Source organism: Bidens hawaiensis, unplaced genomic scaffold (assembly GCF_021521415.1).
Source record: "Bidens hawaiensis isolate Kalapana, Puna unplaced genomic scaffold, B.hawaiensis_p1.1 tig00001960_1, whole genome shotgun sequence".
NCBI classification, from domain to species: domain Eukaryota; kingdom Viridiplantae; phylum Streptophyta; class Magnoliopsida; order Asterales; family Asteraceae; genus Bidens; species Bidens hawaiensis.
In genome coordinates, this window is record NW_027491108.1 from 3,475,541 (window position 1) to 3,547,629 (window position 72,089).

General features: G+C 35.5%; 5 protein-coding genes, 1 long non-coding RNA gene and 3 pseudogenes across 7 annotated transcripts in view; 2 read left to right on the top strand and 7 right to left on the bottom strand.

The window, feature by feature from the left end:
- Positions 1–2,011, bottom strand: part of LOC143602501 (uncharacterized) — a 2,198-nt gene extending 187 nt beyond the window's left edge. The window contains exons 1-5 of the mRNA XM_077079585.1: positions 1,671–2,011; positions 740–943; positions 617–662; positions 241–538; positions 64–142 (exon numbers count right to left, since the gene is read on the bottom strand). Of these exons, the coding sequence (XP_076935700.1) occupies positions 64–142; positions 241–538; positions 617–662; positions 740–943; positions 1,671–1,994 (951 nt within the window). The 5' untranslated portion in view covers positions 1,995–2,011. The remainder of the gene's footprint in view (positions 1–63; positions 143–240; positions 539–616; positions 663–739; positions 944–1,670) is intronic.
- An 8,405-nt stretch (positions 2,012–10,416) lies between these two features.
- LOC143601580 (uncharacterized) lies at positions 10,417–11,267 on the bottom strand. The gene is made up of 3 exons (XR_013147681.1): positions 11,220–11,267; positions 10,663–11,141; positions 10,417–10,561 (listed from the first exon to the last, which is right to left on the bottom strand). It is a non-coding gene; the product is annotated as an uncharacterized LOC143601580 (long non-coding RNA).
- A 546-nt stretch (positions 11,268–11,813) lies between these two features.
- Positions 11,814–11,896, bottom strand: LOC143602570 (U6 spliceosomal RNA; annotated as a pseudogene).
- Positions 11,897–13,909: 2,013 nt separating this feature from the next.
- LOC143601571 (uncharacterized) lies at positions 13,910–15,718 on the bottom strand. The gene is made up of 4 exons (XM_077078955.1): positions 15,279–15,718; positions 15,110–15,188; positions 14,811–15,002; positions 13,910–14,008 (listed from the first exon to the last, which is right to left on the bottom strand). Exons 1-3 carry the CDS (start codon positions 15,452–15,454, stop codon positions 14,838–14,840), a joined length of 420 nt encoding a protein of 139 aa, XP_076935070.1. The 5' UTR covers positions 15,455–15,718; the 3' UTR covers positions 13,910–14,008; positions 14,811–14,837.
- Positions 15,719–20,462: 4,744 nt separating this feature from the next.
- Positions 20,463–22,489, bottom strand: LOC143602510 (uncharacterized). Its single transcript, XM_077079591.1, has 4 exons — positions 22,190–22,489; positions 21,018–21,707; positions 20,782–20,860; positions 20,463–20,639 (listed from the first exon to the last, which is right to left on the bottom strand). The coding sequence occupies exons 2-4, from the start codon at positions 21,269–21,271 to the stop codon at positions 20,463–20,465; spliced, it is 510 nt and encodes a 169-aa protein (XP_076935706.1). The 5' UTR covers positions 21,272–21,707; positions 22,190–22,489.
- Positions 22,490–24,350: 1,861 nt separating this feature from the next.
- On the bottom strand, positions 24,351–29,747 carry LOC143601585 (long chain acyl-CoA synthetase 8-like; annotated as a pseudogene). Its single transcript, XR_013147683.1, has 11 exons — positions 29,220–29,747; positions 29,054–29,151; positions 28,735–28,987; positions 28,482–28,613; positions 27,392–27,565; positions 27,095–27,324; positions 26,196–26,313; positions 25,980–26,111; positions 25,759–25,893; positions 25,493–25,695; positions 24,351–24,657 (listed from the first exon to the last, which is right to left on the bottom strand). The product of XR_013147683.1 is annotated as a long chain acyl-CoA synthetase 8-like (transcript).
- Positions 29,748–37,210: 7,463 nt separating this feature from the next.
- Positions 37,211–40,707, bottom strand: LOC143601127 (zinc finger protein CONSTANS-LIKE 10-like). The gene is made up of 5 exons (XM_077078622.1): positions 40,601–40,707; positions 39,720–40,322; positions 39,428–39,631; positions 37,958–38,286; positions 37,211–37,513 (listed from the first exon to the last, which is right to left on the bottom strand). The coding sequence occupies exons 2-5, from the start codon at positions 40,254–40,256 to the stop codon at positions 37,384–37,386; spliced, it is 1,200 nt and encodes a 399-aa protein (XP_076934737.1). The 5' UTR covers positions 40,257–40,322; positions 40,601–40,707; the 3' UTR covers positions 37,211–37,383.
- Positions 40,708–50,130: 9,423 nt separating this feature from the next.
- On the top strand, positions 50,131–53,026 carry LOC143602518 (receptor-like protein 7; annotated as a pseudogene).
- A 10,245-nt stretch (positions 53,027–63,271) lies between these two features.
- On the top strand, positions 63,272–65,363 carry LOC143601138 (CASP-like protein 2A1). The gene is made up of 3 exons (XM_077078628.1): positions 63,272–63,639; positions 63,845–63,962; positions 64,938–65,363. Exons 1-3 carry the CDS (start codon positions 63,434–63,436, stop codon positions 65,208–65,210), a joined length of 597 nt encoding a protein of 198 aa, XP_076934743.1. The 5' UTR covers positions 63,272–63,433; the 3' UTR covers positions 65,211–65,363.
- Positions 65,364–72,089: the final 6,726 nt, after the last annotated feature.

Consider the following 72,089-nt stretch of genomic DNA (forward strand, 5'->3'; position numbering starts at 1 on the left):
ATAACTAACAGATAATATTGGAAACGTTGTGATTGAACTCTAACTAAAGAATAACACGCTTACCTCACACTTAGGCTGCAATTTTCGCAGGTTTGTGGTGAACGTTCCACTTCTAAGATTCTCTTCAGCAATTACCCATGGCCTACAACAAATAAAATAAATTTAATTAACAAAACCTAAAACCCCAAAATAATATCATCTTAACACCAAAAAGAATATACAAAAATTCTTAGCAATTACCTTCCAGAGAAAGATGTAATGAAGTGATTCGGATTGTTTATAAAATTATAAATCCTCTTCAGCTTTGTCTTGCTATCCACCAAGATTGCTCCTCGTGCATATGTTTCTTGTAACAAACCTGGGCAAACACATGTCTGTGCGGTGATTGATGTATGCTCATGTATGAAATGCATCATCAACAACGGGCATAAATCTTTATCCAAGTTTGTTAACACAATATAATGATGAGGGTCAGTCTTGTTCACACCTCCAATATCCATGTCATAAGCACTTGTTTCAGCACAGATGCTTTCCCTCCCTATCGGTAAACACACAGATCAAAAACAAGTTCTGAAATCATTATCATATAAAACAATCTTTAATCAAATTACAAAACCTGCACAGGATCCGACATGAGAACTGTGTTCCACACTACCACACACCTACAAATCCACAACAAATTATAAACAAATAGTTAAATACTAAATTATACCAAAATGACATGAACAGAAAAACTTACCTGTGATTGAACAGAGTCCGCCCCTTTGAGTTGTTGCTTCACAAGATTTGCAAATTCAGCAATGTCGGGATGAATATCACCATGGACAATAAAACACATGTCCTCAATGGTTGTTTCGGTTAAAGTCCCCTCACCAGGACCATGCTGCCAGCATAGTAAATAAGAGCATAAACACTTGTCAGGCGTATGCTCTACATACTGCACCTATAATTAACAACATATACTAATTAGTTACTAGTTACTACCTACAATATTTTCTAAATAAATAAACCAGTGTTAAACATTATACTATAATTATTGATTAAAATAGCGTTCCCATGATCTAAATTAGGGACAGAAATGAGCAATTGATCAAAGTGAATCCAACAGCTTCAGCACGAAGGGGCGGCAACTGTTGACACAACCCGAAATAACGGGTTGGGTTCAGGTTGACTAGCATGACCCGTTTAAAAATGGGTCAGGTTTGGGTTGGCCCGTATAGAAACGAGATGACCCTTTAACCTGTTTGAGTAATAAAAATTAAACTTCGATAATTACATTTTTTGTTTTTGTTTTTTCCACTTTCCATTTTCCGAATATACTGTTGCAATTTCCAATCAAATTTTCCTGATTTTAATTATTAAAAAAAATTCATATTACTCATTTTCTCAGCCAACTCTATATCCAGTTTATTTTAAAAATCTTTTAATTTTATTGGTAAAGGGGTCAAACGGTTAGTTTTCGGATCGACCCGAATTTATGTATGTTTGGGTTAAGGTTGAAATCTTTAACACAAATAATAATATGGGTCGGGTTCGGGTTGCGGCCCGTCAACCTGACGCTATTGACACCAATAATAATATTATCATTATTATTATTATTATTATTATTATTATTAAGAATCTAAAATCAGACGAAAATGATGCCCAAAATTAGAGAAAAAGGTACATACAGCATCAACAGTGGCATCATAATATAGGGCTTCATCCTTGCTTCTGTAAATTGCACATATTTTCATGCCTTCAAGCACTCTGGAACACTCATTATCCTCCACGGGCTCGGAGACTGGACGGAACCTACTGAGAAACTGTTCGATTTCACGGTGAGTGGAGAAATCGGTGACGGAGTAAAGCTCGTCGAAGTAACTCTGTACGGTGTCCTTGAACTTGACACGGAGGCGGCTTCCGTGTTCGAGAATGGCGGCGCAGGTGTACCAGGCGTCGTCTGCCTTCCACCGGAAGTCCAGATTGTAGTCCACGCCGTCGGAAATCGCCATTGTCGGTGCTTCAAGGTGGCGTTGTTTTCACAGTCGTATTGAGAGTGGTACTGAGGGGGGGTTTGGCCTGGCTCTTTTTTTTTTATATAAGTTTATATATGAAAGAAGCTTATTTGTGTAACTTATTTCCCTGGTGGATTAATAATTATCGAAGCAATTTATTACTATAACAAATTAAAGAATGGTGGATTTAACAATTTATTATTAACTTATAGAATGTAAGCTAATCCAAACACTTAAAAAGAGCTTATCAAATATTAAAAAATAAACTATAAGCTACTTTAAAATATAAACATAAGTCAAAAAATAAAAACCAGACCAAACACCCCCTGAGTTAACTCGACTGGATGTGACAACCGAGTAGTGAGGTTTTCACTCACTTTTTGTGTGGAATGGTTTGCTTAACTGTTAAATTAAATTAAATAAAAGAAAAAATAAAATGAAATGTGGGTGCATGTATGTGATTGGTAAAAACTTGGTGGACCCCAATTTTTTTTGGCGTCATGCTCGTTAAGACGGTTCGTTATGGGCGGCTTGAGGGCACTCATGGGGTGGTTTTGGGAATTAACATCGCAAGGGGCGTTATTGGAGGGGCAGTAAAGGTGGGGTCGGGCCTCATGAGGACCGGCACCTAAGGAAAGTAGTGGTGGGTAGAGATGTAGAAATCGGGTTTTTGAAAAACCCAGGTTCGGGTATGAAACCGGGTTCGGATATGACCGGGCATTGGAAAATCGGGTATTTGTAATACCCGGGTCGGGTTCGGGTCCGGGTATTATCTCTAAAAACCATACCCTATGCATCGGGTTTGGGTCGGGTATAGAACCGGGTATTCTAAAACCGGGTATTTGAATACCCTATTTCCGGGTATTGAAAAAACCCTATTTTTGGGATTTTTTGGGGGCTTTTTTCGGGTATAGATTGGATTTTTTTAAGGGGTTACAAATTTTAGGGGTATTTTTGGGTTTGTCAGGTATTTTTCGACTAATTTCAGGTATAGATCGGGTATTTGAAAAACCCAGTTCCGGGTATGTAACCAGTTCCGGGTTTCGGGTATTACCGGGTATAAATCGGGCCCGGTTCCGGGTACAGGTTTTGGTACTAAAATGCATACCCTATCCATACCTTACAGGTAGGGTCGGGTACAGGTTCGGGTATTAAAAACCCGGGTATTAAGAAAACCGGTTCCGGGTATTTTTTTCGAGTAAAACTCCGGGTTCGGGTTTTTTGTGCAACTCTATATTAGAGTATTATATTTATTATATATTTGTATATTTTAGAGTGATTGAGTGTGATTTCCTTTCCATAATATTAGGGATGGTTTGTTATATAATGTAAATATTGATCGATGGAATGCGGAGGAAAGAGATTCACCTTTATGGTATCACAGCCACAAACTAATAAACCCTAATTCTTGTTTTTATTTCCCCTTACAGCCACCAGTTCTTTCTTCTCCAATGTCCGACTCCAATAATACTTCAGCCAACATCAAACCCCTACATCCAGTTTATACTGTAACAAGATTCACCCTCTTGATGGCGAAACAATCACCTACTCGTCTTGGACGAAGCTATTCAAGCTCCACGCTAAAGGCTACAAAGTTTCCCATCACATCGACAGTACACCCCCACCTGCTCAAACGGATCTGACTTACGAGTCATGGTCCGAAATCGATGCCATAGTCCTTCAATGGATCTATGGTACGTTAGAACACAAAATTCTAGTCCGAGTTTTGGAACATGAATCCACTGCTCAACAAGCGTGGGATCGAGTTAAGAACATTTTTTTGAGCAATAAACAATCTCGAGATCAAGTTCACCAACATGACGCTTGCTAAATGCGCATCACTTGAAGATTATTGCCAGAAATTGAAAGAGTTAGCCGACCAACTAGAAGATGTTGATCACAAGGTTGAAGAGTCGCGGCTGGTCATACAACTTGTTCACGGTTTACCACCTGAATATGCCGTGGCAGGTGGTCTCATTAACCAAAAACCCATTACATGGGATGAAGCACGAAATCAACTCGATTCTGAATGACAACGTATAGAGGCTCAGACAGCTGCGTATAATTCATCTCAAACAGCCTTGGTGGCAGCACAACCCACAGCCCATCAGGCCCAACCGGGCCCACCTGCTCAGGCTCAAGGCCCATCTCAAAACATGCGCATGGGATCTAACTCTTCTCAAAATCAGCAACAGTATTATAGGGGACGTGGCAGGTCGGGTCGGGGAAGAGGTCGCGGTTCGTATGGTCGGGGACACAATCCAGCTTCAAATTTGCAGCAGCAACAACAATGGGGATCCTGGACCGGCCAGCACAACTTTTATCCGTCAGCACAACAACAGTGGGTCGGGTTTCCACATTGTCCACATCCGACACAAACTCCTCCTCCCTGGAATAACCAGTCCATTACAACCTACTCTCCACAGGCCCACACCCAACCACATATACCGATGGCCAACATGGCCTATCAAGCCCAATTTACTAATAGCAATTTCCCAGTAAATCCTTTATGCCCGACCGACCTTCGAGCTGCTCTTCAAGCCGTACAACTAAACCCGAATGAACAACCTTGGCACATGGATTCGGGGGCAACATCACATCTCACCTCCAATCCAGGTAAAATTCAAAACCCATCTAACGTTGCTTTTCATGGTAATATATTTGTCAGTAATGGCCAACAACTTCCAATATCCGGCTCGGGTAATTCCACCTACCCTTTACCTAATAAACCTTTCAACTTAACGATATACTCTTAGCCCCGCATGTCCTAAAAGATTTAATATCAGTTTGTAAATTTTCACGTGACAATCTTGTTTCTATTGAATTTGACCCATTTAGTTTTTATTTAAGGAATATCCAACTGGAAGGATCCTTTCACGCCATGATAGCACGGGCGATCTCTACCCTCTCACTGGTCCTACCAACATTCCAACAGCTTGGCTTATCTCCAACAACACCAACACTTGGCATAATCGTCTAGGACATCCTGGACATAATATTTTAAAATTACTTTCTAGTCAATTTCCATTTCCTTGTAATAAAGATGGTTCAAGTGTATGTCACTCATGCCAAATTTCTAATAGTAAACGATTGCCTTTTATTGATTCTTTGTCTATTACTGTTTCACCTTTTGATATCATTCATTGTGATCTATGGACCTCGTCAGTTATTAGTAATTCTGGATGCAAATATTACATGGTTTTAATTGACACTTTTACCAATTATGTGTGAGTATATCCATTAAAGTTCAAATCTGAAACCTTCACTAATTTCTCTAAGTTTCACAAATTAATTGAAACCCAATTTCACAAACGCATAAAATCTTTTCAATGTGATTTGCGGGGGTGAATTTAATAACAACGAGTTTCATAACTTTGCTAACCAACATGGCCTCACTTTTCGTTTCGCGTGCCCTCAAACGTCACCCCAAAATGGCCGTTCGGAACGAATGATCCGACGACTTAATGATATCGTTCGGCCTCTTCTTATGCATGCTCACTTATCTGCACAACATTCTTCCCACAAAACGTTTGAATTTTTTGACTCCCACTTTTGCCCTTTATGGTTGACACCCAACATACAATCATCTTCGGGTTTTCGGGTGCGCATGTTATCCCAACATGACTGCCACCATGACAAATAAACTAGAACCGAGATCCATACTCTGTGTTTTTCTAGGTTATCCCTCGGATTATAGAGGCTACCGATGTCTAGATCCTCTCACTGGAAAAATACACATCTCTCGACACGTCGTCTTTGACGAAACATCCTTTCCTTTCACCGACCCCCTCCCCGATCACACGTATAAGTTTCTAGACGACGAGCCCGTCCTTCACCTATTCTCGTTCCCTACTCAGCCCATCCAAAACAATTCCGTTCCCACAGGCCTCACCGACCCATAACGAGATACCCAATCCACTTTCTACTCAGCCCACCTCGACCAATGCTTCATTTCAGCCCAATACATTCTGATCCATCTTTAAATCCTACCAATTCACATTCAAACAACCCACTACCAACTCCTAATACACATAATATTCCTAATAATCCTCATACCAGGCAAACCCCTGCCAAGTCAGGTATTACCAAATATAATTTCAACACAGTAGCTACTACTACAACACCCATCTCCCCTGTCCCCACCTCTTATAAACAAGCCTTAGCCGATTCAAACTGGAAGTTGGCCATGATAGATGAATTTAAAGCCATGAAAGATAACGATACTTGGATTTAGTGCCTTACTCGGCCCAACAACCCGTTATACGAAGTTTATGGTTATTCCGGCATAAGTTTAAACACGATGGATCGCTTGAACGATACAAGGCTAGATTGGTTGTCAATGGAAAATCTCAAACGATAGGGATTGATTGTGATGAGACGTTTAGTCCGGTGGTCACCGGCTACTATTCGAGCGGTTTTATCTTTAGGTCTATCTCGTTCATGGCCTATTCATCAAATGGATGTCAAAAATGCGTTTCTCCACGGGCGTTTAAACGAAACAGTGTATATGCATCAACCTGCCGGTTTTGTAGATCCTACCAAGCCGAATTATGTTTGCAAACTTAAACGATCTTTGTATGGCCTCAAACAGGCACCACGGGCATGGTTCGAACGTTTTTCCACGTTTATTATTTCAAAAGGGTTCAACCAAAGTATTTGTGACAGTTCACTCTTTATTTATCGAGATGGTCAGTCTATGGCTTACTTACTACTTTACGTGGATGATATAGTCTTAACAGCGTCCTTTACAGATTTGTTACGTCGCATTATTCGGTTACTCTCGTCCGAATTTGCGATGAAAGACTTAGGACCATTACACCATTGTTTGGGTATTACTGTCACACGTGACAACTCGGGCATGTTTTTATCTCAGTCTCAATATGCAGCTGATATACTAGCACGGGCCTCCATGTCGTCTTGTAAACCACGTGCGACCCCAATTGAGACAGGTTCAAAGCTAGCAGCTGATGCCGGACCTTTAATTGAAGATGCCACGTCATACCGAAGTTTGGCAGGTGCGTTACAGTATCTTACGTTTACTAGACCAGATATTTCTTATGCCGTTCAGCAAGTTTGTCTCTTCATGCATGCTCCCCGGGAACCGCACCTGGCCTTCCTACGTCGCATTTTATGATATCTCGTGGTACTCTTGATTATGGCTTACGACTATGCTCATCCTCAACGACCACTCTAACAGCCTACTCCGATGCTGATTGGGGCGGTTGTCTTGATTCTCGGCGTTCAACGTCGGGCTATTGTGTGTATTTGGGTAACAACTTGCTTTCATGGTCGTCTAAACGACAGGCCACGATATCTAGATCTAGTGCCGAGGCCGAGTACAGAGGGGTAGCCAACGCTGTGGCAGAGACATCATGGATATGTAATCTGTTATTAGAACTAAGTGTGCCGTTTCAACGAGCCACTATTGTTTATTGTGACAACGTCTCTGCAGTGTACTTGTCTGGAAATCCGGTTCAACATCAACGAACCAAGCATATTGAGATAGATATACATTTTGTTCGCGAGAAGGTTCGTCTTGGACAAGTTCGTGTTCTACATGTTCCGGCTCCTTTTCAGTACGCCGATATATTCACTAAAGGGCTACCATGGGAACTCTTTCAGTCATTTCGATCCAGTTTGAGTGTTCGGCAGAACCACGTTCAAACTGCGGGGGTGTATTAGAGTATTATATTTATTATATATTTGTATATTTTAGAGTGATTGAGTGTGATTTCCTTTCCATAATATTAGGGATGGTTTGTTACGTAAATCCCTTATATAATGTAAATATTGATCTATGGAATGCGGAGGAAAGAGATTCACCTTTACTCTAGTGGTGGGGCATGTCTCTCTCTCTCTCTCTCTCTCATACACATACATACATCTCTCTCTCTCTCTCACCTTTACATATGTATATATGTAATGGTCGTTAAAGGGCTTTAAGCCACAGTGAGGCGTTATAGAGAGGGGCTTCGATGCCTCGTTTCTTACGTGGAGATGACGTGGAATAGCTTTAAAGCCCCACCATATTCAAGAGCCTAAACGAGTGGCGCTCAAAGGGGCTCATGCTGTTGAAGAAATGGTTGATGTGGCAGAAGGGCACTACACTTAGTCTAGCAATTTGAATTGATTTATTATTAACTTGAATTTAAAAAAAAAATAAAAAACGATAAAGAAAGCTCAAGGATATGATACAAATAAACAATTATGCATCTAGTATTGAAAAAATGCACACGTAATATTAAACAGTTGGCTTTGCATTTCAAACCACACCAAACCGTTAAGTTGTCCAAAAGCATAATCGAAACGTTTAGATCTCATATCTATCAAACCGGTCGGCTTACTTAGGTTTAAATGGTTTGGTAGGTTTTGTCGAAATTTTAACATAATGCATGTGGCATTAATGCACTTTATGGATCTTATTGGTTGAATCAATGGGTTCCCCTTCATACTCGCTTGCATACACACCTGTATGAAAAGTATATATTCACGTCATGGGCACATCTCTAGGTTGGAATGGTCGCACATATCTTGGCACAACCCAAATCATGACACGACATCTTTAGGTTTAAGTGATACACATCTTGGCACAACCCAAACCATGACACGACATTTCTAGGTTGAAGTGGTGCACGTATCTTGGCACAACCCAAATCATGACAATATTTCTAGGTTGAAGTGGTGCACGTATCTTCGCACAACCCAAATCATGACACGAGATCTCTAGGTTGAAGTGGTGTACTGGTGCATGTATCTTGATACAACCCAAATCATGTCACGAAAATCATTAGATTTTAGATTACTAAATCTAACCGTTTAATAAATACTTTCATATAGTTTATTTAGGCTGTGTTTGCTTGCTGACATGTAAATCTGTATCATTGAACATATCATGGCTTTCAACAATAATTAAAATCTTATACAAAAGTGTTTTCTACATAAATGACAAAATGAGATAAACAGGTAAAACACTAAAAAGTTAAAGAACTTAAATGGACTAATGAAAAACTAAGTTCAAGTTTTAAGTCTGAAACAGTGTGTGGAGATAGAGAGGAGAAGGATTAGTTCGGTTAATGTTGGGTTGCATGTGTATGATCGAAATGGTGGCATAGCAACTTGCAACAGTTTATGCCTGAAGTGTGTTAAGACACGACGTTTAGATTCATATAAAGCATTTGAACGATTGTAAATATTGTAAACATTGGATGTGGTTGTACTTGGTTAACGCAAGTTCTGTGATTAATCAAATCTCTATCAAAGCGTGTATTTGACTATTTGTGTTTATTCAAAGGTGTTCAATAAGATTCTGGAATTACCGCTGTGTTCTAACAAATAATTAGGCTTTATCAGATCTAGCTCGTTTAATAAACTGATCATGTTCAGATGACTTGTATCGCTTTGTACATTCTTGACATGTAAATCTGTATAATTAAACTTATCATAGCATAAATGTGCTTATACAATGAGACGAATATGTAAAAGTGTAAAACACTAAAAAGTCAACAAAAATGTATACATAAAACATTCATTCATTCATTCATTCATTCATTCTATCAAGGTGTATGCTTCCACCCATTCTTCAATTAAGAATCGGTGTCTGACCCGTGTTAAAAACACACACTACCCAATTTGACCCAAAACATGTTAGAAGATAGGGTTCTACTTCTGGTGAGAACAGATTGAGAAATAGAATTGATGATTAACTATGATCATATACTACTATCAAACTTTAATTGTAAATTTAAAAGCAAAAATATTGGGCCCATTATCTATATTTTACCTTAAAGTGTATCATAATAAGAAAATAGTTAACAAAATTATCTACAAACGATACTAATCGATGTCAAACGACTTGCACGATTGTGTTACTTAGCAGCTTAACAATAGGCCTTTCTTAAGGCTTAAAACGTGAAACCTAGAGCGATCATACTACCATAAAAGTTGTACCTTTATTTACAGGATTCATAGTTCTCAAAAGGGAACATGCACTGCACCACTTCACAAATATATAACTACACCTGCAACAAATAATATTTTCTTTAATTTACAAATTTGTTTAAACATAAGGAAAGAAAAGACATTCAAAGCTTTTAAAAGAAATTAATTTGACTTAAAAAAGGACAGATTTCTTTCATTTACAGATATTTTTTGTAATCGAATCCTCGACATATAACTCAGAGCCATACTCTTATGCTTTGGTTTTTAATGAAATAGCAAGTTAAACTTGTAAAACAGAAGTGTATATTATTGTGATTGTAATCTGTACATTAAGAGAGTATATAATAGAATACAATATCACACTCTAGACCCTCTAATATAATATAATAATAAACTATGCCTAATATAACAGATAACAAAAAAATTCACTACTGTTTACCTGCCATTAAAGACTACTGTTTTTTACTGGATGGGTCCTGGTTCTTGTTCTCCTCCTTAGCTAACCTTTGCATGAGCTCTTTTAGATGATTGCGATATGCCAAATATATATCTCTTGAGTGTTTAGCCTCCGTGTATTCTTCTGTTCCTAACCGAACCACCTTCAACGCATTCTTTGTACTGTAGTTCTGGAATTAGGAATACAAACATTACTAAATAATTAACAGAAAATACTGGAATTGCTGTCTTTCAATAGAGATGCCCATAGTTAACGAAATGATATATTTACCCCATACTTAGGCTGCCAATTCTGCAAGTTTGTGTTGAATGTTCCACTTCTAAGATTATCTTCACCTATTACCCATGGCCTAAAACAAATAAAACAACTTGATTTAATAAACCTAAAGCACCACAATAATATCATCTTAACATGAAAAATACATACAAAAAACTAATGCTAGATCACTAACCTTCCTGAGAAAGATGTAATGAAATGATTTGGATTGCTTATAAATTCATAAATCGTCTTCAGTTTTGTACTGTTATCCACCAAGATTGCTCCTTGTGCACATGTTTCTAGTAACAAACTTGGAAAAACATATGTTTGTGCGGTGATAGAAGTATGCTCGTGTATGAAATCCATCATTAACAACGGGCATAGATCTTTATCCAAGTTTTCCAATACAATATAATGATGACAGTCAATTTTTTTCTGACCACCTATAGCTTTCTCATGATCACTTTATTCAGTACAGAAAACTTCCCTCCCTATCAATGAAAACACAAATTAAAAACAAGTTCTGAAATCATTATCATATAAAACGATCTTTTGCTAAATTACAACACCTGCACAGGATCCGACAGGCGAGCCATGTCCAAAACTGACAAACACCTACAAATCCATAATCAATTACAGATAGTTAAAGAAATCACAAACTAAGAAATCCGTAACACAGTGACATCAACTGAAAAACTTGCCTGTGATTCAATCGAGGCCTTTTTGAGTTTTTGTTTCACAAGGTTGGTGAATTCAGTAATTGTGGGATGAATATCACCACGCGTAATGAGACATATGTCCTCAATGGTTGTTTCTGTCACACTTCCTTTCCCAGGGTCGTGCTGCCAGGATAGCGAATAAGAGCATAAACACATCTCAGGTGTATGCTCTTTATAATGCACCTGCATTATCAAGTAAACAAACACTAAATTGTGAACAAAACATATTTCATAGTGATCATGGTTGCAGAAGTCACTAGGTATTGCCATGTCGGTCAGTTGCGAGTACTCGGCCTAGCCGAGGTGTACATGTCGAGTACTCGGCCACCTAGACCGATTTTTACAACATTGATGGTGATTGGTTGAAAATTTAGGGGTGTCGATCAGCCGGTTGGCGGGTTGAAATGTGCAACCAGAACCAACCCATATTGTTTTTTTTTAAAGGAAAATTTGGACTGTTTCTCGATTTGTGAGTGTCATCCTTGTGCAGGGGCCATGCTAATTTTATCAGATGTCCCCGAAGGGACCCCAACCCATATTATTATTCGTGTCAAAGATTTCAACCCTAACCTGCACACACACAAATTTGGGTCGGCCCAAAAACGACCCGTCAACCGAACCCGACCTGTTTTTTTAAATGGGTCTTGTTAGTCAACCCGAACCCAACCCGTTTTTTAAGCAAGTCGTGTTAGTCAAGCCAAAACATGTTTTTTTTTTCGTGTAGGGTAAATAGGGTTCCTGTGATCTAAATTTGGGGCAGCGGTAAGCAATTGACGCGTAAAATCTAATCACCTTAGCATAACAATTTATTTAAGTTAAATAATTAATTTAAAAAACTAAAAGTAGAGAAAAAGTAAGTACATACAGCATCAACAATGGCGTCAAAATATCGAAGAGGTTTTTGTTTGGCTCTGTAAATAGCGCAGACGAGCATGCCTTGAGTGAGTCTGGAACACTCATTGTCATCGAGCGGCTCGGAGACTGGACGGAATCTTTGGAGAAACAGTTGGATTTGACGGTGAGTGGAGAAGACCTCGTCGGAGAGACTGTAGAAGCTCTGAAACTTCACACGGAGGAGGAGGTGGTTTCCGTCTTCGAGATGGACTCGGCAAGTGTACCACGCATCATCATCGTCGTCTTTGTTGGGCCGGTACTCCACGCCGATCGCCGCCATTTCAAACAAGCTGGTGGTACTGCTGTCTGTCGTTTGCTTCATAACATCATGCAGTCAGTCTTATTGTGACCAGTACGGGTTCTATTCTAGCCAAACCAATTTATTATTATTTTTTAGTAACTAAGATTGAACGTTATTTGTTTCTAATGCTATGACCATCCAGATTAAGCTAGTTCGTATCGAAATCAAATGTAACAATCACATGAAGAATAGAATGTGTTAGTATAGAGTTTACTATTCAATTTTTTTACGAATAGCGAAGCAATTAAATTGATTGTGTGTTAAACACCTTAATTGAAACACATAGCACTTTCGAGATGAGTTTTACATAGATCAACAACTATCATCTTTTTGATCGAAAACCCTAAAACATCAGTCTGAAATTATGAAAAAACTTAACAGAGAAATTTTTTTTTTAAAGCAGAGGTCCAATGAGAAAAAACAGAGTGAAAGGTGGGACTGTTGGCAAGAACTTTTTAAGTTGAAATTATTATCGGTCAATTACAAAAAATGTGAGATTATTAAAATCCAATTTGTTAAAAAAGAATAGTGCTATAATCACATGAGTAATGTGTTAGTATAGAGTTTTTGCTAACTCCACCCATATTAGTTGGTAAATTAATCTTCTTTGGAACTCAACTGTTCAATTTTTACAAGTATTGAAGATCTTTCTGCTCACGTTCAAATGCTCAATGATAGCGTTTTTACACTGCCTTGTGACTTGTTTTACCGAACCAGAGTCGTTATCCAGCCCACGTTGTTTGGTGTTGCCTCTTGTCCTCGTGACGTAATAGGTAACTCTTCATGTTCCCTTAATTGGATTGTGTTTGGTGCTTGTCATCATATTTCTTCTTCGTTGGTGCTGCATTATCGGTTACCAATTTTCGCAGTCATAGTTTTCTTTACGTCTTTGTCGTATCTTAATTGGGTTGTGATTGTTGTTTGTCACTGAATTTGTTCTATAACGTTGTTGGATTACCGATTACAACCTTTCTCGGGCCTATTTTCATAATGTTTTAACTTAGGTCCGTTGTGTGTGGATGAGTTTCTTCTGCATTATTTTAGCGTTACCGAACACCGATTAACACTTTTCACTGGCCTAATTTTGATAATATATTCGGTCAGGTCTTGAAATAATTATAGCATACCATTTACTACATTTTCAAAAACATATCAAATGTTAATACATATGGTTTAAAAATGTTTCGGATTTTTGTCGAGTTTGGGTTCGTTTGCCATCGAAAAATGTAACTGGTTGAAGAATCTAAAATTAACTATGATCATTTGTAATATCACACTTTAACTGTAAACTTAAAAAGTAAAACAAACTAGTAAAATCTAGCAGCTATTTTTATATATTTTGCCATAAACTATGTCATCCGAAAATTTAATTGGTTGAAGTGAACCTACACTGCAACTTCACAAAACCAAACACCATGCTTGCACCTTTAGTCCTTTACAACACCTGTAACAAATAATGTTTTCTTTAGCTAATATATTTTTATAGGAACATAAAGAAGACATTCAAAGCTTGCAACAAAAGTCAATTTGACTCATACGTATTGAGACTCAAGAACACAGCGTAAAAGTTACAACTAAAACCTAGCTACATGTGGGTCGGGCCCTAAAATTGGTTATTTGTGTACCCGAAAGTGAACAGTGAGGACTGTGAGTGTAATTTCTGAAAACTTGGGGCCAAAACTGCAGTACGGTCTTACTAACACTAGACCATTCGTTTAATTAAGGGAAAACACTATATAGAATAGTAACCAACTTTGTTTTGTCCCAATTAGATCACTCAACTTTCAATTTGTCTAAATTAGGTCACTTAAATTTCAATTTGTGTTGTAAAACGAGAGGGACAACTACTATATTATCGTAAGTGATACATTTACTGATAAAAAATAAAAAAGTGTTGGTTTTAATGTCGTTTAAGTTGTTTATAAACATATAATATGAAGGTAAAAAAGATAGTTGAGTGACCTAATTAAGCTAAATTTGAAAGTTAAGTGACCTAATTGAGACACATTGAAAGTTGAGTGACCTAATTGAGACAAAATAAAATATGAGTGACTTAATTGGAACAAACTTGAAACTTGGTTACTATTCTACAAAGTTGTCCCTTTAATTAACTCTCTTTGTTGCTTTTGACATTCTACTATGGGTCATGCTCCTGGTTGGCCGGGTCAAGGGAATCAATTTAGGGCCAGATTTTACACAGTTTTTCATGACTAACTTATGACTTGAAACAACAGATAGCTGTTTACCTGCCATTTGAAACTGCCTTTTAACAACTAACTGGACGGGTCCCGTTTCTTGTTCTCCTCCATAGCTAACCTCTGCACGAGCCCTTTTTGATGATTGTGAAATGCCATATACAAATCTTTTAACTCTTTAGCTTTTCTGAATTCTTCTGTTCCTAAACGAACAATCTTCAACTCATTCTGTCTGCTGTAGCTCTGGGATTAGGAATGCAAACATTAATAAATAATTAACTAATAATATTTGAAATGTTGTGTTTGAAATAGAGAATGAGATGAACTTAATTAAGGAGTAACACATTTACCTCATACTTAGGCTGCAAGCTCTGCAGGTTTGTGTTAAATACTCCACTTCTAAGATCAACTTCAGCTATTACCCACGGCCTACAAGAAATAAAATAACTTAGAACTAATAAACCTAAAGAACCACAATAATATCATTATAACACAAACAATTAATGGTAGATTGCTTACCTTCCAGAGAAAGAAGTAATGAAGTGATTCGGATTGTTTATAAAATCACAAATCCTTTTCAGCTTTGTCTTGCTATCCACCATGATAGCCCCTCGTGCATATGTTTCCAGTAACAAACTTGGAAGAACACACGTCTGTGCAGTGATTGAAGTATGCTCATGTATGAAATCCATCATCAACAATGGGCATAAATCCTTATCCAAGTTTGTCAAAACAATATAATGATGAGGATCAGTCTTTTTTACACCTCCAATATGATCACTTAACTCAGTGCAGAACCTTTCCCTCCCTATCGATAAATACGCAAATTAACGACAACTTCCGAAAACATTATCATATAATAAAATCTTTAGTTAAATTACAAAACCTGCGCATGTACCAACATGAGAACTGTGTTCCACACTGCCAAACACCTATAAATCCACCACAAATACAAATAAATACAAGATATATAGCAACTAAGAAAACAGCAACACAATGACATCAACCGAAAAACTTGCCTGTGATTCAACGGAGGGTACTTTGAGTTGTTGCTTCACAAGATTTGCAAATTCAGCAATCTTGGGATGAATATCACCATGAACAATGAAACATATGTCCTCAATGGATGCTTCAGTTAAAGTCCCCTCACCAGGACCATGCTGCCAGCACAGTAAATAAGAGCATACACACTTCTCAGGTGTGTGCTCCCTGTAAAGCACCTATTATCAAGTACAAAACAGAAAAAAATATGAACAAAAGTAGAAAAACAATAATACTAATTTATTACCTAAATAGCATTAGAAAATAAGCAGTATTAGGTTTTATCTATGATTATGCATTTTAGTTGTAACACATTAAAACTTCGGATTATATTTGTAATTATTATTAAGGGTGGAAACTTAGGTTTGCTACAGCCGTCATTCTCAAGAGGTTTTCCTAAACCGTCACAACGTACGGTTTGTAGCAACGGCTATCCACGCCTAATCCTTGTATAAATATTATATCAATTCTTCGGTGTTCATCACCAAGATTGATCATAATTTGATTAGTCCACTATCTCAATTCAATTTCTTTTTGTAATTTCAATTGTGATTGCTGTGATTGTGTTCTGATTTCCAAGAAATAGCATATACTAATTATGGTTCGTCAAGGGTTCATGTAAAAAATAAACTTAACATGAGAACGTAAGAAGCAACACCAATCTACCAAAAATGAGAGCATAGGAAGCAAAACCAAGTTATCAACTACAATACCAATCTATGTAAGCAATGCTTTATAATAACAAAAGAAAAAAGCTAATAATAACAACAAAAGAAACAAAATCAGCAACAAAATAATAACCACAAATACTTATGACAACAAAAGGAAAAAAAACCTAATAATAACAACAAAATTAAATCAACAAATACTTATAATGTCTCACAATCAGAAATCAGCAAATACGAACAAAAAATATAACATCAACCACTTACAAAAACAAACCTAATAATATCAGCATGAAATCTATTACACGACTAAATAATCAATAATCAGAATAACACATTAAAAAATTAGCCCTAAAATAGAGAAAAAGCACATACAGCATCAACAACGGCGTCATAATACAGAACCTCGTCGTGACGTCGATTAATAGCGCAGACGAGCGTGCCTTGAACAAGTCTGGAACACTCGTTATCATCGACGGGCTTGGAGACTAGACGGAATTTGTGGATGAGTTGTTTGATGTCATGGTGAGTGGAGAAATCGGCGACGGAGAAGACCTCGTCGTGGAAGCTTTGAGCGAAACCCTCGAACTTCACTCGCAGCTGGGTTTCGTCTTTGAGAACGACGGCGCAGGTGAACCAGGCTTCGTCTTTCTTCGTCAGGTATTCGAGATCGTAGTCGACTTCTTCGTCGTCTACAACCGCCATTTAACAATGGTGATGATGCTTCAAGGTGGCGTACCACACATGCAATTTTGGTACTAGTCTCGGGATTTGTAACTTATTTGTCTGGTGCAAAAATAAGGTTAACATTAATGCGGTGTTTCGGAGAGAGAAAAATTTTAAAAAAACAATGTTTCAGAACTTTTTTAAGAAATGGGGAGAGAAAAAAAAGGAAAATGTTAGAAAAATTTAAGCATATTTGATTAGAGAGATTATGAGAGAAAATATTTGTATATAATAATAACTTCATATCAATTCTTAAATTACCCTCATATTTAACTCTATAATATAGTTTACTTAAAGGGTATAATAGAAAAATCATATCTTTCTTTTTTTTTCTTCTTAACTCGGAAACACCTAAAATGTTTAATTTCCTTTCTCTTCTCATTTTTATTAAACTCGAGAACACGAAATAAAGTCACACATTTCCTTCCCCTATATTTCTTTCTTGTCCTAATTCTCATTCCTTCCCCTCCCCTCGTTAAATGAGACTCGGGAACACGGCGTAAGGAAGAGACTTAAGCAAGGTGGGGATCCATTTGACCCGGCATTTAGTTTCAGAGACACTAGGGTGATGATGTAAGACTGGGCGATTAGGTGACTTTCACTAGTTGGATCCTCGTCTGAACGGGTTTTATCTCACCGCACTGTCGTGCCTTCGGGCGAGTGTTCACGAGCGTTGGCCTTAGGTGAAGGTTTTTCCCGGATCGAAAGACGAGCGTATCCCGATGCGGTGAATTTAGGCAGCAGCCCATTTGAAGGATTCGTTGGCCGTTTAAAAAAAATTACCCGTGTTAAAATTTTATGAAAAATCATTATGTCCGTTATTTTTATGATTTTATCTCAATCTCTATTGCATTGATTAACTTGAAACACAGTTCTTCAACAGGACAGCTGATAGTTTAGATGCTGATAATTTCGAGTTCAGTTAACTGTAAATCTATCACTCGATATTTATCAATACCGTTTGGAGTCACAATTTGTAGAAACGAAAGATGACAATGAAACTTGAACTCGATGGGAATAGACAAAACCTAAAAAATACGAGACAAGTTAAAGGGTCGGGTAAGGGTTATGATATGAGATTACTTTTTTGAAAATTTTTATGGCATTGGATTTGGTGAATCGGTGATATGTCTGTTTACTCAACAACAGAAGTATGGAAGGTAAATAAATTTGAATTTCAGATGATGGATACTATTTAATTGAATTTCAGGCATGGACGCCTACATTATTAATAGGGGTGTTCAGATTTCGATTCGCATTCGAAACATTCGAACTTCGATTCGAATTCGATTATTAAGATTCGAATTCGGTTTTAAAAAATTCGAATTCGATTCGTATTTGAGTATATTAATCGAATACGAATCGAATACGAATTTATGATTTATTATTCAATTCGATTCGAAATTCAAATTCAAATTATATATACATATATGTATATATATAATATATTTTTTTATTTGTATCAAATCCATAAATAATATAAATGTCCATTACAAATTATTAAACCCAATATGCCATATTATTGTTTCATAGCCTATACTAATATGGGTGTTATTTACTTCTCGTTTTAAATATTTTGAATTTATACTATTTGTAGTTTAGTTTTGAATTTATTATCATGTGTTATTGTAACTACTTTAAATTTATATGTCTCTTTTGTGATTATGATTATGGTTTTCGAATTTTTGGCATAGGTAAAATTGAGTTAGATTGCATTTATTCGAATTTCAAATACGAATTCAAATCGAATTTCGAATTGGGTATATAATACGAATACGAATCGAATAGTTCAACTTTTAATCGAATACGAATCGAATACAAATACCGGCAAAAAAAAACAATTATTCAGATTATTCAATTCGATTTAACTTGAAAATTCGTGATTCGATTCGATGAACACCCCTAATTATTAACCTTGTATTATTTTCCTTTTTTTTTAATTTATTTTAAGTATATATTTCTAAATACGGATAAGCTTGGTATCGATACCAAAAATGTTTGGTTCGATGCTGATACCATATGCAAAAACTCAGTAAATGCCTAAAAATTTGATACCAGTACCGAAATGCTCCTTTCGATACTAATACCATTTGCTCATCCCTAATTCCGAATCTCATAGTTCCCCAATCCTAATTCTGTTCCATGATTTACCTTTTTTTTATTTAATTTAAGTATATGCATTTGAGCATGTGTGCAAGGAGTTTATAATGCGTATGAAATGAAAGAGAGAGGATGATGAATATGTCTTCATGGGCACAACCACTAGTCTAGTCGTCATGGGCACAGTCAATACGCTATGTATATTTTGGTATGTTTAGAACAACTGATAAACAGTCGATACGCTATGTATATTTTGGTATGTTTAGAACAACTGATAAATATAATTGATTGATGTCATTTGATCGATGCCAAACAAGTTTTGGGTCAGGTATATCCAACGGAAAATTACGCCCGATAACCGATGAATTTTGGGCAGGTTTGAATCTGATGCAACTAAAAGTTTAGATTAAAGAAACTCCAGAAAGCTAAAAAGCCATCATATTTGTTTTTATTTTGACTGCTATTGGCAATGATGAGTCGTGAGGTGGTGGGGAAGGCACATAGGTGATGGCTCTGGCTCTAGTGGCGCCTAACAAGAACCAATAGGTGGCGTAGGAGGCGGTGGTGGCAACAAGGCGGTGCGAATGGTGATGGCGGGGGGACTGGTGATGCCTGTAACCACCAATAGGTGGTAAAGAAAGTGTACGCTTCCACCCATTTCAAAACATTCTTCAATCATACTTTAGTTTTTAAGCAACCAATAATGATACAGCCGAGTTTCGACCACAAAATATAGTCCATTATGTGAGGTATAAATGTATAATACTTGCCTAATAGCATATGATCATTTATAAAACTATATAGGTTGCCTTTTCCATCTTCCATATCCAACACCAAAATATGAAATCAACCCAATTACACAAATTTTACACAACGATGCGACCACCCTTGCCCCTTTACAACACCAAAATAAACAATGATTTCTTCAATTTACATATTCTGTTATTTGTAAGGGGAAAAAAGGCATTCATAGCTTGTATATCATTTATGGTCTCACATATGTTTCCAAGTGTAGAACCAAAAACTAGCTACATATGACAGCTAGGTCGGGCCAAGGGCAACAATTAAGAGCCACATTTTTAAGCATGTCAAACTTACGATATGAAATAACAGCTAACATTGTTAAGATAAAAGTTTTATCATTGTTTACCTGCCATTAGAGATTGCATTTTTACAACTTGCAGAAACTAAACTGATCCTCATTCTTCTTCTCTTCTATAGCTAGCCTTTGCATGAGCCCTTGTATATGATTATGAAATACCAAATATAAATCTTTTAGCTGTTTGGACTTTCTGTATTCTTCTGTTCCTGACCGCACAACCTTCAGCTCATTCTGCGCACTGTAGTTCTGCGATCAGGAGGTCAAAGATAAACAATTAATTAACAGAAATTACTGTAACAGAAATAGAGATACAAATGGTCCATAGGCCCAAACTGCCCCAAAACCATTCCAGCAAAGCCCAATTCAATTTAAGAGAGAACACATTTACCTCATACTTAGGCTGCAAGCTCTGCAGGTTTGTGTTGAATGTCCCACTTCTAAGATTTTCTTTAGCTGTTATCCACGGCCTACAACAAATAAAATAACTTCACTTAATAAACCTAAAGCAGCACAATAATATATACAAAAACACTAACAGTTAATGTCAGCTTGCATGATAATTGATAGCATTAATAAATTCGACTCATAAGCTAAATTATACAACACTACTGTTAAATTGCTTACCTTCCAGAGAAAGAAGTAATTAAGTGACTTGGATCGTTTACAAAGTCATAAATTCTTTTCAACTTTGTGCTACTATCCACCATGATAGCTCCTCGTGCATATATTTCTCCAAACAAACTTGGAAAAACACATGTTTGTGCAGTGATTGAAGTATGCTCGCGTATGAACTCCATCATTAACAATGGGCATAGATCCTTATCCAAGTTTTCCAATAAAACATAATGATGACAGTCAATCATTTTCGTACCTCCCATATCTTTATCCTGATCACTTAATTCATGGCAGAATCTTTCCCTCGCTATCAATAAAAACACAAATTAAAAACAAGTTCTGAAATCATTATCATCTAAAACGATCTTTTGTTAAATTACAAAACCTGCAGAGGATTCGACAAGAGAATTAAGTCCAACACTGCCAAGCACCTATAAATCCACAACCAATTACAGATTAATACCAGAAACCACAAACTAAGAAAACTGAAAAACTTGCCTGCGACTGAGCAGAGGCCCCTTTGAGTTTTTGTTTGACAAGGTCTGCGAATTCAGCAACTTTGGGATGAATATCACCATCTATTATGAAGCATATGTCCTCAATGGATGCCGCTGTGATAGTCCCTTCACCAGGTCCATGCTGCCAGCATATTAGATAAGAGCATAAACACTTGTCAGGTGTATGCTCTTTATACCACACCTATTATTATGAACAAAAGTGGAAGGATAATCCATTACTTAAATCAATGTTGTAAAAATCACAATCAGTCACCAATATATCAATGATTAATCACTTATCGGTATGCTACCGATTCGATTTCACCTAATCGGACCAGCAAATCAGTTGCCAGTCGAAGTCGGACCAAATCGGTCCAAATCATTTAAATTGGTCAAATTTCGGTCAAAATCTTTGAAGTAATGAAAAACCACACTTGTTTGAAAAATTATATATATAATTTTGAAAATTTACATATAAAATTCGATTGTTTGAATGCGATTAATCCCTATTAATGTATAGTTGGTACCTCCTAGGGTGGGTTACTGAAGTCTAAATTTGGGAACAATAGCAGATATTAATCAGTTCCTATTATGTTCTCTAATAAATTAAGTTATGTAAAACACTGTTCTATCTATTTATTTTAAAATGCCCTAAATTGAAGAGAAGATAAGATAGATAGATACAGCATCAACAATGGCGTCAAAATATCGAGCATCTTCCTGGCGTCTGTATAATGCGTTAACGGTAATGCCTTCAATGAGTCTAGAACACTCATTATCATCCACCGGCTTGGATACTGGACGGAACTTGTGGAGGAGTTGTTCGATCTCACTGTGAGTGGAGAAATCGGCGATGGTGAAAACCCCGTCGAAGTGGCTCTGAACGAAGTCCTTGAACTTGACACGCAGCTGGTTTCCGTGTTCGAGAACTACGGCGCAGGTGTACCACGCATCGTCTGCCTTGCACCGGAATTCGAGATTGTAGTCGACGCCGGAAAACGCCATTGTTGATGGCGTCGTTTTGGTTTGGTTCAGAACATGCAGGCAGTCGTATTGGGTTTGGACCAACTGAGTTTATTTTAAAGTAACTCGAGTTGTACTGACTCATCTGCTTGTGTTAAAAGCTATCTGTTCATTTTCATTTCATTATTTGAAGACAACCCTTATTTTCATTTTATTACTGGTGTGAAAATGAGTCTAGCTACTCAAGATTGGCTCGTTAAAAAGCTCGATCGAGCTAAGCTGAATCGAGCTCGAGCTTGATCCTAAAAATAAGCTCGTTTAATAAACGAGCCCGAGCTTCACTTATTGAGCTCGAGCCGGCTCGCGAGCCTAAACAAGCCTATCATTTATATAATTTTTTTAAAATATATATTTAATAATTATTAATTAATATATATAATGTTATGAAAAAATAAATAAAAATACTAAATAATATATATATATATATATATATATATATTATTTCATACGTAAAGTTATAATAGAAAAAAATATATGAAAATAATTATAAATATATAAAAAATAGTTGATATATAGTAAACGAGCGAGCCCGAGCCGAGCTCGAGCTTGAAAATCTACTCACGAGCCGAGCTTGAGCTTGAAAATATACTCACGATCCGAGCTCGAGCTTTGAAAATAAAGCTCAAAACGAGCCGAGCTTGAGCTTGAAAATATACTCACGAGCTGCGCTCGAGCTTTGAAAATAGAGCTCAAAACGAGCCGAGCTCGAGCTCAAGCTCTGTTTAAGCTAAACGAGCCGAGCTCAGGCTCAGCTCGTTTGTACCCCTAATTTATTATTATTATTATTTATCCATGTGCAATGTTTTCGTAACTGGATCGGATAGCAAACCAGATGGATAGCCGGTTCACCGGTTTAACCGCTTGAACTGGTCCGACTAGCCCAACAACTTTCGTCTAAAAAAGAGTTGGGGCTGAAAATAAAATTAAAGAAAATATATAATATTTTTATAATAAAATCGGTCCAGTTTTCCAGTAGAACCGGTTCGGACTGGCCGGTTCTATGGGAACTGAACGAACTGCATAGAACCGGACCAGTCAATAGACCGAATCCTGGTCAGACCGGTTCAACTGGCCAGTCCGGTCCCGTCTCAATAACATTGCTCATGTGAAACCTGAATCTAAATTGAAATATTTGACGTGACACCTCACAAGAATACAAAATCCAAACCGACAAACGCTCATTGTTAGACTTCTCAATTTTGGAACTAAAATTGAACCGATATATAATTCAGTTTCAGTTTCAGTTTACCAAACTTGAACTCGGTTTGGGTTGGTTTTCACATTTGACTGAAATAGTACATAAACCAAGGAAACCGAAATTCGAGCGGATGAACACCCTTACATGATATCAGGGCCGGCTCAACGTTCGTGGAGGCCTAAAACTAACTAAAATGTTAAGGCCTTTTCCTTTTCTTTTCGTTATGGCGCTAGGGAGTATGCAAGAATTATAGAATATGGACGATATGCAGTGATAATGGATATGAAACAATCCTCCTTAGCTTGTGACACGCCAATGAGTTACCAATTCTAAAATAACTCTACTTTCAAAATCTCATAATACATTGCAACTACTTAAGATGAAGGCCCTATAAAACTGAAGGCCTAAAGCCATTGTCTCATTTAGATTACCCATCGGCCCTGCATGACATCCAAGCTTTCTTTGTACACCATTCTTATCATGATTTTTGACTTGTTACAAATAGCACATGTTCTAAAATACTCAAAAACAACTTATCGTATACAGATTAAACCACCGGCTAAGAAAACAATTTACCCGATATTTAGCATTCAAAACAACTTATAAGAGAAATGGATTAACTGATTAAGAGTAAAAACTAGCAAGCAAACACATTAATCCTGTCGCTACAATATATGCAATAACCAGAAACCAAAACATATTAAAGGGTCAACGAATCTTGATCCTAACTACAACACAATAAAAGTAAAGGAAAAGACACGGGTTTTTAGCCATATAACATCTGCAAATCATCCTTAAATTTGGCCTTGAGTTGTTCTCTCTTTAACTTGAGAGCAGCAGTTACTAATCCTGATTCAGGAGTCCATGGTTCAGGCATCAGCTTTATCTTTGCAGGTAGTTCAAACTTGTCCAACTTTGCATCTTTCCCTGCCTGCATTATAAATTTGTTTACACACAAAAAAGGACTTGATCAATCCCAAAAAAAGCGAGAGGCTAAACCGATTTCAGTGAAAGTGGATAAGAGTTTTCTAAGGATGTAAATGAACCGAGCAGCTCACAAGCTACTCGAGAACAGCTCGCTAAAAGCTCGGATCGAGCTGAGCTTAAACGAGGTTGAGCCTAAATATAAGCCTGTTAAATAGAGGAGCCCTAGCTTCATATACTGAACTCGGCTAGGCTCGCAAGCCTAAATGAGACAGCTATTTATATATATATATATAGTAACTTTTATTTAGTAAGTAAATAATATATCATATGTATAAAAGTAGAACTATAAGTTTATATAAAAATAACTTTATATGCAAATAAGATTAATAAATGATGCGAGACCAAGCTTGAAAATTTTCTATCGAGCCGAACTCAAGCCTTTGGATATAGAGCTAGAAACGAGTTTAACTCGAGCCTGAGCTCTGTTAAGCTAAACGAGCAAAACTCGAGCTTAGGCAAGCATGTGTCATAGTGAAATCTTTTTCTAAAAGGACTAGTTTGGCAACTTAGCCGGTAAAAAAGATGATATTGCAAGCCTTATTAGAAAATGGGTTAGTTTGGTAACTACTATTTTAAAATTGACTAGTATGGCACTTTACACAAAAGCAACAAACTAGTCATCACATGATCGGGTTACCAAATTAACCCATTTTTCAAAATAGAGGAAAGGATAACAGTTGTTGGCTGTATCAACCATTCGTTCAGCAACGGACAAAAAAAAACACCAAACAAGTTGGCATTATGAACGCGCAAGGTTAAAAATGCAACTTCAAACAAACCTTGGTAAGAGATTGCTGAACCTCAGAGACAGTTTCTTTTTTACCACACAAGTCAGCAAAATCTTTGTAAGCAATACCCGCACTTTGGGCCCACTGCTCAAGAACTTGGCGTGCAGGGACTACTAGCGCAACACAGTAATTGTGGAAGGGGTCTGCATGTAACATTACATTTTCAACATGCTTGATGCAAGTGCTGCCTCAACCTGTAATAAGGCACATTAATAATCAATATAATAATAATAATAGAAGAAGAAGTTTAAACATACCTTCCCCAAGGAAATGTACTCTCCATGTTGGAGTTTTACAATATCCTTTTTTCTATCAATTATTTCCAGGCATCCATCTGGGTGAAACCTACCAATGTCCCCAGTGTAGAACCAACGCATACCACTTTCATCAACCTGCAAACAAAATGTCAACATGAAAAATAAAAACTTATAATTCAAAGTCAGCATGAATAATGTAATGAAAATCATGAAATACAAACCTTGAAAACCTCATTAGTTTTTTCCTCATTGTTGAAGTACCCAGCAGTTACACTATACCCACCGACTACAACTTCGCCACGTGGCATTGGCTTGTCAGATGTTAAGTACCCGCCTTCATCCCATGAAACAAGCTGCAATCAGATTAAGAAAAAACTAAAATTTAAAAGAAGCTGTGATCGTATAAAAAGTTTTACTGAATTTTTGAAGTATTATACCTTAATATAGACACAAGGAAGAGGTGGACCAACACGCCCAACAGAATTATCATCTGCCTCGGAGAAAGCAGCTCCAGCACAGGTTTCGGTCAACCCATAACCTTGACCAATTGGAGCCCTAAAAGGTAATTAGATTTTCAAGATAATTATAATTATTATTCCTATTGAGGTATTAATAAGTTTTTCTTGTAAACAAACCACACGTTCAGTTAACAGTTCATGAAGCGTTCGGCGGGAAGCTCATTTATGTCCGTTTATTTAATAAACAAACAATCATTAACAAAAATTTCCGTTCATTTAGTTAAACCGAACAAACATGAACACATGGCTCGTTCATTCATTTTAATTATTTTATGTTAGTTCATTTATGTTCATTAGTTTACGTTTGTTTAGTTTGTGCTTTATGCTTGTTAATATATTCATTTAAATTTTTTTGACCCATTTCAACTTAGTCAAGTTTTAACAACTTTCTAGGTCCAACACATTGTTCTTCATGTTAAGCTTAACTAGTTTTAGCTTATTTATTTTCGTTCATCTGTGTTCAGTTTTGTTGGTTCGTGAACAAAAATAAACGAGCGTGAACATGTTCATTATCTTAATGAACAAACAAAAACAAGAAACCCATTATTTTAATCATTCGTGTTTGACCGTTTGCTCAGTCAAAGTTAAACAAACGAACATGAACATGATCTGTTCATTCACAAGCCTAATTATGTTTTTAATTAATTAATTTGGCATAAAAAAATTTAATAAATTTTATTAAATAATGTGGAAACTATAGATAAGACTGGCCTTTATATATGATATTTAAGAAAATCAATTTAAAACTCATTCCATTCATACAGTTCATTGTCATACGCTATTTCTAAACACGGTCAGTTTAGATAACAAATATTTACCCCACACAGACGTTAATAAATCGTTGTGTATCAGGAGCTAAAGGAGCACCACCACATAGCATAAAACGAATTTGCCCACCAAGAACAGACTTTATTTTCTTAAAAACAACAGCATCCCATAATAACTTTTCTAACCCCCATGCCCCTAACCAACTTCCATCAACTGCTAGCAACCGTCTTTTGTAGGCAGCATTGAAAAGTTAAGTGGTCAAACCTCCTTTTTCCTCAACCTAAAAGCTTGAGAAATTATATAAAACACTAGTAAAGTGAGAATATAATTTACTTTATATTACATACCTTTTTTACTACTCCGTCTCGAACGCGATCTAGAATAGCGGGAACCGCTGCCATTAAAGTTGGTTTTAAAGCCGAAGCATCTCCCATGGTTCCTTTTTTTATTTTATTTGAAGTGTCGGTCAAAGTCAATGCTGACCCGTAACCAATTGAACTACCTGCAGTTATCATCACAGTCTGCACACCAACACATTTCGTTAGAATAATTAGAAAACAATTGCGAGTGGTATACATAATAGGGCAAAAGGCATAAAATAAGAAAAACTTTGAATATTTTTCATGATTTTAGAAACCAGGTTACATTTTATTATCAGTCTTAGGCTCTTAGCCCCAAGTGACCTGATTAAACGTTAACAGATCACTTTTTGCTGATTTTTAAAAACTGCTGACATGGCATCTTATATTGTATATTATAAATTCCAAAATGTATCATTTTTCAAACTTGGGGACAAATTCTTTTTTTAGTTTCTTTTTTCAACATAAGCCCTTATATGTTGCCATATCAGCATTTTACTAGTAAAAACATGTAAAATGAGATTGGTTGACAAAATCAGTGATGAATTGTAAGTTGATTTATATTTTGCGCTAGGCATGTAACGAACCGAACATTCAGCGAACCGTTCAATGGGAAGTTCAGTTATTTAGTAAACAAACGTTCATGAACAGAACTTTGTGTTCATTAGTTAAATGAACGAACATGAATAAATGTATGAGCACATGTACTGTAACTCTTGTTTGTTCATCTATGTTCGTTTACGTTCGTTATATATTCATTTCAATGTTTTAGACCCATCACAATTCAGTCTAGTTTTAATAACTTTTTAGGAACAAGAGATTGTTGTTCACCTTTACTTTTAATTGGTTTTGGCTAAGTTAGGTCCGTTCATCTATGATTATCTATGTTCAGTTACGTTCGTTCGTTTATGTTCGTAAACAATTCGTGTATACTGTTAACGAACAAACATGAACAATAAAACCTCGTCCATTTAATTGTTCGTGTTCGATCTTTTGTTCAGTTAAAGTTAATCAGACGAACACGGTTTCAATTTCTTGCATCTTATCATATATAATAAGAATTTATCCATAATTTTACCTCCGCAGCCAATTCAAATATATGAGCCAATGGTAAATATGCCAAGTAGACATCATTTGGCCCAATTCCTGGGATAACAGTCATAACAGCAGCAGCAGTTGCTGCTACATTCCCATGAGTCATCATCACCCCCTAGAAAATCAACACAGCATATAAGGTAATCAATTATCAAACCCTTTATTTTATCACTACTCACATAATATTAACTTGTTAGTTCTTAACAACCATATAAGACATAAGGGCACAATCAAACCTTTGGTAAACCCGTGCTGCCACTTGTATACATGATGACTGCAACATCTTTCTTAATAGGTAGTCTAGCATTAACTGGATTATTCTGTCCCGTTTTCTCAACTTCAGAAAATGAAGAAATTTTCCAATCACCAATATTACTCAAAGCTTCAGTGTTATCACTTTCAAAGTAAATAACATTTTTCACAGTTTCCAGACTCGAAGCAACAGTAGCCACTTTTTTCAGTAGCTTGGCATCACAGATCAAGGCGTTACTTTCGTCTGCAAAAAAAATAACATCATTATTCCATCAAAAGAATTTAGAATAGATGCAGTGAAACCAAAAATGTGTTCCCACCTCGTTAAGCGAGTGAATTAGTGCATCATCACCCAAAGATGCATATATGGTCACCACAGTAATATTCTGACGAAAACACCCCTGAAACCATGATTCACTTGTAATTAATATTCATATATACAAAATGATAACAATAATTCATCATTTACCTCAAATGCAATTAACCATTCTGCACGTGTATCAGAAAAAATAGCTATTCGAGTTTCGGGGTCATGACCAAGATGAATAAGTCCAGATGCAAAGTTGCAAACACGTTCAAACACTTGACCAAATGTCTGCCATTGATACTCACCAAGCTCTAGTTTCTCAAACTTTCTCCCATCACTACCACTAACAAAGCTTCTATCTATCAGTTTTCTGGTTCCAAGAAACCGAAGCTGTGAATGTTTCTTACAAGATTGTTCAAACAATGCAGCCATGGTTGTAGCCCCTTCCCATGGGACATCAACTAACTTCTTTGATCTGACATTTCGCATGGCCAACCCTGGTTCACCACCAACTTCAACTGGAACACCTCTTTGTTTCACCTTCTTCTTCCCCATAAACAATGAAGAAAGAACCACTGGTACTGCAATGGCTACAAGAACTGCAATTACAGCACCATAAGATTTGTCTTCCATGAAGGTGGATAAAGAACCCTTAACATCCATCTGCTCAACTCCCTCGGAATCAGCCATTATATGCAATCCCTATCGTCAAAACCGTATTACCACTACAAATAAACCAATAGTTGTAGATTTCAGATCATGATTCAATCAACTTATATGTATGAAAGTTGAAAAGTAAATGAAATACAGAATCTATATGCATTCAGTAAAAGATAAAAATTGTAATAAACTAATATTATGAAATAAGAACCATAGATCCATCACGAATTTCAGACAATGATCCAAGGAAACTCTATATGCATTCATTAATGGCAAGAGATGCTACCTCAATAGGTGCAGAATTAACTCATACAAGAAGCAAATAAAAAATAAGCATTTAGAAAACATTAAGGTCTGTGATCTATCAAACATCATCACAATCAAAAGCCTAGGGTTCCAGAAACCACAAACATTCATCTATGATATGAATAATCAATAGACAATAGTTGTAGATTTCAGTTACTGATCAAATCAACTTATATGTATGAAATTGAAAAGCAAATACAATAGAGAATCTATATGCATTCAAGTATCAGATAAAACTGGTAATAAACAAATATTATAAAATAAGAACCATGAATCCATCATGATATGAGACAATAATCCAAGTAAACTCTATGCATTCATTAATGGCAAGGACTGCTACTTCAATAAATGCAGAATCAACTCATAAGAGAAGTAAATACAAAATAAGCATTTAGAAAACATTTAGGCCTGTGATCACATCAAACATCATCACAATCACAAACCTAGAGTTACAGAAACCACGAACATTCATCTATGATCTGAAGAATCAACAGTTACAGATTTCAGATATTGATAAAATCAACTCATGTATAAAAGTGGAAAGGCAAGCACAATAGAGAATCTATATTCACTAGAGTAACAGGACGAACTGCTAATAAACTAATATTATGAAATCAATAAGTGCAGAATCAACTGATATGAGAAGTGAATATAAATAAAATAAGTATTTAGTAAACAATTAGGTCGGTGATCCATCACACATCATCACAATCACAAACATTCATCTAGGAACCTGAATAATGGATTTCGTAATAATATTAATAGAAATATGAGCTGAGCAATGGAAATCATGAGCTGAATGATCAACTGCATGCGTAAACCTTACGCAATACGCTTTACGACGATAAAATCAGTCGGTGATCAATATAAACCCTAGGAAATTAGGTCCGTGAATCATATTACACAAGCTAATCATAACAGATTTACAGAAGAATAAGATCAACATAAGTTGTAATCATTATGAACAGAATAAGTCAAATCGATATAGAAAGAAATAATTAGAGAAAATTTGGAACAGACCTTTCGAGAAGAATGAAATTGTTATTTCCGGTGAGTTGCTATTTCTGGGCAGAGAAAACCATGGAATTGGAATATATAATAATATGGCTTGGAAATGGATTAAGGTATAAATAGAAGTTTAATATCGTCAGTACGACCGTGTGGGTCTGATCCTTTCGAGAAACTTGGCTCTTATTTATTATTACTTTTATGTAATTAATTAACTAGTAATTTATTATTTAGTATAAACGTTCCGTGTACTGGGTTGAACTTAGATGCTTCGTGTACGCACAATGTATGATGTATCATCATCAATTCTATAAAGAAAGTTGTATTCTATATATACTGAATTAAATAGAAATAGAAATAGAAATAAATGTTTGATTTATGAGATGAGATAGGTTTTCTTTTTAATAATAATATAGATAAAAGTTATTAAAAGTTATTTATGTTTAGAAATCTAATAATTCTAAATGAAACTTAAACATGAAATTTGTTTGTGTATATAGCTAATTCCATTTTGTTTAGAAGTTATTATCGTACCATTGATCCTCAGCCTAAGTGATTGAGGTGAATTACTTAAAGACTTTAATTTAAAAAATGAAGGTTTTGGGTTCAAATTTCATCGATGACTCAAAAAAAAATGTTTTAAGTTGGACCACGAGGTTTTTCATCTGTGGTGAGTTTCCTTATGGCGGTGGAATAAAGATGATCTAATGAATCAATTATTCGTCAGTGATCCAAATAACTTTTAAATAAATAAATTTTTACCATCTTGTTTTAGTTATCTTTTCATGTTGAGCTAACTGCTCCAAGGTTTTAATTTGATTTTTTTTAAACATCCAAGGCTTTAATTTGATAAATCTGAAAACTTTTAACCTGTTTTACGTAATTTTTTAAAATAATTAAACACGCACTCCATAGCATATCGTCGAACTCACTCATTTTTTTTTTTTTGAATGTTAATGTTTTCCTCCTACTATTTACATTAAACCGCCATTGCCAGGGATCGAACCCTGGACCTCTCACCCAAAGGCCAAAGCCTTTACCATCCCACCAAAGTGGAGATGGCATCGAACTCACTCATTGCTTCGGGTGGTGGAACTTTCCCTTTTTATACCTTTTTTTAATAAAAAATAGTATATGGTGAAAAGGATATTTAAAGGGTCCTACTAGTGACATCGAAACCCCCCTATATATCCCGTATAGAACTATGTGGGGGGCTCTACGGGGTTTTATACGTCACGTATAGGACTATACCGGGGGAGGGGGTGTGTATGGGATCCTATGTGTCCCGTATAGCTCTATACGGGACGTATTAGTTGGTTGTTTCAGCAAAAAGATATGGATGTCCTTAAAATTTCCCTATTTAAAAATAGAGAAGATTGAAAATCAATTAAATAAGACAATTTTACAAGAGGATAAGAAGATATGCAAGTGAATCCATAAGAGAAAATATGTTGATGAATTTACTACGGTTGTTGAACCGTACATGATTCATATTTTTATTCATATTAAAAGCATCAATCATTACCTGCTCATATGATTATATTATAATCATGTAGCATGAACACAGCATATTTAACTAAATTGTAAACGTGTAATAATTAAATTGTAAAAGTGTTAACTGGATTGGTGGGTTGTAAAAATGTGTTTAATGGGTTAGCCGTTATAGGTTTGTGGTCGATCAATTTAGTTAAACGAGAGAAGGATATCGATCTGAACATAGCTGGTCAATTAAGCAAGTCAACCGAAAAATGATCCCTTTAATAAGCCCATCCATGACATTTATTAAACATGTTAGATATGAAAGCCCAAACCTAATTTTCTTTCGTGTCGTGTGTTGAATCCTGTCGAAATTGGCACCCGTGCGAACATACCAATATCACATATGAACATATTTTTGTACGAATATTTTGACATAACATGTTAACTACTTTAATTGATATACTTTCGAAGATCCATGGCATCACCTATTGTAAAAGCAAAAAAAGGTGGGATCTTGTGACACAAAATTAGGAGGTGCTTAGCTGTCTCGGAGAACTCCGAACACCAAGGACATTCAATTTGTTTACCGACACATATCTTCGTGCTAAGGCCATTCGAGTTGCACTTCTTTTAAAATCTACATCTCGGATGCTAAATAAGCGCTCAGTTTTTTGAGCTGCAAAGCATTTCATTTTTGCATTGTTCTTAACTTATACACCATAAAATATATACTTTTTTTAAAAAGGTATAGGGCCTTAGACGTTTGCCAGCCTTACTCCTCCCAAAGCCGGCCATGAATATATGGTGTGATATATTAAGGACATAGTTATTGGAAATCGATTTCACCACAAACATAACATATGCTTGCAGTATAGTTTGTTAAATCGTGAACATTTTATTACAAACCATATTTTTAAGTATACAGTTTTATAAGATATTTTTGTAGCTTTTTCTATATATAAAATGAAATAAATAATATCATGCTAAAACTAAAATAATTGATAAAAAAATAATTAAAAAGTTGTAAATTTGAATATAGAAAGTGTAGAAATAAACTGGAAGTCCGTAGATATATACTTTAATTACCTAAGAAATAGTTTTTAGCGGCCAACAAAATTTTCAAATGTGCTACTAGTTACATTTGTCAGGGATACACTCGTCTTTCGATGTGAGGAAAACACTCACCTAAGGCCAACGTCCATAAACATTCGTCTGAAGGCACGACAGTGCGATGAAGTGAAGCTTGTTCAGTTTAAGGATCCAACTTGGAAACGACACCTACTCGTCTAGTCTCTATCATCACCCTGTGCTGCCGAAACTAAATGATGTGGACATAAATTAAACATAGGTTATACAAAACACCAAATTTTTTTCTTATCACTGCACCAGTAGATCATTGGTCATTGACAAGAATATTATATATTTGTTGAACAATAGTCTAAAAAAAACACGCATGCAAATATGTAATCATTGTTATAATAATTAATAATATTTAGTCAAATAAACCATGAGATATTTTATATTTTCAAGATGACGTGTCTTAGAGGTCCCAACTTCCAACCGAGTCTGATTGACCCTGTCCGGATACAATTATTTTCTAAAGGATTTGATATTTGATTGTTTACCGAGTAATACGTAATGCTTGGCATATATCTATTACAAGGAGACAGGGTTGATGGAGTGGAGGGCAATATAACCGTCTTATTTTTTATAGTTCAACAAAATGTATGAATACTTATATGGGGGCTATGACCGTTGTGTTTTGCTACAACAATAATGATATGACACGGACATAACCTGAATATATCTAGCCCGTTTAACAGATGGAATGTGTTTGATATAACATAATTCATTAAACATGTCATGTTTAGATTGATATGTCTAACGTTTGATCAAACATATTGATCCACGAACATGTTTAACTTGTTTTTGCAACCCACTTATCCGATTAATACGTTTAAAACTTGATTATAACACATTTGAAATGTTTAGATAATTGGTTAAACGGGTTGTGCTCAGATTACACAATTTAAGTGTATACTGGTTAGGGTTGATGTTTTTGACACTAATAAATTGAGTCATATTGGGGTTGAACAGTTCAACCCATATAATATTAACCAGCCAATCCAAAATAATTTACACCCCTATAGGGCCTACACTATTAAGCATCCTCTACATATAAATAAATAATGTTTTTTCATAGTTACTTTTTTTTTAACTGAAGATTATTTAACAGATGTTTTAGCTGGATAATCACAAAAATTATTAGGTTTTTCTTTCTCGGTTTAAATATAATCTTACTAAATAACATTAGTGCTCTGTGCCGAGTTTACTAGGAGAGAAGAGATTGGTACCAAACCGTGTTTCAACAAATCGAATCATTTTGATAATTCTTCCCTTTGGGTGAAGGGAATGGCTCGGCTCCTTTAGATTCCGAAGTTAGTCTCGTAGGTCCCAACCCAACTGTGTCTCAACAATCCCACTTGATCTTTTATTGGGAAAATCTCATAGAATAGTAACTAATTTTCAAAAGTGTTCCAATTAAGTCACTGATGTATATTTTCTTTACATCGGGTCACTAAATCTTCAAATGAAGTCTCACCGATTTTTTGTGCATCAAGAAAGAAATAAAGGATAAGATGTGGGGGTAGAAATTTGCAATATATGTAGCTAAATTTAAAAAATTAGTAAAACTTTAATTATATTAAAATTTAAAAATAAAAAATAAAATTCACGTCGCCACTCATTGTCAATTTAAAAAAAAGATAAAAAGATTTCCTATGTGAAACAAAAAAGAAAAAGGCTAAAAAAACATGTTAAAACCTTTAATTTAATCAAACATGAAAGTTAAGTAACTTAACTGGAACACTTTTTAAAGTTGAATGACCTAATTGAAACAGTTTTGAAAGTTGGTTACTATTCTATGAAGTTGTCCCTCTTTTTTTAATTTTGTCCACTACTTTTTTTTCAATAATTATGTTATTCAATCATTGCTAATCAAGTCTATTATTAGTTCAACACTGAATATTTGAATTGTATAAAATCAAATTCGTAACATAAGGCATCACATTTAGAAGTGATTATATTGTTTGTAAATGTTGTATTAAGGTAATATTAAGGTTAATAATCTTTAAAAGCTTTGTCAGTTTTACATTTTAACTATTTAGTTTTCGTAATATTTTAAATTTTCAGTGTAACATAGCATGACATGAACTATCTAAAGGTTATACTGATAGTTAGTTAGTTACTATCTAAGGGTCATATTGTGATATTGATAGTCATGGTTACTAATTTGCTATGGCATTTGATATTTTTTCTAGTCATGCATTCTCTACCTTGGCTTAAAGTGCGAGCCAAGATCCGTCATTAAAAACAAAATAAGAACGAGGAAGAAAAATATATGTTTACAGTATCCACAATACATTTTACCCCTTTGAGTTTATGTTCATCTTATTAAGACTCATTAGCGTAAAAAGATAATAATCCTCCAAACGGGTATGATCTTGCTTAATCCATCAACAGGAAGCTCCCTACAGCAAAGCATGATCGCCCTTGGTGTTGTGATCCACTGATTAGTTTGTATTATGCACTTTTATTTACATATTAATTATTATAAATTATAGGTATATTGGTTTTTATTGGTCCCAACTATTTCATTTTGGTCGATTATGCCGGCCCCAACTTTCATTTTGGCTGGCAACGGTCCCAACTTTCACCTTCTTTTCTTCTATCAATCTGCGACTAACTGAGTAGTAACTCCGTTAACTCCTTGCTGGCATGTCCATCCTTATTGTCAAAAAACTATAACAATTTAACAATTTCACAAGCCTACAACTACAAGTATAAAGAATATAAGCATACTTAATCTTCACATAGGCTGCCATATCATAGCTTTTGACAACTAGGATGGACATGCCAGCAAGGAGTTAACGGAATTACTACTCAGTTAGTCGTGGACCGATGGAAGAAAAGAAAGTGAAAGTTGGAGACCATTGCCTGCCAAAATAAAAGCTAGGACCAGCATCAACCAAAATGGAATAACAAAAACCAATATACCTAAATTATAAAATGCATCAATATTGCTATACAATATAGAGAGAGAAAGAGGTTTAGCGCGGAGGAGAGATGAGCTTGCGGGGAATGGTTCACGCAGGAAGACGCCTCACATGACCTTAATGAGAACAAGCATAGCCACGTCTGAATTCGCGTCAACATACTGTTTGAGCGACAAACGAAAACTTAAACATCAGTCAATTATTTCACTTAACATCGAATAAAAAACCAAGAGACAAACAGATTGTCTATTACCATTTACAGAACAAACTCATCCAAAGATGAATCCTAATTCAACTATGATTTACATCTCTCATTTTTCTACATGCCAACCAAAAACACAATAACATATCCCATCAAACATCCAAATTTGCTTATGTAGACATATATACATAATTACATGCAAATTGTACACTGATTTCATCATCTACAACTCACCTACATCATTCTTCTGTCTTTGCAGGAATCCCAATCCACCAAAGGTAACCAAATCTGGTCTAGTTTCCATTTTACGCACACATGTGATGCTGACATGGCAAGGGCTAACAGAAAATGACAGAATTCTTTTGAGAGTTTGAGGTTTTTTTAAGGATTAAAACAAAGTTGTTTATCCCAAATTGATACAGAGGTTACCTGTTTATACAATCAACCCAAAGATTTACCACGTGACGATGAAATAGAGAAACAAAAAACAGAGTGATACTCTGTTTAGCCAGAGGAATGATGACGATGTGATGCCATGATGAACCGGCTGCACATGTAGAAATTGATCCCATTGCTTATTCATATGACAAAGAAATGTATGAAGGTTTTCTAGAACTTAAAAGCTTCGCGTTTGAACCAATGGGTCATAATCATAAGCATCACCTGCCTTCACAAACCGCCCTTTCACACGCTTTCTTACATCAGCACGTTCTTTTCGTGTAGCATATCGTACTCTCTTCTCAAATCTATAAAGCATGCCAAAAAAACAGGTTATGGTTTTTTTACAAACTTTAATATTAAATCTTATCATGCATACAACTAGGATTGTCCAAAATGTTCACAGCTCGGTCGAAAGCGTCTTGTTTGTAAATAAGACGAGCTGAGGCCGAGCCAAGATTGGTAGTGGCCCGCTTGCTGGGTAGTTTAAACTATTTGTAACTTAAAGCTGTATGATATAAACGAGCCAAGTTGGCTCCAGTCGTTTTCAGCCCTACATACAGCTACTAGTAACTTTATAAATAATTATTGTGTCAAGTACGATTAAAAATATGCATTACTTGAGTTATTATCCATATTTGTAAATAAATGATTATCGGATGTAACTTTTTTATAAAATCCCATTTGACCCATAAGATATAAACATAAGCATGTCAAATTTACCACCTCTAATTAGTAAATTAAAGACTCACTTTCTCATTTTCTTCTTTTCCTTGTAACGTTGGACAGCATCACTTCTGCTGCCAGAAGCGGCGGTGGTGGTTTGATCATGGCTCGGGCCTGGGCCTGGGCCCGGGCCCGGGTTGCACCGTGATGGTTCACCCATGGGAAGCATTGAAGATGCGTCACAGTCTTGATACTCACAAGCACTGCTTTCTCCTGTAAGACTTGAAAATGATATATTTGAGTGTTGCCTTGCATAACAAGGATTCGGTTCGGTTTTACAGCTGATTAACGAGTCAGCTGATGCTGCATTGCTGCATGCTGGTTGTGCTGGATTTGCATGGCCCGTTGAAGATTCCTAACCACAAAAACAAATAATAAGTAGGAGAAAATGACACCTTTTTATATCACATGAACAATCAGTTCTGGGCTTCTGGCCCAATCCTAGATTCTAATAAATATCCAGATTAAGCCCACTCAAAGCCCGTTTATAGGCCTGAATGCCCCGTGCAAGAGGTCTGTTGCATATGATATAGATGCAATTTTCTGGCTCCATACAATTCAATTTTTTATTAGCCACATTACATTACATGTAATGTATATATAAACTTGTAAATTTGTATGCTTAACAAAACTAGCTTGAAGTTTTTTAATTTTCTTATTCTTAAAAACTAAATTTTTAGTATTTCTAGTCATGAGATTCTAACAAAAATCCAGATTGGGTTCAGTCAAAGCCCGTTTATAGGCCTGTCCGTTACTACTTACTACTTACTAGAGTCCTGGTCCCTTGGGCCTAGAACATTATTTAGTCCACATGATACAGATGTAATTTCTGGATTTTGCATACCATTTAATTTTTTTGTTGTAAACATAAATGTAAATTTGTATATTTTTATGCTTAACAAAACTGGTTTGAGGTTTTTTCCTTAAAATATTTATTCTTTACAAAACCGAATTTTTAAAATGTTATATAATTTTAATTATTTTTGTTAGTGTCTTTCTAACATATGTAATTACAGTTTAATATATAATATTTTGAATAATAACTAACCAAAAATCCAAACAAAAAATTGGTTTCTTTTTAGAAAATAGGACTTGAATCGGGCCAGGACCTCTGAATCAAATAAAGGGCCATTTTCGAGCCCATGATTGGGATTTATCACTGCATTTTGAACCGGGCTTTATGCACCTCTACATGTGCATACCCCTCAAACCATGCATGTGCATCATGGGTCAAAGATGGACCAACATCAGCCCAACGGGCCGACCCATGACACCATCAGATATTTAGATTAAACACATTCCATTCAATTTCAATGCAATGGATTAAGTAGTGATTAAGTGAAACATGTGACTTCTCAAGAATTTCACAACTAACAAATAAACTTTGTGATAATTGAAGGCAAAGTTGATATTTTTTGTTCTGTTTTTCCCAGTAATTTCAAGCTAATCATATCAAGAACAAAATTAGAGAATGGTAAACGATTTAATAATAATACCTTTCCAGCATGCGAAGATTCGGCACCGCCAAACAAACTATCAATACCATCTTTTGCAAAAAGATGTTTGGGATCGTTATGACCGACACCAAACAGTTCTTCATAATTCTCAATGCTCAAGTCAACTTCATCCATACTAAAGTCAACATAGAATCCATCATCATCAAGTAACGGGTCAAGATCTTTTGTACCCGAATGCAATATCTGCATGCACACAACACAAAGTTAAGAGATAGTTATACAATCACAATCATATATGCGTGCTTTATTGTGCATTTAAAAACCACTTTACCTTAGGCGGACAAGAATTACCGGGTCCAATTTGTTGAACATTCGAATGATCCGTCCAAACATTTGAATTATTCCCACCCTGCAAACCATTTGCAAGCAAATCTTGACTATTATCATTATTATTGCTTCTAGAAGGTCCTTGGTTATTATCAGCAATGCTCACTGAACCCATTTCTTGTTCACACGTCGACCCATTAACAAAGCCCGAATCTGAATCCGACATAAACGACCAAATTGAAGAAAGTTCTACGGCCGAAGGGCAACCCGAGTAACAATTTAATGTCTGTTTACTGTGTTTTGTTGACCCGTTATGACTGACCCAATCACAATTTTGACAAAGTGAGACTTTTTCCTCTATGCATCTAACCAATGCGGGTTGTGAATTGCATCTGTCACATACAAGTGCTCGTGAATGGCGTTTCGATAATGCGTTTGCGGAATGAACAATTCGATCACACGATAAACATAAGTAGGCTGCATCTGATCTACAATACACCATTGATCTTACTTCACCACAATGATCACAATGGTAACCCATTTCTTGTTTCTCAAGAAACAAGATTTTTAACCCCTTCGTTTAATTTAAGATCTTGTCAGAAATTACCTGCATCAGGATATGATAAATGAGAAAAACCAATCATTCAAAATGGAATTTTTATATCTTTTTGACCCAAAAGGATGAACTTTATTGATTCAGAATATGTTCTAGGATAAAAGGGTCAATAAGTTAAATCAAGAACAATATATCAAGAATATCTTTTATCATGATTGGAATCTTCATATCAAGAATGTCAGATTGAAATTGAAAAGGGTGTTTTTAGCATCTAAAAACCCTAATAAAAAGATGAAGAATCATCAAGAAAACCAGATTGAATTACACACCTGAGTTACAGTATGAACATTTCAAAACCCTAATAAAAGTTTACTAAGTCAAACCACAAAGAACCAAAGCAGATAAAACTCAAAAGAATCAAACCCAAATTAAATTTGAACACAGGTCAACACAACAATCAGGTCAACAAGAAAATCCAGAAAAATAGCAGAAATCCACAAGAAGAGCTTAAATTATGAGTAAAAATTCAAACTTTCCGGAAAAACAGGGGTCAAATTCAAATCAAAGATTCAAACCCACAACTTGCAGATCAATAAAAACCAAAAGAAACCCATTTCTATAAAGCAAAAAAGAACAAAACCCAGAAAGGCTTACTAATATTTTGACCCAGAAAGGCTGGTGCAGGTGTTTTTGTTGCAGGATTGGAAACTGATAAAGATCGGAACTTTCTGGACGTATAAGTGTTTTTTGGGGTGTGAGTTGTGAGGCAGGCGTTGGTTCTGGATTTGTTTACAGTTGGTGTGTTTGGATAGCTGACAACACAAAATTTCACATAACTAATTGGCAAAAAGTGCAAAGAGAGAAGAGAGCTGTGTTTGGGTGGGTTGGAATGGTGGGGCCCTGTCATTTGGGTCAATTGCAACTTTAGTCCTTTTCATATGGAAGCACATGATTTTAGTCACATCTTAAATCTTGTTTGTTTCGGTGTGCAAACCGCAGTCTAAATGAAACATCGTTGTTTGTACAAGAGATTAAGTTTAAACTACTCGCTCAAAGTATAAGAAGCTCGGCCATTATTGTTTATTTTAGAACGATAGTCGTTCTAAAACTGATACAAAACCTACATTGACCATTATTGTTTATTTTATAATCATAAAAATTGTTTTTATCGTCTCACAACATGTCCTACCTGTCCTCTCATTCCCTTTTCTGTGCAACACATAACAAATTAAGGGGAACAAAAAACGACAGTGAAAGTATAATAACAAAGGGCTTGTTTTTTAAATCATTAGTTTGCACTAAAATTTTTATAAAAATGGTTCGTGATTATAAAACATATACATACCTACATATTCTAAGAGTAAAAAAAAATTATAGATAATAAGAGTTAAAGCCAGTCTGGTTTACACGATCGGTTTCAAGTTTCGAACCAATTCATTGCCCTGTCAAACTATAAAACCGAACCAACTTGCTCTCAAAGTGGCCGACTTAGTTTATTTTAAGCACCCTCTATGATAATTATAAGAGACTACAAATCGTTATAAACTATGCAAAAGTCCAAACAAACATCCTTGAAATAAATGGACCAAAATGTAACTTTGTTATGTGGAAGGACCACTAAAGTAATTAGTATTTTTGTCTGAGTGCTGCAGCAAATCTATCTGCTAAATATATATATAAATTAAGAATCTTATCCGTCCTTGTATATTATACTTTTTAGCATTTGTTTAAACGAAATAAAAAAACTTTTCTTTTGGTCCTTTTCGGACCCACCATCTTGTAAAGTTCCTCCCTTTGTGACTATTCAATATTGTAGCCAATCGGGGTCCATTTGTTTTAAATTATTTTACATGATTGAAGCATTTATATGTAGGCTGTTGTGGGTTGAAACTATTGTGGAGACATTAAGGTTATAAGGTATGTATGACGTAATATATAATAATAAGTTTTAATGATTTTTATATGTAACATAAACTTTTGTTCATATGGTTTTCTATTGTCATTCAAAGTTTATCCAAAGGTGGGCATTCACCATAAATCCGCATTGAATCCATTTATATTTTTAGTAGTTTTGGATAGGTTGTCAAAGTAGACCTAAGAGACAGTAATGTGGTGGTTGCTCTTCGCGAATGATGTTGTGCTAGCTGCGAAGAATAAAACAAGTATAAATGCGAGGTTCGAGTAGTAAGTACCCTTGAGTACCTCTATTGTAGCTTCAGTGGCGCAAACAATGAGGAAGTACAAAATCGCTATTGAGGAAAATTTTCCCTTAGACAACCAACTTCAAGTATTTAGGTTTGTTTGTCAAGAATGACAAAAACATAATCAATGAGTCGATCACATTCAGACGAGTTGGTGCAAATGGAGGGCAGACATTAGAATATTATGTGGCAATAGCTTCCCAACAAGAGTAAAAGGGAAATCCTGTAGGGTTATGGTTCGACCGAATATATTATGTGGAGCTGATTGATGGGCCATCAAAATGTCACACATGCGAAAGATGGAGGTAAAATAGATGAGGATGCTTAGATGGATGTGTGTGTGAACACACAATGTTGGATCGAATAAGAAAAAGCTTTTTGGGGCAAGCTGGGAGGTAATATGCATCTCATATAATATAAATGAGTAGAAGCTGAGATAATTTCCGCATGTGTCAAAGAGACAAATGATGACTTGGTAAGAACTATGGAAACCTAAAGTGGATAGTAAGTTGGGTGAGGCAGATCTAGATTTATATGTGACGAGCAGATAGACAAGATCTTTTAGACATGTACCTCTTGGAGGACATGATTAGAGATTTGAGTTATTGAAGATGTAAAATAATAAATGCTATGACTATTAGAAGTTTAGATTTTATACGTGGTAGAATTGTCACGTTACCCTAGTTTTTGCCTACATTCTTAACTCTACACCTAGTTTATCTCAGCCATTGGGTTGGTGAGTATTACGGATTTAGGGTTGCCGAAACCTTTTGCATGTTATCAGAATGCCATCTTCTATCAAGAAAACATGTGGTGATCTTATAGTTAATTTGAGAAAACATGTTGTGATCTTATAGTTACTTCTTTGGATTCGTGGGGCACTAGTAAGTGAACATCTCTAACGAATTCGAAATCATGTTTATTGTATTAATTGTTTTACATGTGTAATGTTAATAAAATATACAATCATTAAACTTATTCAAACTCTAACTCTCTAAGAGTCGCTCAAAAAATAAATAAAAATAAAATAATTTAATTAACATATTTGCAACACATAAAACATCATTAACAACACGTATAAAGCATATAATTTAGACCATATAATAAAGTTTACTACTTAGACCACATGTTGTTAAAGCACAACCTTAAATTCATCCTGCAATATTGCTTTACGTAATGTTGACTGGACATTGACTGCAGACTGAATAAAGATTATGTTAAAACTACCTGACCTTGTTGTGATTTAATATTTTTTTCTTTCTAAATTTGTCAACTAACTAATATTACATAAAAATAAAAATATTTTGTTAAAATGTATAAAAAGTATTTAAACAATCTAATAAATAAAGCATTGTTATTTATGCATGTATACACAACTTTATTTAAATAAAAAAATAAAACTACATATTTAATTGTGTTTCTTTTACATCCTCCTATCTTATCTTCTTCTCCACTTCAACCCTAACCCCCCCCCCAAACCATAAAACATTAAACAGTAGCAGACTCTTCTCCTCTTCATGGCCCCCTCTCATCTCCCACACACACATAAAATCCCTTCTCACGATCGCTAGTGGGCTTGCCCGCGATTAGCGCCCCTTAAGGGTGTTATTGAGTACTCGGTGGTCTACGTGGCAACGGGAAGGGGCTCGCGCCCTCGTTCACTTGGCAACGAAACTTACTGAGTACTTTAGGACCAACTGAGGCATTGGTGATGGTCTAAAGATTAGAAACTCATAACGGTCCATTTACGGGCCAGGGCCATGAAGGCCTATATGAGATCCTAACAACGTCATGGCATGCTCAATTATCTCTTAACCTGGCTATATTAGGCTCTTTAACCATTGTTGTAGCTCACCATAGTAGGCCATTCCCCTTATCCATATCTAACTACTGGCTACGACACATAACTGTCCTCTCGAAAGATGAATCCCGTAATTCTTAATTAAACAGAGTACCTTGAAATTCATAAGGAATTTACTTGTCTATGTACTGTTTCATTCGATCTTATAGGTCCTGACTTCACCTCAATGGTTAGGCCACGATGCCCTTAAAGTTTATATGCGATAGATAGACTCTTGTAACCATGACTCCCTTTCTTTCTATTTGTTTACTTAAACAGAATTTCTTTCTAAAAAAATGAACTGTTTAATTCCACAAAAGAAAAGTTCTTTTTTTCTTTTTTTTTACGATGTATAACTATAAATTCTTCTGAAATCGACCATAGATCAATTCCCTTTTTGGGGAGTGTCTTGAATACATGCTACTACTACCAAGAAACATGTCAGGTAAGGGCATCTCGATGGGATTAAATGGGATGACAGTTTCTCTTCTCGAATCTGTAAAATCAGAATTTCGATCAAATCACACACCACAGCATACTAGGTCTTCTAATTTGTTACGAGGTTTATATATCTAAAAGATTCACAATATAACGAGGAGGATGTTTTAAATACCACACATGCATTATCAGGTACACACAGTCTTATATATATTATAATAATAAATTAATTGCCAAAAGAATTAATGAATACATACCTATACTTTGTTAGACATTCTCAAATGAGCACCTTTTTTTTAACCTCCATCAACCAACCGTCTTCTACAACCCTTAAGCACCTTGATTTTGGTTTGCATAGAATTATTGCTAAAAGTGAGTAAAATGTTGAAAATGAGAGTTAAATGTTAAGGGTATAGATGTTGGGCAGTGAAACTATCCGTAAACTAAAGAAATTACCCTGCGGATCACCAATACAGCCGCGGATCACCAGCGAGTATCCGCGGGTCGCATAAGAAACCTCACACGAACAAAGTTTCTACGTGATAAGGAAAAGCAGTTGTAACAAATTGTTTCTAGAATATTACCACAACATTCCTTGGCAGTGACATCAATCAATGAAAGGAAGACAACTGGATACCTGGTAACTGTCCCAAACGGGGCCAGACTGTCACACGTCCTATGAACGCGTGACACGTGTCCAATAGGAGGATATGGAATATCTTAACAATGACAACTCCACCGATCACATTCCCCATCCCCGGCTATAAATATTTTAATCATCTTCATGAGGTATTCATTCACTCCCACCGATCTCAACAATTACTTGTACTTCGTACTTATTCCGTTCACAGTACAGTACTTATTCTTACGCCGAATGTTGGTTAAGGGAAGATCTCTCATCTCGTCCTTCCCGTAGTGAGTCTCACGGTGTCTGTTTTGTAGGAACTTTGCTGGAACTGATCTCGTCTGAAGTTTAGTGTGTTCCGATAACCCACATTTGTGGAATCATAGATCTGAACTATCCAGTTTGGATCCGTGCTTCTTAAAAGTGAGAAGGCTAAAGAAATATATATAAGAAAAAAAGGAAAATTAGAAGATTTAGCCGGTGGTGCAAAATTTTTTTGTTGATGGAATTTATGGATAATTTATATTTTTGCAAAATTTTATTAATTTGTCTAGTTTCATGATTTTCCCATACAAAAAGTTGAATAAAAATAACGTACTATGTTTTATTGGAATTTACTTAATTCAAAGTTAATAACTAAGAAATGGAAGGAACTGTAATTCTTTTTCAAATGTTCGCATACATTTTGCACGTATGAATTCGAGAGTTATAGCCTTATTGAAGGTTAGGGGAAAAAGTTTATACGTTCAAATAATAATAATAATAATAATAATAATAATAATAATAATAATAATAATAATAATAAATCCAGAGTTACTGACCCTACAAAAAGAATGATCCGACTAGAGATGAACCCTCTGTTCTCAACAGTCACCAAATGATACTTTAGTTGTGATAAAAATAAAAATAACTTAATAGTTTCTAACAATATACGTAGTTTAAGAAATTCGATTTAAAATGCATTAAAATACAAATTAATAAACTAATGTTAGAAAAAGAAGCTTGTTCCCAAAAAAAAAAAAATTACTGGAATTCATTTACTTCAAACTTTAAAATTAAAACGTGGTTAAAAAAGAATGTTGAAAGAGAGTGGAGGTGCATATATATTGTCTTCTCCATGAGGAAGCAGATCAGTTGATGACGATAACGGAGCTCAGACGACGGAGATGAAGCAACTTGGTAATTGTTATGAGGTTGCTGGAGCATAGATAACGTTGACAAGGGAAGAAGTGGGTCTCTCAAAACCTAATATATGCATGCGAACAAGTTATGAAAGATGACACAGCTTGTGGGATATTTTGTGGAACTAGGTAAAAAAGAATTTAGGTTAGTTGGTCCAAGTTTCGAACCTATATTTTTAAAGACTTGTTCCTTATGATTTGACATCAAAATAAATTGCTAAAAGAGCTTAAATTACAATATACTTTCTTAATTACGTTTTGTTAGTGTTTGCGTATTAATATTGTTGGTTATAACTATCATTATCTAGTAATTATATTTATCTACTATTTATATGAACTTTAGATACATATGATAGAACTGTTAGAGCATTCTCATCCCACCCCTCTTTTTATGTGAGAGGTGTTTTTATAATTTAGTGAGTGATTTAGGGTGTTGTGAGTGAAGAGTTTTTATATTTTAGAGAAAGTAGTGATTTTTCTGTATATTTGAAAAGTTACTGTTCACCCCATATAATTTTTTAATATATTTTGAAAGTGGTTATGAGTGAAGGAAAGAGAAAATGTAATGATAAAAGGTATAAAAAATATTATTTAATTGAAATGGAGAGAGAAAATATAGTGAGATTTAGTGTAATTTTTGGTTTAGGGATAGGGGGTGGGATGAGAATGCTCGATCAAACAAGAACGAACCAATCACGTCAATTTACTTTACGTGAAAAAAAAACTTATTTAATTAACACCAACACGCAAATCATATTATAATAACACGAGTCGATCTCCGTATTTAACATCCCCAAACATAAATCATATGTGCTGTTAAGTTCGTCTTTCTCACGTGATAAAAAGTATAAACTTTAAAGCTTAAAAATAAATTTGAATGATCAAAAGGTACTCGAAAGTTATGCCAGAGCCAATAATTCCTCAAGTGAATCTGATCCTTATAAAGTAGTCCAAGGTTCATCTTCGTTCCATGACAATGTAACGAATAATAATTAACATAATTATCAAGTTGAATAAATAATTAGTTGAGTGCAAAAAAGCAAAGGAGATTCCCAACTAAACACTAATTCATTGGCCAGAAACTCTCTTTTGTTCCTTTTTCTTTTTAATAATGTTTGAAACTATCCTAAACAAACAAACCCGAGTGAGTTTTTTTGAGACATGATATCAATCGTGATTTTGATGCTCTAGGCCTGAGTCACTCAGTAACGTCATCAAGTAGGAAACCCACAACTATGAAAAAATCCCTGTAAGTCAAGTTTCGAACCGAAGACCATAAGATCTCAAACCTTATCCATCACCATATGCCATTGGACTAGAAAGCCAATTACACTCTCTTTTGTTCCTCGTAGGCAAGTGTTACACTATCATTCTAAGCTCTCCACTAGTAGTCCCACCGAATTGACTACGGAATCCTGTCTGCCCAACATGGCCAACATATTTGAATATGTAACCATGCTGCAAATCTGAGGTGGGTTGTGCCTAACTATCTGGTGAGACTTGTTAATTACGTGAATGTTATTTGGGCTCACTATTAAGGTCACTGTTGTTAGACCATCCGTTGTGGGCGTCCGGGGTGGGTGGGGTTGGGTGAAAAATTGGGGAGGAACACCGATGTGGGGCGATTTGGGGGGGGGGGGGGGGAGGGAAGAAGGGTGATTTGGGAATGGGGGTGGGGCCTGCATCTTCTCTCTCTCTCTCTCTCACACATACATATATATAATATATGTGTGTATATATGATATGGCAACAAAGGGGCGACAAACAACAATAGAGCTGTAAAGAGCGGCTTCGAAGCCCCATTTCCTACGTGATGATGACGTGAAGGGGCTATGTTACCTCTCCATAGAGTGTTTCCTTAGTATAGTCTTTTATAAAATGGTTAGGATAAGATAAGTTATTATTTATTATGTACTATATCAAAAACTAAACCAACATAAATCAAACGATAAAAACAAAATGAAGACGAAAATTAGCTAGATAGCTCCCAATATTATTGATAAGCGGAAGTATAACTCAAATATGTACATTACAATCTTTCTTATGAAAATACAATTCAGTATCATTTATTTATAAGCTATCATAACTTAGCTTATACATAGATAATACCCATTAATAAACCCTAACTTAGTCATTAAGAAACTCATTAAACACTCCTTAAGTCACGGTTTGGGCCACATTTTTAGACCGAACTGAGCCAGCACTACATGTGACAGTTAGTAAATTAGAGCATCCACAACCTATCTAATTTCAAACATTCACAAATAGCCACCTTAGCTTCACATCAAATTCTAATAATCCTTTTTAAAACATCCATATATTTCAAAATACTATGTAATTTCAAACGGCCATTTAAACTTGTATGTAGATACCGCTGAGACCTTTCGTGTAACTTATTCTGCTATTTCTGCATAAACTTGATCCCAATAGTCTTGTCTCAGCATCATATTTTTAGAAAAGTTGGCTAAAGAGACTTGTTTATTAAATAATCTTAGCACAACCTCATTCAATAATTTTAGTAAGATTTGTATTTAGTCAGCAAGCTCCTTGCCAACTAACTAACTTCCCATCAATTTATGAGTTAATACCATTAAATGTTAAGCAGCATTATTCAAACTCATGGACTTTATTTTTAATTGTTTCAAACTTTATTAAAATATATTCATGAAATTCGTTGTATCAAATAAAAAATCCAATTACAAAAAGAGAAGCAGGTAAGCGGGCAACAAGTTGCGCTCCCCCCCCCTTTTGAATGGCGAATCCGATCCGACTGAAAACAAAGTTATTGTACTTCGGTGTCGATGAGTTATTGTGCACGACCCATTTAACTCTTTTCAGAAACATAGCAACATCGGGTGCAAGGGACCCAAATGTACCGAAAGCAAAAGAAATAAAGGCCTGTTAATTCTCGACACAAGCCTTCTCGTGCCTAGCAATTTTATTAAAATATAAAAGATTTGGATAAATCACTCTTTACAAGCCCTCACCAATCCACTACCAGTTTTGCCTGTTTATGAAACAGAATAACACACCTCCTTTTCTCAAACATATATTTAATAGCTACACAATAGTGAACCTGAGCATCACCCATGTAATTATACCTGTCAAAGACATTAACCATCTTTTTTAACTTAAATCCCATAACTTGAATACAACCCATTATATAAAGGAGTCAAGCGGCCGGTTAGGTTCAAAACAAGTTGGGCGGGTTCTAATGTTGTTTTAAACATATTATAAAAAATGGTTAAACGGGGCCTGTATGGTTGGCGGGTTAACCTTATAAAGATATTACTTAAGTACTTAACTATTAAACATTTTGTTCTTAAACTGATTTAAGAAGGTCCAATCAATCACCACTTGTGTATCAAGCTGGTTAGAAACGAAAATATTATTTTAGTGTAGCAGCCCTTGGTAGGCACATTTTTAAACTGGGTGCAACGGCAATAACCATGGCCACAGACTTCCTTTTCACCATTAAATACATCCCAACTAGCATTGACCGTCTTGTTATATATAAACACCTTACATTGCACATCTATAGACACTACAATATCTTATTTTACTCCTGTTGATCATGGCCTTCAGCTTCAAGCAAATGATCTCTTTCATATACTTACTATTCTTTCCCACATGTAGTGGATTGCTATTAAGCCATGATGAAGAATGCTTATCTTTGTTTGAATTCCATCGAAGCTTTCTTTATCAAGGTAATTCATCTTTTCGTATCGGTTTAGCTCCAAAGTTAGACTCTTGGAGGAAGATCACTAGCAATGCATCAGATAATGGTGCTTCTGATTGTTGTTTCTGGGGTGGTGTGTTGTGTAGCAATGACTGCCACATAATCGGGCTTGACTTAAGCCAAAGCTTTCTCCATGGACCAATCAACTCTAACAGTACCCTCTTCAACCTTATTCATCTTCAAATACTCAATCTCTCCATGAATGATTTTGCTAAATCTCATATCCCAACTGGGATAGCTCGTCTTAACAAATTAAGAAGCCTCGATCTTTCTAGTTCTAGCTTTAGTGGCCAAATCCCATTAGACATATTGCACTTGGTGCATTTGTCTTCATTACATCTGTCATGGAATCAGTTAAAGCTTGAAAGTCCTAGCCTTGAGAATCTATTGCAAAACTTGACTAGACTCGAAGAGCTCCATCTCTCAGGGATTAACGTTAGTTCTTCCGTACCTAGTTTCTTGGCCAACTATTCTTCTTTGCGGTCAATTTATCTTGAAGACTGTCAGCTTCGGGATGAATTCCCAGTGGCTATATTTCACTTACCGCGATTGAAGTTTCTTAGCGTAGCAAAGAATCCCAGCCTCACTGGTTCCTTGCATGCATTTCATAATAACACCTTACTTGAGCATCTTGATTTGGGTTCAACAGGTTTTGCTGGGATTATACCAGAATCGATTACAAAACTAAAGCATTTGGTATACTTGTCCCTCCATAAGTGTTTTTTCTCCGGCCCCATTCCAGACTCACTCTCTAACATGACACAGCTAAGTCACTTGGATGTTGGTCTAAATTGGCTTACAGGTTTTGTTCCTTCATTAGAAAGTCTTTCAAAACTCACTGTTTTGGAACTTAGTGATAACCATTTCGAGAATGGGAGACTGCCCGATTGGCTTAGCAAACTGAGTAAGCTCAACGAGCTGCATTTTGATCGTATGAACATATACGATGAAATCCCATCCTCTCTTGCAAATCTAACAACACTTAGAATCGTCTCTATCACGGATAATTATATTTTTGGTCACATCCCTTCTTCGTTTATGAACCTTACCCAACTAAGTGTAATAGATTTAGGAAGAAATCAATTGCAAGGAAAAATGTCAAGCTCCTTTTCCAATTTCAAAAGTGTTCAATATCTTGGCCTAGATCATAACAACTTTAGTGGCAGGGGGACCTAGACACGTTTGTAGGACTCAACAAACTTGAAACTTTTTATTTAAGTTACAACAGGATATCATTTTTTGCCACGGAGAACTACACTGATGGCACCCTGCCAGAACTGAAAAATCTTGGACTGTCATCATGCAACCTAAAAAAGTTTCCTTCGTGTTTGCGCTTCCAAAAAAAGATGACGGGCTTATTCTTGTACCAAAATCAAATTGAAGGCCTTGTACCCGAGTGGATCTGGAATAATAGCCTAGAAACATTACACTTGATTGGCCTTTCAAATAATTTCATCACCGGCTTTCATGGACTTTCCCAATTTCTCCCATGGAAGCATTTGCAATCATTCGAAATCTCGTACAATCAGTTACGAGGACAGCTGCCAATTCCACAACAAAACACAATTGTTTATGATGTCTCAAACAATAATCTAAGTGGAGCAATACCGTTATTAATGTGTGAGGTTAAATCACTACGAGTGTTAGATTTGTCTTATAACTTCCTTACGGGATCCCTTCCTCCATGTCTAGGCAACTTAAGCAACACGTTGTTTGTTTTGAATTTGAGACGAAATAATTTTCATGGTCCAATCATGGATACAATCAGCCATGGAAGTCTGCTGAAGAGGATTGATTTGAGCGAAAATCAGTTAACGGGTCGGGTGTTCAAATCATTGGCCAATTGTACCCATTTAGAATTTCTCAATCTTGGAGATAACTCTCTTGAAGATAGTTTTCCGTTTTGGTTGGGAAATCTTCCCAAGTTGAAAGTGCTTATTTGCGGTCCAATAAACTTTATGGTCGAATTCAAGGTCCCATAATGAGTAGGTTACAATTCCATGAGTTGCGGATCATAGACCTTTCCAACAACAGTTTTAGTGGTCAATTGCCTGACAAGTTCTTTCAAACATGGAATGAAATGAAATCTGTTTATGTTGACAAATCATCTCCTATGGGTTTTGATATCCCCTTCGATCAACTTGTGCCTTTTGATTATCCATACTCGATGACGTTAACAAACAAGGGTGTCAAGAGAGAGTACCAAAAGGTTCTAAATATTTTCACATCTATAGACTTCTCTTGTAACAACTTTGAAGGCCATATCCCACAATCACTTCAAGATCTTGGTGGGCTTGAATCTCTTAACCTTTCAAACAATCATCTTATTGGTCTTGTGTTGCCATCTCTAGGAAATTTAAAGAACCTAGAGTCTCTGGATCTCTCGAAAAATGAGTTATCAGGTACAATTCCTCAAGAATTGTCGCAACTTGGCTTCCTTGAAATTTTTAATGTTTCTTTCAACCATCTTGAAGGGCACATACCTGAAGGAAAGCAATTTAGTACATTTGATAACAGCTCCTACAAGGGTAATCCTAGACTGTGTGGACCGCCATTATCCAAGGATTGCGAAAGTTCAAAGACGTCAACACTTGCACAAACAAGCAATCCGTCTGAGTCTCTCCTGCCAAGTGACAAAATTGATTGGATAGTCATATTCTTAGGTGTTGGAAATGGGTTGATAATAGGACTTATTTGTGGAAACCTTTTATATGCTAGGTATAGTGATTGATTCTCTGACCGACTTAGGTTAAGGAAGCATCACAAGTAGGAATCAGTTAATTCAGTACATATGTGTAACACGTTCACATAATCAAAGTTTTCGATTTTATTGATTATGTCGCAATTTTTATGATAATTTGTGTTTAAATAGAATAGTAAAATGTTTGCTCAATTATATTAGATGTAAAATATTTTGTATATTATTTGTATTAATGACCATTGGCTTTGTAAATGAAACCTGATCGGTGCATTTTAGGTACTCGTATTTACACATATTTATTTATAAAATGCATCGATATCGTCATAAGATATGTTATACTAAGTCGTTTTTATATTCAATAGGTTAGAGAGAAAACGAGCTAAAACGTTTTAAATATATAAGATTGCAGCATAGATCGATGATAGACTTTACATCATATTCATTAGCCTTATTAATTTATGTCAAGACTCATTTATTGCAATGGAGCATGCCATTTAGTGGATTAACAAGATACTTTACGTGATGAATATTAGTAAGCAACTTGTTTAATGGATTATTAAATTAATCTGTGAAGTAGTTATGAATTAAATGGACTATGAATTAATTAATATTTATTGGTCGAACGGAATGATCAAATGGATGGGTTCATTTTAACTCATTGGCTTGGTTTAATTATGCACTATGCAGCCCGCCTAAAAGCTACACTTCCAAGCAAAAGGAGTTAAAAGACGTGGTGGGCTCATGTTGGGCTAATCAGAATCATAGGCCCACTTTAAGATTAAAAAAAAAAACTCACTAGAAAACAAGGGATGAGGGCCCGCAAGTTTTGTTCTTTCCAATCCTTGTTTCTAACAGAGTTACGACATATATTATAAAATTGTCGTTTTGTAGCAATTAACGCATGTATACCATACGTTTTCCTAGAAATTTCCCATGCTAGTAAACTTCCTTCATTTTTTCGTTGCATCAACGTTTCAACAGTTTCATTGCAATTGCAACCCCTTAGTAATTGTTACTTTATAAACCCCAAAATCATCTCACATTGTTCTTTAATTTTCAAGTTATTTCTTTACCTAAGTACAAAAAATCGCTTCCCTAAGGCTTCATAATATATATATACTGTAGTATTTATCTGGTCGGACTCAATGGATTACGGCGATAAATAAACTAGTTGCCTTTTTGACACTCTTATTGGAATGATACGTCATAATGAAAATTTTCAGGTTAGTTTTTATTATATATTTTTAGATATTTATTATTGTAATTTATTGGTAAAAGATACAATATAATAATGTCTTATCATGCATTACGTACAAGACAAACTATATGTAAGGCCAAAAATGTGACTTGCGATATCAAAGAATGAAACCCGTTATATATTTATGCTCTCTTTGGTAGTTTTTACTTACATGGTGTGTGTATGAAAGAGATATGGCATATTGGCAGGTGATAGTCGGAATGGTGTTTACTTATTACCGACTTACCGTATCCCGGCCATGAGATTTCAGCATGTGAGAGTTAGAAGGTGCGGTTTTCCGGCTGGTAAGGGTGGTCGGTGACCCTAGACTAAGGCTCAAAGTGGGGACGGTCGGATCTCATATGGTGGCTAGGGTTGATGACAGATGGTAGTTCAAGATGATATGGGATAATGGAGTGCGTCAGCGGCGTTTGAAGTGTGGCTGGTCGGAAGACCGTTTTCCGGCCAAGGATTGTAGCCAGTGACCATGACTGGTGGCACTTTGTGTGGCGGCTAGGTCATACTTGGACGTTGGATGATGATCTTGGATGAGTGGGGCAGCGGCGTTTGATGGCTGCAGGCCGGAGCTTGTTTTCCGATGAAGTCAGTCACAGGTGGTGATGATAGCGGTTGTTTACACATTAGGTTAGGCTGAAATAAATTTCTAAATGTGGGCTGCTAGGTTTTTTTTTCTTTGGGCCAGTTGGGTTCATTTTAGAGATGGGCTGAATTAATTGGGCTTGGTTCGAGAATTGAATCCTGAAAACGTTGGCTACGAGCATCCGAGATGCTTATTTATTAAGGTGATAAATTTTTGAACAAGTTGGATTTAATAGGGAATTAAATTGTTTAAGTTCTCACCCTGAAAATGTGGGATACGAGTATCTGGGATACTTATTTATTAGGGGTGAGTTACTTAAATAATTTCATTCACGGAAATAATAAACTTTGCCATTTGATCGTTGTCCCCGGTATTTCGTCAAGCTCTTCTGAACCTATATTGCTTAAGATCCAAGATGGATAAAGAAGCGAGAACGTCTTCATGAATGAATTAGGTGGATCATACCTTGAGGGGGTGATTGAAGAAGCTTCGGTTATCAGGTTGATTTGCGAAAATGAGAGACACGGTTCAACGATGTTTTGAGATCACAAGTCAAGGGGGTGATTGTAAGGCCAAAAATGTGACTTGCGATATCAAAGTATGAAACCCGTTATATATTTATGGTCAAGAAAATAATGTCGACGAGAGATTTGGACACGAGACGAGAGCTTCCAGACGCGCGTTTAACTTCAACGAAGGAGATCTTCTACAATGGTTTATTTGGCTATAAATAGGGTCTTGTAGTCATATGTATGTGTGTGTTTGTATGGTGTAAGTCATCCACCCAAGGGGAGCTCACCTTGGGTGGGTCGGTTCGTTTATGAATATATCAAATCTTTAACCGACAACGAGATCGTTCACTTATTTTATCTTTATATTATTTATGTTCGGTCGTTTGATTTAACGCACCCATCTCGAGAGTTTATCAAGAACAAAGCCGTTCGTTGTCGGATCTGGTTTCGGGACCTACACTATATTTATGAAATCACATCATATGATCTTGAAATCGTCAATCTGTATCCAATTAATCACCAGTTCATCCAAATAAACAGATCTGGATTATCAATCGAACAATTTTTGAATTGTTCTTAATGCAAAGCTATTCTAAGCGCAATTATGAAAAACATATATAGATTTGAGCATAATTGGATTTTAACTTGAGCGTAATTCGCGTACGCAATGTATGACAAGCGATTATTGTACAATAACTCTCCCCGTAATTTATATAACTTGAGTATGCAGCTTTTGATTATAAATACTTTAGCGTACTTTAAATAAACATATACTTTAGAACAAAATGAGCACTTGCACTCAAAGACTTAAATTTAAAAGGGGAGATCTTGTGTTTAAGTCCGGCTTACATGTTATAAAAAAACAAAAACAAAGGGTTTCAGGATGGGCGATAGAGCTTTTTCACCTTTTATTGATTCATATGCAATACACAATATTGGTGGCCTAGACCCTTTTACATAGATGAATTTCTATTTGTCTATGCCGATAATCGGCATAGACAAATAGAAATTCATCTATGTAAAAGGGTCTAGGCCACCAATATTGTGTATTGCATATGAATCAATAAAAGGTGTAAACTTAAACAGTATTCACCTATTCATGCTCAAATAATCAAGAAATTGCATTTTGATAATTATTTGAATATTTATGGTTGTGTGAATTTACTAAAAAACGTAAATACATTTGTTATTTTAATTTCATGCCATTTTTATGGCTTAATTTTTGATAAAGAATAGTTGAATTGACTTCAAACGCCAAAAAAATGCATTTAATACTAATTTATGAATATCCAATGTAGTTACATCATTATATGAATTAAGCAAACATAGTTATTAGTGTAGAACAATTTTGGTGGGTGGAAATATTAATTTCCAAAAAATTCTAACAATACATTTTAGTTTTGCATTATTTAAATTCTAAAAAATTCTAAGAATACATAGTATATATGGAATTTATGAAAATTAACCAATAAAAAAGAAGACAAATATTCATAAAACTTATTGCTTTAATAATATAGGTAGATTTTAAATTACCCCATCTAATGTAACACATCTAAGGTAGATTCTTGGGCCCTATTGGAAGTATACCCAAATCTAGCACCCCTTTATCTAAATCGCCAAATCGGACATAAATGAACGTTGGGGGTGTATAGGACATGTTTTTAAAATTATTATTTGCAACAGGAATTTTTTAAATCCACAATCATACCAATACAATTAGATAATGAAAAGTGCCCGAAAACTATGTATTTATGATAGTAACAACGGTCGCAAATCTACTAATCGAGTTGTGATTAAAATCAAATGTCACAAATTTAGTTACCGCTATTAGTCCCACTCGTAAAAGGTTATTGTCATAAAAAGTTAACTTCTTAAATACCAAATTTTCTAGTACTATATAAAACCTACCTATGAATAGCAATATATTATATACTATAAAATTTATATTTGTTTTTAGAAAAGTATTTACTAGATTTTGTAAAATAAATACACCATAGCACCATACATGATTTAAACCTTCAATCTTTTGGTTTTGGCTATGAGACGCCATACATGATTTAAACCCTCAATCTTTTTATTTTGGCATTGAGACGCACCATTTAATTATCATTCCCCATTTTTTTTTCTCAAAAATCATCCATTTTAATTATCATTTCTATTTCAGTAGCAAAATACCATTTGATAACTGTTGACATATAATTGCAATTTTAAGTTGTGGTCCCTGAAAAGTGAGAGCACAATCAATACCTCAATAATAAGCTTGAAATGACAATAGATATAATATCATTGAGAGGAAGAAAGCAACGTCCAACTCAGCTTATAAACAAATATTAACTAGCCATGACTGAGGTAACCTCGGCATGATCACTAGTTTACATATTACAACTCTTTTGGTGTCCGACTGATCCATTAACGGTCCTCTTTGGTGTTTCACTAACCAACATGTGACATCTTGAATGCACCATAGACCACCGTGAACTTGAAAATGCTAAAATCTTAAAAAAAAAAAAAAAACCCAAATGAGTTAAAAGTAAAGTATATTTTGATCTGAATCTGTTTTGACCATAATCAAATTTTTACTTTTTTTAAAAATTGATTTACTTTGACTCAAACTAGGCCTAGTTCGAAGACAATTGTCGTACACCACCGTGAACTTGAAATGGTTGAAATCTAACTAACATATATTGAAAACCAAGTAAGTTAAAGTGGGAAGAGATCATAGAATGAAAAACTATCATGTCCTTTTTATACTAGTTGAGCTGATCACCACTCAATAAGTGAGCATGCAAGAACAAACTAAAAAAACATTATAAACGTGTTATTGCTCAAACTGAGACATCAAAGATAGACTGATCACTAAGAAGCCAAATTAATTACGTTTAGGCAGCTTCTTTTGATGGACAGAAAGCAAACATATCATTTTCAAGTCTTAATTTCAAGGGTCCAAGCTAGCTGATAAAATTTAGGTAGGGTGTCTGCATTAGTTTGGGTTTCGGTCTCTTTAGTTCGGTTTTGTAACATCCTAAAATTTATAATGTTGAATAAAGAAAGTTACGTTTAGTGATTTCCGCGTTATTAATTAATTAATATCGAGTAAAGAGCGGATCATGGATTTAGATTAATTGAGATGGGTTAAATGAGAATGGGCTTTAGGTCCATGGGCTTTAAGGGATATAAATATCCCCTAAACCAACCTAAAACCCTAAACCCTCATTTCATTTCCATCATAATCTCTACACACTCCAAAACACACACACCACACACCGCCATATACGGCCGGCGGCCGAGGGAGAGAAACGAGCAAGATCCGAGAGAGAGAGTAAACGATTAGTTGTGATTAAACAAGTTAAACGAGATCCAAACGAGCACAAAAGGTATGTTCTTGACCTTTAAAGTTTATGTTTTATTGAATGTCCTTAAGCTTGAAGATCCAAGCTTTATAGTATATACGGGATATATATACGAACGAAATGGTTAGGGAACGTTAGTGGGTGATGTCGAACCATAACAAGGGTATTAAAATCGCCAAAATGCTTGATAAAAACCAAACCCGTAGCTGAACTGGGCAACTTCGCCTGCGAACTGGGCAACTTCGCCTGCAAACTGATAACTTCGCCTGCAAACTGGTAACTTCGCCTTCAAAGCTTAACTTCGCCTTCAAAGCTTAACTTCGCCTACGGCCAAGTTCGCCTAGCTGGTAACTTCGCCTAAAGCTAAGTTCGCCTAAGGTTTAACTTCGCCTAAAGCTAAGTTCGCCTAAGGTTTAACTTCGCCTAAAGCTAAGTTCGCCTAAGGTTTAACTTCGCCTAAAGCTAAGTTCGCCTAAGGTTTAACTTCGCCTAAAGTCAAGTTCGATTAGAAAATAAATTAAAAAACCTAATGGAAAATGTGTTAAGACAGTTAATGTAAATAAAATTTTTCCAAGCTGACCTGGCAGCTCGACCCCAGCCAGGGGCTCTGCCCCTTGGACCCTGCTAAGGGCTGCCGCCCCTAGACCCCGCTGCCAGGGGCGCTGCCCCCGGACCCCCGTTCGTTGTGGGTTGTATAAAGATAGAAATACAACATGAGTAGTAGTAGTTAATTGATACATATAAATATTATACAGTTAGCCGTGCACAGCTCAAGAAGGGAATAACGATTAACGGAGAGCGTAACAGGATTCATGTGAGTTTCTAGCCCCATTTATGTGTTATGTTTTCGGGGCTGTGTGCATACTCGATGTGTTGTTAATACATTTATCCTAAGTGATAAGTGTATGCCATATGTGATATATGTGATGGATATGAATGATTGCTTGTCGGTACGCGAACGATCTTCGGATATTGCGCATACTGTCAGGTCAAAAATAAAGGTACGAATATTATATATCGAAGATGTATGAACATTACAAATGAATACTTGTCGGGGCGTGAACGATCTTCGGATATTGCACGTATCGACAAGAGGTATGGTTGTTAAATGAATGATGTAAAGAACGCCTAGAGTGTTCTTATGCTATAATGTAATTATTGTATATGTGAAGTATGTGTATACAGGTACACGAATGGTATGTGAGTTCTACGTTCGACATAGTAAGTTAGGATGGCAAATCCCTCTAGCTTTTGTCGGACATAGACTCGGCTGGTGATGGCGTAGTTAAGGACTGCGGGCCTTATACGTAATGTAGATGATAGATGTAAACGTAGATAGGGACGGTGGGCCTTATACGTGTTACAGATAATAGACGACAACGTAGTTAAGGACTGCGGGCCTTATACGTAAAGTAGATGATAGATGTAAACGTAGATAGGGACGGTGGGCTTTATACGTGTTACAGATAATAGACGACAACGTAGTTAAGGACTGCGGACCTTATACGTATTATATATAGGCATCAGCATAGGAAAGGACTGTGGACCTTATACGTGCTGTATTTGTATTGTGGTAGCATAGGGGAGGACTGCGGACCTCGTACGTGCTATGGTTTAGGTTGCAACATAGGGAAGGACTGTGGACCTTGTACGTGTTGTGGATGTAGGATGGTATAGGGAAGGACTGCGGACCTTGCACATACCATAAATGGTGAACATAGGTAAGGACTGCGGACCTTTTACGTGTTCACGACCTTGAGTACAGGTATAGACGGCGGACTATGAACGTACTCTCGGTAGACTGAGGTTAGTGATTGTAGATATGTATGTATGTATGGTTGTAAGTATGTATGTAGAACAGAAGGATAACTAGTTAGGTATGGATATGTATCTTCGGATATGTATGTATGCGTATGTATTGTATTGCGTCCGATTAACTAGAACTCACTCAGCGTAGCTGACTTTTAGTATGCACGCAGGTGAGTAGAATGAGACAACTAGCTTGAGCGGGCACATGGTGGGCGAATAGGAGACTGACATTTGAAGACTCAAGATGTTTTAATGTAATTGACGTTTATTTTGAAAGACAAGAATGTTTAAATAAGACAAGTTTTGGATTGTTGTAACGTTTCATGAAAGTTTTTATATTCCGCGAAAGTTTTAATGAACTCTGATTTATAAGAACTGTGTTTATGAGTAAATCCGACGCTAAAGTAAGGCTACCGGGTTCGGGGCCTTACAGGTTTCCTTGATTTGAACATATGTACTGAAAATCCAACAAAAACCAATTTAGCGTTTGCAAAATGAACTGAAACCGAAGTTCTAATTTGTTTTGGATTCAATAAGAAAACCCCATTTTTAACAAGACGGGCGTTTCTCGGAAAAACCTTTGTTTCTCAATTTTGTAATGGTTAAAAGTTTGATGAGTTGCACAACAAGATAATGCATGTAACTGGAGTTCCTCATATTCAATCAATTTGAGTTTTCAAGGATCGATCACCTAATTTGGTTTTTGTTTGAAGCTGAATATGTAATTTTGTTCATTTCTTAACAATTTCGCCTTGATTCAGTATTTGAATTAACCAGTTTGAAACCGAATGTTAATATCCCTATCTCTAGTCTCTAGGTACACAAAATGATTTCATATTACCTTCTTCCATTTCAACATCACATTAAATCCCAAAATTTAGTACCAAAATGGATGGGTTAGCCTATCGAAAGATTTGTCGCATTGATGTGACTTTGATATTTGAACTATTTTCCAAAATTATAACTTCATTATTATTTGAAAATTGTTGCATAACACCTTTATTTTGGGAGAAAAAAAAAGTGTATATTTATATACATTTGCCCTTCCTCTCTTTTTTACTAAATTTGTATGAACTTATTTTTTTAACCCATCATTAATAAAATAAGAAACTTTGCATGAAATTATATTTATTCAGGATGGCAAAACTAAGAGTGGTTGAATTAAATTTTGAGTACGTTCCTCATCAATAACCAAAACCAATCAATCAAATATGGATTAATACATAATAATTGATCAAACACTATTTAAAATAGCTCTTCTGTTTAGACTTAAATCGTTCCACATTCCTTGAAACTTGAAAGTATTGCCTCGAGTGAATGATCTAATTATCAAATTTGGTTCATATTCAGGTAATTCAATTCGATCCAATCTAATAAAATTACATAATTCATTTTAATTCCATTGCCATAGCCGCTAAGCAGTTGCCAAATTAGAACTTCTTTTTAAATTTTAACATCAAAATACATATTTAACAAACTAAGAGCATTCCCAGTCGATTCTTCATCTTTATCTCTATAATTACACTAAAGACACCATCTTTTCTCTTTTATTTCCAATTAAATAATATTTTTTTTATACTTTATCATTACCTTTTCTCTCTCATTCACTCACAACCATTTTAAAAAATACTAAAAAATTATAGAGGTGAACAATGTGTTTCTCCAAATTTAACCATGAACAGTAACATTTTATCTCTCCTCCTCTCACAACCACTTTTAACCATCTCTAAAAAATAGAAAACCATTCACATAATTTGAAGAACCTACTGAAAATGCTCTAATAAAATATCAAAATGCATAAAATTTTAAAGATGTACGGGTAACATGGTGTTTTAATCACACATAGTTAAACATTAAAACTCAAAAATAGTTACAATAATGGTCCTTCAACTTTAGATTAAGTTTTGTTAATTTATTAAATAGTTACACATTTAACCCTTATTATAAACAAATTCTACCCCCACGATCTTTTAATGACCATGATGATTTCATGCGTCAATATTTTTTAAAGAAAAATACATCATAAAAACGAGTATTTTATCCTTTTTAAAATAAGTATGGTATTGCTATACTTTATAAAATTTAAAAAAATTAACATTTTCAGTACGCACAATGAGGCAGGTCAGGTGGGCTCGGGTCATGGGACAACCCAGATTATGGTCGGAATGGGTTGATACAAAAAGTGTTAATTTGGTTCGGGTTAAGTTAGTACAGGTTCGAGTCAAAAGGGGTCGGGTTAAAACAAGTTTCGGGTTAAAACGGTATATTGGCATCAGGTAAGTGTATGATGGCGCGTTACGCGCATACCAACACCGGATTGCATGTGCACAAGTGTTGTGTGACATACTTACCGACACTGGTTACGCGCCCGATGTCACGTTATGCGCACACCATCGTCGGGTTATGCACATACCGTTGCAAGGATTTGCACATGCAGACACAGGGGTGACGTGTTAGATGCTGGATTTGTGTGCACACTCCGCCACATCGCGTGGGCTCTCGTTTAATAAATAATAAACGAGCCAGATTTAAGTCTTTATACATAAGTTAGACAAGTTAAGCTTGAGCTTAAATGAGTTTGAGCTCAACTTAACTCATTCACATCTAACGTCCAAGTCTAAACCCGACCCTACCGTGTCATTTTAACCCAACTTGTTCAACCCACCTCATTTTGTAACTATGTATTTAACTATAGTGCATATATAAAGGATAGAGATCGACCAGAGGGATATCTACGACCATATGATATGGCGTACATAGGGAATAACACCCTCGTTTTAATGAAAACATTAAATGCAACATCAACTAACTTCACCTAAAATTTATTCACATCATTTATTATGTATATAAATTATAAGTTATGGTATTTCTCACAATCACACTCTCTTCATCTCTCTCTACGCAATTCCATACACAAAAAGCTGATCAATGGCCGACAAGACCACTGATGTAGTTACAAGAACCTCTGGACCATACCAAGAAGAAGATGGAAACTCCGGCAGCATCCGGACGGCTGAGACGTTGCTCAGACTTTTTCCGGTGGGTCTGTGTGTGGCGGCGCTAGTCGTCATGATTAAGGATTCGGAGACTAATGAATATGGTTCTTTATCTTACTCAAACATCACTGCTTTCAGGTACGTACGTATATACTTAATATTATATATAAATTTAATAATATTTCATACAACCCTTTTTACTAATCACATATAATTTTTTTCATATAAACTGCAGTTTACACAAAAATTATTATGTATGGATCATTTTAGTGTTGAAAGAATTTAAATTGTTTTAAGCAATTTTCTAATTAATTTTATTCGTTTGATTTTTGTTATGATGCAGGTTTTTGGTGCACGCTAATGGAATATTAGCTGGTTATTCGCTACTGTCGGCTGCTTTCACGGCAGTACCTCGCCCTATAACCATGTCTCGGGCTTGGACTTTCTTTCTCCTTGACCAGGTACGTTTTCGACCCTCGATCATCCTTTTTTTTTTCTCACAGGCTCAAGCTTGGCTTATGTGTACTCAAGCTCGAGCTAGGCTTATTTTTTAAATTTAAAACTCAAACCCATGGATTAGTATTTAAGTTTGACCTCAACTTAGGTGAGGCTCATTAAATATCTAATAAAGATTTAGTTATTCTATTTATACAAGTAATATCTATATATATTTGTAGTTTTAATTTTCTGTATAACCTTTTTTTTAACAGCTAAATATTGTATATTGTAGGATTGAACCATTAACCTTTAATTTATGTAATTTTCTATATAACTATATATAAAAATGATATGTTTTACTATTAAAAAAAATTAAGTACTATAATTATATAAGGTTGTTTTTATAACTAACTACATGCATGTCTACATATAACAATTTAATATTTTGTTATAAAAGTTTATATATATTTATTATGAAAATTAGAAAACTAAATAATAAACTCATTTGGATTTAAGAACCAAATAAAATTTGATATATAATAAAACCGATACCCGGCTATTATTACTTGAGCTTCAAATCATTAATTTAACATGACTTAGTTTGAGCTTTTAGTGAGCCAATTTTAATAGCCAATGCTGAACTAAAACAAACCCCAAATCACAAATGTAATTATGCTATCGTTATAACTATTTTATTATATATTTATTTAATTATTTACTGTACTGTAAATCATTGTTATAACCACAAATCGCCCCACCCCAATACCTGCTCGCAAGGTCACCAAGTCCATCAATCAAGCTGACGACAAACATATGCCCTCCCCCCCCCCTCACTTATCGCCGGTCGGGGAGGGGGGGGGGGGTTCATGCTACATATCGCCCCAAAATTGGAGTATTTGTCACCCCACTACACACTGTCTAACTGGCACGTGTATATTTGATACGACCGATTTAGTAATCAATTATATATGCATTATTCTCATAAAATGTTGCAACAGGTTTTAACATACTTGATATTGGCTGCGGGTGCGGTGGCGACGGAGGTGACGTTTCTGACATACAAAGGTGACGTGGCAGTGACATGGAGTGAAGCCTGTGGGACCTACGGTCATTTCTGTCGACAAGCAACAACGTCAATCATCATCACTTTTCTAGTGGTATTCTGTTATGCATTACTATCGTTAATCTCATCATATAGATTGTTCAGTAAGTATGATGCACCTGTTGGGTACCGTAACAAGGGGATTGAGATTGTTGACTTCGGGAATTAAGAGAGTCGACTCTTGAAGAACGAGATTAATAAGATGGTAAACTGGTAAAGCTAGAAAGATAATGTAGGAGTATGAATGTTGTTCAACCTTATGTTCTTTGCAACTTAAATTTAGAATCATATAACATATAAGGCTTATACTACAAATTTGAATACTTTCAATGACGATAAAACATGTGGTTTATCTGTAGATGAATATATCAACTGTTGGTGACTGTCCGTGAAAAAAATGTGCTCGTGGATAAATACTTCATCGTGTTTTGGAATTGCATACACATAGTAAAACTTTAAGGTTACCTTTAAAAAAATATTATTATGTATGTTTGACTGATAGAAAAAACGAATAAACATATGACATTTGAAGAATCTACAGTGATTTTTGATTTATCACCAATTTATATCTAAAAACTCAAATTTTCTTTTTTACATTGTTGTGTTAATGGCTGTGTTTTTTGATGGATTATCGACAAATTTTAAAACTTCGTAATTTTCTTTTCGATTTTGTTTAATTCGTTGTGAGGAGGGTGACGGACCCGGGCCCACTATCCCAAGAGACCCATAATTATTAAAAAATAAAAATTTATATTTTATATATAATTTTATTTTAACACAATAGTCTATAAAATGACTCTTTGGTTGAATGGAAAGTATTTCAAACTATGGTATGAGTTCAATTCCCACAATTAGTGTTTTTTTTAATGAAAAAAACTTTCATTTATGTTTTGTGTGAGTCATTTTAGTAGCATGTTTATTATTATTTATTTGTTTTGGGCTCTTGAAAGGTAACTTTATCGATGAAATTGTCAAATTATCTATTACATAGTTGAGAACGTGATTTTAGGGGCCCGTTTTTTTACTCGTCTCATGCCCCAAAATTTTAAGAGGTTACTGCACACATGATTAAGTTGCTTTGATGAATTGTGTTGTTCGTTTATGTTAATTTATTCTACGTGTCTTGCATCCCAAATTTGAAGCTCGGATGGATCTTTAGGTCGCATGATATTGAATTTGAATACTAATTTGCATGCCTTGTATGCATTGCCATCAATAAACTGCCCCTTTAATAAGAAACTCCAAATGCCTCTTATACGTTTAAAATTTCTAAAGTTGGGATAAACTGCAAATTAACTCTTATACGTTTAAAATTTCTAAAGTTGGGGTAAACTGCAAATTAACATGTAAATTGCCCAAATAAGACGTTCAATCCTAATAACATTTGTTCTGTTGGTCTAGTTACGAGCCCACTATGGAAACTAAGATTTTCTTTTCCTAGCAGCTCATTTAGCGAATAAAGGATCAAGCAAATAAATTAGTCCCATAACCAAGTACGGAATCAACCTTAATAATTACAAGAATTGTGGGGTGAATGTGAAAGAAGTAGGCCATGCAAATTATTGGGCAAGATGGTGCGTGCAATGAATCTCCATGTTAGGCGCTCATCATGCTAGGTATCGTTTAGAGCAACGACACAATGGAATGTAACTGTCACACACACACACAAATGAAAAAACATAAAGCATGAAACAAAGTACATGAGATTTACGTGGTTTGATCAAGACAACCTACATCCACAGGTTACAACTAGGGTTTCTTTACATGTTCAATCACAATACAATAGATGAGGATACACTACAACTTGATTAGGTTAAACAACTTAGGAAACAACTAAGCCAAACGAGCATTCCACCCCAAACTCAAATAGGTCCAAAAGGCCTTCACCAGATCCAACCCCGTCCATCATTGTAGGAACTCTTGGCCTTTATGTGCAATAGCATTCAACCAACAGTCCAACACCCTATGACTTCATTTGTTTTAATTTGTGATTGGAAGTAGATCGGACGTAGAACAAGAAACGGTCCGTCAAACTAATTTTTATTTGTGTTTATATGTTTAACTTTAGCTAAACAAAATTTAACAAATGATTATTTTGTTTGCTTGTTTAGAAGATATATTTATTCTTCTTCGTTAGTTTTTATGAGGAAAAAAAAAGAAAAAAGAAAGAACTGTATATTATTTAATATTTAATAATTTTTAAAAAATTATTGTTTAAATAAGCTAGACTATTATATGTCTCTATTCGTATACATGAATAAACAAAGTATCATCAAGGCTCCACACATTATTCACCAATTCTTTTTTTATTTTTCCATTTTAAAATAAATTGAATATCAATACACTATAACTACTTACCAACCAACATTATATATCTCCATTATTGAAAACAAAGAGACAATATTAATAAGACACTTTAAGAAATTTGTGACAACTTTCATTAATTGCAAACAGAAACCCTAAAACTTTTTTTTATTAATTTTTAACACACAGAAGATTTGTTCAAGTTATAGAATCTTTACTTTTTTCAGTTTCGTACCGTGTAAATTAATATATATATATATTAGGGAGGACAAAATGGTAATTGAGTATTTCCCAGTGAGACACCGCTAAACTTTAATGCTCTACATCGTCAGCTACTTTCCGGCGACCTTAATTGCAATCCGGCCTATTCATTGCTCCATTCATTGCATGCTCCATATCCATTCATTGCTTTTCGGTTACAATCATCTTCGTTATCCTTAAATGTTCTTGGTGGCTTTGTTGATATTCTCACTTTTTCACAAATCTATTCCTTCCTCCCGATTAGGGCTACAAACAGTCGCCATCGTAGGTAATATTCTTAATTTTGCACAATTCAATTCAGTTCAATTTGTTGAACCCGTTGGCCATTACAACCTTTGTTCATTATCCATATGTATCAATTTCTATGCAACAAGCCCTAATCTTGACTCAACTGGCATGGATGAAATTCGTTCCAAGTGATCGAATTAGGGTTTTGGTTGTCGTAGGCCTGCTTAGGAACAAAGAAGTGGTGAAATCGGTTTTGGATAAAAATTTGGATCATTTGGGCTTTTCGTCTCGCTCCCCATTAAGGTAACCACTGTACTCAGTCTTAACGGTTGGGTAACCACTGGTTTGTTGGGTTATGATGGTATTGAATTTGTTAATTGTTAATACTCAAAACACTAGTAGGATATAATCATGAGTTTTGATTCAGGATTTGTCCATGGATATTGTAGGGTCAATATTATATATTGTTTTTAGGATTGTATATGTCGTTTTAGTTTGCTTTAGTCGGTGTAGTACGTACTCGGTACGTTTATTTTGTAAGTTTATTGTGTAAACTTTGGAGAAATGGGGACCCTATATAAAGGCCACTTAACCCATTTCCCCACAAGAACTCTTTCACAACACACAACTCCAAGGAAATAAAGTTTCTCTCTTCACCTACTTCTCTTTTTCTCTCTTTTGTAATAACAAACTAAGATCCGAAATCCGAGTGTCGTTGGTGATTTCCGCTAACCAACAACACGGATTGATCCGAGTTAAGTCTTGAGATCCATCTAGAGGACCTACAAGTGGTATCATAGCTTTCGGCTCGACTTTTTGTGGTTTTGGGTCAAACTTTTCGGGTTTTGATCTTAGTTTTTGTTGGATTTGAGGTTGATTTCGTGTTACTCACCTCTTTTGGAGTCCCTTACACCTTGGAAATACACAAGAATCACCGAATCTAAGTTTTTAGTGTTTTAAGTTTTTGTGTCCGAACTCATATTCGGCTTAAAAACTCAGATCTAGGCAGATTTATTGATTTTTAGACTAAAGTCTTTTTGACTTTTTGGAAGTTTGGGTGTTATATTCTCAAAATAAATAAATTAATTAATTAATTAAATAAAATAAAATTCGCATCGGGTACTGTAGCAATCACTTTCCGAGGTACTGTAGTAATCGCGCGGGGGGGGGGGGGGGTACTGTAGTAATCGTTTCGCTTCGCACGGGGGTACTGTAGCAATCGTTTCGCTTCGCACGGGTACTGTAGCAATCGCTTCGCACGGGTACTGTAACAACTCGTTTCGCTTCGCACGGTGTACTGTAGCAATCGCTTCGCTTCGCACGGGTACTGTAGCAATCGCTTTGCATCGGGGGCACTGTAGCAACTCATGCGAAATACTGTAGAAACTCATGCGAAACACTGTAGCGACTCGGCACTGTAGCAACTCGGTACTGTAGCAAAAAAAAATAAAAAACTTAAATTTTTTTTCTTTCAAAAAAAAACCCCCGAGTTAAAAAAAAAACTAACCGAGTTAAAAAAAATGTCTTACGAACTTGAGCTTGGAGGAAATCTGGATATGGGAGAAAGCCGAAAGAAAATATTAAAAGAAGAATTCGACATGTTTATACATATTAAAGGAGAATCGGTTGCCTCTCTCATCAACAGATTTGAGTCACTCGTCTCCAAAATGAGTAGTGTCAGTATCATCAATGGTTTGTTTGAGATCAACATGAAGTTGTTGAATTCACTGCCTTACACACGGAACATCAATGTGGTTACCATTAAAAGAACCACAGACCTGTATACCATGACACTCTCAGAGTTGGCTTCTACCATCAAGTCTTTTGAAATAATTGAAGATAAGCTCCAAATGAATAATCAGTCCAAAGAAAATAAAGTTGGGTCAAGTAATAAAGTTTGGACAAGTGCTGCCGGTAAAAGCAGTCATGCATGTCCTATCATTCCCGACACATCACCAGTCGATGAGGTAAATCACAATTTGTGCACTCAAGCTTGCATAAATAAGGTTACATATTATAGATATCTTCAGGACGAAGTTTTGAAAGAAAATGCAAAACTTCGTCAATTAAATGCTGAATATGTAAAGGCTGACAATATCTACGTTGAAAAGATTAAACTCATCATGATGATGTAGCAAATCTTAAACTTAAAATTTTTTAAAAAGAGCATAATGTTATTTATTATAAAAACATAATTAATGATTTAAAAGATGAAATTGAAAAGTTAAAACTTGAAGTTTCTGACAAAAAGGAAAAAGAAAAGCAAGTTGAAAGATTTGAAGCATCATCTGAGAAATTAGATGATCTTATTGGAGCCCAGAGAAGTACTAAAGTTAAAGTGGGGTTGGGGTATGATTACACTGCCGTACCACCACCATTCAATGATAACTACACCAGCTTGCCCCACTTTAGCTATAATACTTTTCCAGAGGAAGAAATGGAATACGGGGTTGGTAGAATACCAAAGCCTGTGAAATTTGTTCCTGCTGCCTCTCAAACTGCTGCTCTAGTCCCATCATATGATAAATCTGACATCAATATGTCTTGTGTAGCAGCTGGTGATGTAAATGGTGGTGAATGTGGGACGGTTAACCTGGGTTGTAAGCTAAAAAGAAAGTTAGAACCACGTTTTGAATCATGTGTGGATCTAACCAAAACTATTAACAATCCAGTTTGTAATAAAGTTTGTGAATCCATGTTGGGAAGTTTAAAGTAAGGGTCAAATTATGTATTTTGTGAAAATTCAAGTGATGATAGTTATACAAACGTTTGCAATGAAAATGAATGTTCTTCTTCTGACTCAGATTATGAAACCGTTTGTGATGAAACTTTTGTTGAAAAATGTGTCAACGAAAGTAGGCCTGTTGAGGTGAACATATCAAGTTATTCATCATCAAGTTGTAAGACTGAGGATAATTCAAGTAAAAGCAAAGTTTTTGAAAATGAAAAGACAAGTACTTCGTGTAAATATGTTCCACCAAATAAACGATCATTTTCTCAAACAACCAATCAATTAAGAGATCCTCAGTCATACAACTTCTGTGATAACAATTATCAACAAAATTTTGTTGATCCATATTACACAAATGCGTTTTATAATTTTGTTCCTTTCCAAGGATCATCTTTCCCACCGCACCAACCACATTATAGTTCAGACGAGTTCTATGGCACTCCTAGGAGAAAGTGTTGTTTTGTGTGTGGTCACTCTTCTCACCTTGCAAGACATTGCAAGCACTGGTTCAAGCAACAACTTGATATTCAAAGGCGGCTTAGTCAGTCCCCAAAAGGAGCTTTTAGTAGCCCTGATTCAAGGACTGATCAAGCTGATAGTGAACCTAGTGAAATGGATGTGAGATCCAAAGTAAATAAAGTAAAACACAAAAAGAAACCTTTTTGGAAAACCAAGAAGGATAAAATAAAAAAGGATCCTAAGACTGTAAAGTCTGAGGATTCACCAAAAACAGTTTCAAAATCAAGAAAAGAAAAGTCCAAAATTTCCAAAACCAAGGAACAAGTTTTTACTTGGATTCCTAAGGACTGTTCTTCATCAAGTGAGGATCCAACAAGAAATAAATGGTTTTCAGGAAATAAAATCAAGTTTGGTCGATTACGGTTGACCTTCCTGGGACAAAAGTATCCCGGGAACCCATGTCTATTTGAACGCTTAGTGCATGCTGGGTCAATCAAGGAGGACTATCAATAGTATTAGGTACTTAGATAGTGATTGCACCCGGCATATGATGGGAGACGAACCCTTGCTATTTGATGCTAAACCATTTGATGGCGGATTCGAGTCTTTCATAAGCGACATGGGAGGACAAACTTCATGGAAGGGAAGCCTTATTTAAATGGTTCAACAACAACTTTTCGAGCGTTTCTCAAACCAACATCATCCAACTGCTTCTCTCAAGTGATGGATCCAGCATCAGCTGTTGGATCTTGGTTTGAATCTCTTCAACTTTGTTATACAATGTGATAATGCATGCTTAAGATAGTCCATCTGACAACAACTTTGCTGACCTTTTCACTAAAACCATCGATTATGACCGATTTGAATTTCTGGTCGAATCGTTCGGCATGATCAATTTTGATTAAAACAACCTATCTATCTTTTTGTATATAAAATTGTTAATATTTTTCAAATATATCACAATTTTAGAGGGAGAAAATTGAGTTAAGTTTAACTCACCAAAAAGATTTTCAGTTTGCTTTCAAGAAAAACTAAAACGAGTCATTTTACTTAACAAAAAGATTT

What these genes read in the sequence shown, in the direction of transcription:
- LOC143602510 (XM_077079591.1), bottom strand. Translation starts at nt 21,271, where the DNA reads ATGGGAGGTACGAAAATGATTGACTGTCATCATTATGTTTTATTGGAA. An exon ending in ATTACTTCTTTCTCTGGAAG is followed by an intron (nt 20,861 to 21,017) that starts GTAAGCAATTTA and finishes TATTTGTTGTAG; the next exon opens with GCCGTGGATAACAGCTAAAG. An exon ending in GCTTGCAGCCTAAGTATGAG is followed by an intron (nt 20,640 to 20,781) that starts GTAAATGTGTTC and finishes TCCTGATCGCAG; the next exon opens with AACTACAGTGCGCAGAATGA.
- LOC143601138 (XM_077078628.1), top strand. Translation starts at nt 63,434, where the DNA reads ATGGCCGACAAGACCACTGATGTAGTTACAAGAACCTCTGGACCATAC. An exon ending in TCAAACATCACTGCTTTCAG is followed by an intron (nt 63,640 to 63,844) that starts GTACGTACGTAT and finishes GTTATGATGCAG; the next exon opens with GTTTTTGGTGCACGCTAATG. An exon ending in CTTTCTTTCTCCTTGACCAG is followed by an intron (nt 63,963 to 64,937) that starts GTACGTTTTCGA and finishes ATGTTGCAACAG; the next exon opens with GTTTTAACATACTTGATATT.
- LOC143601571 (XM_077078955.1), bottom strand. Translation starts at nt 15,454, where the DNA reads ATGATGGATTTCATACATGAGCATACTTCAATCACTGCACAGACGTGT. An exon ending in ATTACTTCTTTCTCTGGAAG is followed by an intron (nt 15,189 to 15,278) that starts GTAAGCAATCTA and finishes TATTTCTTGTAG; the next exon opens with GCCGTGGGTAATAGCTGAAG. An exon ending in GCTTGCAGCCTAAGTATGAG is followed by an intron (nt 15,003 to 15,109) that starts GTAAATGTGTTA and finishes TCCTAATCCCAG; the next exon opens with AGCTACAGCAGACAGAATGA.
- LOC143601127 (XM_077078622.1), bottom strand. Translation starts at nt 40,256, where the DNA reads ATGGGTTACCATTGTGATCATTGTGGTGAAGTAAGATCAATGGTGTAT. An exon ending in GTAATTCTTGTCCGCCTAAG is followed by an intron (nt 39,632 to 39,719) that starts GTAAAGTGGTTT and finishes GTGTGCATGCAG; the next exon opens with ATATTGCATTCGGGTACAAA. An exon ending in GAAAAGAAGAAAATGAGAAA is followed by an intron (nt 37,514 to 37,957) that starts GTGAGTCTTTAA and finishes CATGCTTTATAG; the next exon opens with ATTTGAGAAGAGAGTACGAT.